At 33.7% G+C, this 61736-nt stretch overlaps 8 protein-coding genes across 8 annotated transcripts in view; 6 read left to right on the top strand and 2 right to left on the bottom strand.

Annotated features, from left to right (window-relative positions):
• Positions 1-4881, top strand: part of LOC21396554 (metal transporter Nramp5) — a 5081-nt gene extending 200 nt beyond the window's left edge. The window contains exons 2-13 of the mRNA XM_024164962.1: positions 309-387; positions 484-524; positions 640-718; positions 852-956; positions 1187-1296; positions 2627-2808; positions 2949-3018; positions 3164-3337; positions 3568-3672; positions 4146-4277; positions 4370-4465; positions 4558-4881. Of these exons, the coding sequence (XP_024020730.1) occupies positions 309-387; positions 484-524; positions 640-718; positions 852-956; positions 1187-1296; positions 2627-2808; positions 2949-3018; positions 3164-3337; positions 3568-3672; positions 4146-4277; positions 4370-4465; positions 4558-4881 (1497 nt within the window). The remainder of the gene's footprint in view (positions 1-308; positions 388-483; positions 525-639; positions 719-851; positions 957-1186; positions 1297-2626; positions 2809-2948; positions 3019-3163; positions 3338-3567; positions 3673-4145; positions 4278-4369; positions 4466-4557) is intronic.
• Positions 4882-5859: 978 nt separating this feature from the next.
• Positions 5860-11082, bottom strand: LOC21396553 (SWI/SNF complex subunit SWI3C). Its single transcript, XM_010097121.2, has 9 exons — positions 10834-11082; positions 10104-10655; positions 9265-9800; positions 8267-8624; positions 8113-8186; positions 7702-7832; positions 7299-7372; positions 7023-7207; positions 5860-6656 (listed from the first exon to the last, which is right to left on the bottom strand). The coding sequence occupies exons 1-9, from the start codon at positions 10859-10861 to the stop codon at positions 6183-6185; spliced, it is 2412 nt and encodes an 803-aa protein (XP_010095423.1). The 5' UTR covers positions 10862-11082; the 3' UTR covers positions 5860-6182.
• A 2590-nt stretch (positions 11083-13672) lies between these two features.
• LOC21396550 (N-glycosylase/DNA lyase OGG1) lies at positions 13673-16393 on the top strand. The gene is made up of 3 exons (XM_010097118.2): positions 13673-14625; positions 15150-15360; positions 15858-16393. The coding sequence occupies exons 1-3, from the start codon at positions 13901-13903 to the stop codon at positions 16110-16112; spliced, it is 1191 nt and encodes a 396-aa protein (XP_010095420.2). The 5' UTR covers positions 13673-13900; the 3' UTR covers positions 16113-16393.
• Positions 16394-16532: 139 nt separating this feature from the next.
• On the bottom strand, positions 16533-25358 carry LOC21396549 (beta-galactosidase 16). Its single transcript, XM_024164961.1, has 19 exons — positions 25185-25358; positions 22174-22269; positions 21951-22063; positions 21417-21483; positions 20539-20631; positions 20306-20449; positions 19655-19749; positions 19401-19506; positions 19206-19290; positions 18995-19113; positions 18731-18895; positions 18452-18633; positions 18290-18381; positions 18049-18158; positions 17786-17878; positions 17589-17702; positions 17369-17514; positions 16805-17168; positions 16533-16640 (listed from the first exon to the last, which is right to left on the bottom strand). Exons 1-19 carry the CDS (start codon positions 25356-25358, stop codon positions 16533-16535), a joined length of 2466 nt encoding a protein of 821 aa, XP_024020729.1.
• A 3630-nt stretch (positions 25359-28988) lies between these two features.
• On the top strand, positions 28989-32326 carry LOC21396547 (proteasome subunit beta type-3-A). The gene is made up of 7 exons (XM_024164953.1): positions 28989-29143; positions 29258-29439; positions 29557-29664; positions 29790-29879; positions 30617-30701; positions 31273-31367; positions 32011-32326. Exons 1-7 carry the CDS (start codon positions 29138-29140, stop codon positions 32057-32059), a joined length of 615 nt encoding a protein of 204 aa, XP_024020721.1. The 5' UTR covers positions 28989-29137; the 3' UTR covers positions 32060-32326.
• Positions 32327-35468: 3142 nt separating this feature from the next.
• Positions 35469-36710, top strand: LOC112091400. The gene is made up of 3 exons (XM_024164971.1): positions 35469-35566; positions 35712-35812; positions 36071-36710. Exons 1-3 carry the CDS (start codon positions 35469-35471, stop codon positions 36661-36663), a joined length of 792 nt encoding a protein of 263 aa, XP_024020739.1. The 3' UTR covers positions 36664-36710.
• An 885-nt stretch (positions 36711-37595) lies between these two features.
• LOC112091399 (E3 ubiquitin ligase BIG BROTHER-related-like) lies at positions 37596-38831 on the top strand. The gene has a single exon (XM_024164959.1). The coding sequence runs from the start codon at positions 37965-37967 to the stop codon at positions 38664-38666; it is 702 nt and encodes a 233-aa protein (XP_024020727.1). The 5' UTR covers positions 37596-37964; the 3' UTR covers positions 38667-38831.
• A 15465-nt stretch (positions 38832-54296) lies between these two features.
• On the top strand, positions 54297-56512 carry LOC21396546 (NAC domain-containing protein 2). Its single transcript, XM_010097114.2, has 3 exons — positions 54297-54575; positions 54670-54944; positions 55507-56512. The coding sequence occupies exons 1-3, from the start codon at positions 54416-54418 to the stop codon at positions 55951-55953; spliced, it is 882 nt and encodes a 293-aa protein (XP_010095416.1). The 5' UTR covers positions 54297-54415; the 3' UTR covers positions 55954-56512.
• The last annotated feature ends 5224 nt before the right edge of the window (positions 56513-61736 follow it).

Below are 61736 nucleotides of genomic sequence, written 5' to 3'. Positions count from 1 at the left end.
TTCATGTCTTTTCATCTTATCATTGTCTACCAATATATATATATATATATATATATTAGTATTGCTTTGGTTCTTGCTTAACGTCCTTCTGAAAATTTTCGGTTCTTTTTACTCATTTGAGTTGAAAACTTAATTTAATAAGTAAATTTATGTAAAAAATAATAATTATAACAGAAAAAATTATATTTAAATTTTATAAGAAAAAACACTACTTAAATTATAATTCGCAACAACAAAACAAACGGTGCCACAATTTCATAACAAAGATTTGAGTCTGACTAATTATGGTGATTTTTGTTGATGATCAGAAACCTGGATGGAGAAAGTTTCTGGCTTATGTAGGCCCTGGGTTCCTCGTCTCTTTGGCATATCTTGACCCTGGCAACTGTACACACCTCTCTCTCTCTCTCTCTCTCTCATGTTTGTCTTCTTATAATTCGTTGACAAGATTCTTATTTTTGGTAACTGACATTGATGCAACAGTGGAAACTGATCTGCAAGCTGGAGCTAACCACGGATATGAGGTATTAAGAAATGATTAATCAACAAAGCATTCGAATTGATCAAGTTCTTCGTAGTATATATATCTAACAAAGATATTATAATCAGAACTAATAGAGAAAATATGTCATTTTTCAGTTGCTGTGGATTATCCTTATTGGGTTGATATTTGCCCTCATAATCCAGTCACTTGCAGCAAATCTAGGGGTGACCACAGGTAATTTATTGGAACAAAGGTTTAGATTTAATGTTTTTCCTCCTCTCAAATAGTTAATTGAGAACCACTGTTTTGTTAATTATCATCTTAATTATTTCATGTAATAATGAACCATTTTCATGATTAATTTCAGGAAAACACCTTTCAGAGTTATGCAAGGCTGAATACCCATTGTTGGTCAAGTACTGTCTATGGTTGCTCGCTGAGCTTGCTGTTATAGCCGCTGATATACCTGAAGGCATAGTTTCTAATTTATTTATCTTTTTTTATTATTATTATTTTGGCTAAAGAGCTATCTCTTCATTCATGTATTAATTATTAAGTTATGGACTCTTCGTTTGTCGTTTTTGTGCGAATTAGGTATTTCATCTCTAAAGTTAAAGAAAAACACAGAGAAAATTACAAACACATAATTTTGTTAACACTAATTTAATATATTTTTTTCTTTTTCATTATTTTTTTTGGCAGTGATTGGAACAGCCTTTGCTCTGAATATACTGTTCAACATCCCAGTTTGGGTTGGAGTTCTCTTGACCGGCTGTAGCACTCTTCTCCTTCTTGGTCTGCAAAGATATGGGGTAAGTAATTGAACGTTTTTTTTTCCAGATTAAACATAATTTTAGTATTAACTTATTTCCAATAGCTTTCTTTTTTCTTTTTGATAATCCAAGTTTAGATAACAAATATTATTTTTCTTAAGTAATTCTTCTATGATATATTTTTTAGGCATTTGATTTCGGTCATCTATATCGTTATTTAATTTGAGTTGAGATGTGACTTTATGTGATAATTTTTTACTGTAATAAAAAAGTCATATGTGACTATTTTTTAGAGCTTTTTACTATAGTAAAACTCGAATTCTAAACTTGAATCAGTGAAATGAACGGAATTCTTGTTCCAGTGTCCATACTTACTAGTTTGGTCCCTTTCAACTTTAAATTTCCTTCTATTCAAGAAAAACTAGGCAGATACGCTTTCATCTATAATGCGTCCTTTTTGTCTCTTTAATTTAGCTTTCGGATTTCTTTCTATCTTTGTAAATATTCAGGCATATATGGAAGCCATAGATATCTATATAGTAATATACACAGTATTATGTGACCTTGACTAATCTGAAAGAAAAAGAATCATCCCCTAATAAGGAAAAAAAAAATTCAACCTTCCCTTAATAAAAAAAAATCAAACTAATCACAAGTATGCACACGCTCCCATACATATAGGTACGTGCGCAAATATACGTATAAACGCACACACATACATATAGGCCTACACACCCAGATGTACGTATAGACACACACGCATACACATGTGGACACACAAGTATATGTTTGTATGCATAACAGTTTTAGGGGCTCGTTTAGTTCGCTAATTTAAATTTTTAATTCGAGTTGAGATGTGACTTTATGTGAGAACTTTTTACTGTAACAAAAAAGTTAGATGTGACTATTTCGAGAGCTTTTTACTGTAACAAAATTTAAATTTTAAACGCGAATCGGTAAAATGAACGGGAGCCTTAGTACATTGTTCATTGGTCAATAAAAAAAAAATCAAAACAAATTTTTTAATTTATTTTTATCATCCAAAAATCTCATAACACGTTGAAGCTGATCAAATATCCCAGACAAATACTTTTACTAACTTCACATCTAAGCAATTCGATATTCTGTCCTAATCAAAATACATGTTTATCATTTCTCTAGTACTGATCCCAATTTCGATCTTTCCAAAAATTACTGCTCAAGAGTTAAAATAAAAAGGGTGCAATTTTGGAGAGAATACTTCATAAAAGTCCTTTGGCTAACGACCAAAGCATTTGACAAAATCAAAATTCATGTCAAACAATTACAATTTACGATTTTGATTTTTTATTTTATTTTCTATGATCATAATTTTGTTGGGAATGAACAGGTTAGGAAGCTAGAACTGCTAATATCAGTGCTGGTATTCATAATGGCAGCATGTTTCTTCGGAGAAATGAGTTATGTCAAGCCTCCAGCGTCAGGAGTGCTCAAGGGCATGTTTATTCCCAAGCTCAACGGCCATGATGCCACCGGCGACGCCATCGCCCTTTTGGGTGCTCTTATCATGCCGTACGATTATATCATCATCTTTTTTTAGTCTCATGCTATAGCATTTTTTACTCTTGAACTTTTTAGTTCCTTTTTTTAAATGCTAAAATTAAAGTTACTAACTTGGGGTTTTTGTTAATTTAATTATTAAAATGTCATAGGCACAATCTTTTCCTGCACTCGGCTCTTGTGCTCTCTAGGAAAGTACCCAACTCTGTGCGTGGCATTAATGTAAGCAATTTTTCGCTTCAAAAACATTCTAAGAAACATACAAGTAGCTTGGTACAAACTAGACGACTTGAATTTCCATTTTTGTTTTTTGTTTTTTCAATTAATAGACGATATATAAGGTAAAAATACGACTTTAATTTTGCAGGATGCTTGTCGTTTCTTCTTGATAGAGAGTGGATTTGCATTGTTTGTGGCGTTCTTGATCAATGTGGCTGTCATCTCCGTATCAGGCACCGTTTGCTCCGCAAATAACCTTTCCAGTGATGATGCGGATAGATGTAGCGATCTTACTCTCAACTCTGCCTCTTTTCTTCTACAGGTACTATATCCACAATTTTATGGCTCAGAATTGAAAAAGTGAGTTCAAAGAAAAAAATATTGTAGCAAACAAAATTATTAAAAAATATTATAACAAAACTTTGAGTTGTTATTCGAACTAACGAAATAAATTCAGCCTTAATATTTGGTTTTTGTGATATGACTAATTTGCTTAACATTTTGATTTATATTTAGAGTTTTTTTTTTAACACAAACTTTGTGCATAACCAGAATGTATTGGGAAAATCAAGCAAGATTATTTATGCCATTGCGTTACTTGCCTCGGGCCAAAGCTCTGCCATCACAGGCACTTATGCAGGACAATACATCATGCAGGTTCATTTGTTTTTCTCCTTTTTTTTTTTTTTCAAAGGGCTTTTAGCACAATTACCCTCTCAACGTGATTTAGTAAATTGTCCTTTAAATTTTTAATTACGACAATTAACCTCCAAACTTCTAAAATTATTGCAATGTACCTCATTTTATTAAATTTGTTTAAATTTAAAGGAATTAAAAGTTGAGGAATTGAAAATTGTGTTACATATGAATTGGGATGTTAGAAATTTTTGTCAAACGTGTTTTTTTGACACTAATTTAACACAATCATCGTCAAAATGAGACATATTGCAACTATTTTACAAGTTGAGGAGACAACATGTCAAAATTAAAAATTTAGGTGGCAAATTATTAGTGTCATACAAGTTCAGGGGTAAATTTGTAAAATACCCTTTCTTAAATGAGTATTTCAGTTATAGCTTTGACTAAAAATTTGCTTCGTTATATAAACTTTCGTAGTGCTGTTTTTATAGGGATTCTTGGACCTTAAGATGAAAACATGGATGAGGAATCTAATGACAAGATCCATTGCCATTACACCAAGTCTCATTGTCTCCATTATTGGAGGCTCATCCGGAGCCGGTCGACTCATTATTATTGCTTCGGTTCGTTTCTAATTTGCTATAAATTTTTATTATTTTTTTCCCCTTGTTTCGCTTTCGAAGTTCTAATAGAAACATTTTATCTGAATTTGCAGATGATACTTTCCTTTGAACTCCCTTTTGCTCTAATCCCTCTTCTTAAATTCAGTAGTAGCGCCACCAAAATGGGACCCCACAAGAACTCAATCTACGTAAGTTATAAATAAACTAAATTTTCAGGACTTAATTTGCATAGCAGATCATGTAAGCCGATTATTATCTGATTAAATCTTGGTATATGCAGATCATAGTTTTCTCGTGGATTCTAGGATTTGGAATCATAGGCATAAACATATATTACCTAAGCACAGCCTTCGTAGATTGGCTAATCCACAGCTCTTTACCAAAAGTGGCAAACGTGTTCATTGGAATCGTAGTGTTTCCATTAATGGCAATCTACATCGTTTCTGTCATCTATCTAACTTTCAGAAAAGACGCCGTCGTGACATTTATCGAGTCCGAAAAGAACGACCCCTTTGCCCAAATTCAAATGGAAAGTGGGCAAATTTCTAATGTTGGTGTCGTTCCTTACAGAGAGGATTTGGCCGATATTCCTTTACCTAAGTAGAGACTTCATTATAATAATGTGTTGTTGCCATCTTTGTTCTCAACAAAAAATAGTGTCAAATTTTCATGCCAGTTGGGAAAAGGAATGATTGGCAAAAGGAAATAGCATTTGAAAGGAATAAAATTCTAGCGTAATGTTGCATAAAATTAATAAGGAAAACGAAAAGGGCTCTGTTATATATATATATATATATAGCCTGGAATGTTTGTATGCTTATTTAGCTAATGTCGTCTCTCGACTCATAAATGAGATGAGGCACTGATATAAACTTAGTTGTCCTTCAGTCTCCATTCAGTTTTGAGTCGGCACTGTGTAGCTCAACTTGTTATATTACCAAAATCAACTTAAAGAAAAAAAAAAGTTATGTCTCGCAATGTAATCTTCAGAAGGTAGATTAAAAAACCATTCACAATTGACAAGTCCCGTTAAGTTAAAATTCAACTCTTAAGTACTGCATGTTTCTGGATTTCTAAAAGTTAAATCCGATTAAAATCACAACAAAATAAAAAAAGTTCGCAAAACTGATCAAAGCTGTACAAATAAGATATATATATATATATATATATATATATATATATACACACACATATATATTCTTTTTTTTCTCTTTTTCATAACTCACCATAGAATTCTCAAATATACAAAATTCAAGTCGTAAAGCGGTTCTTTGTAGTCTCGCGCGTAATAATCCCTTCATCACGAGGAAACAAAGGAAGAGGGCAATAAACAAGGCAATAATAATAATAACAATATAAAAAAAGCGCTAAAAGGATAAAAAGAAATAAAAGGAAACAGAGAGGGGGGGGTGGGGGACAACAACTCAATTTCGGACATCAATTTTACAACAGGAATCACTTTTGGATGAGCTTATTTCTATAACCATGTACAAGTTAAATGATGAGGATAATATAGAAAGCGAAAAATAGAAGACAAGTTAGAAGAAACAAAACAGGAAAAGAAAAAAAGAAAAGCAAGGGCAAGGGCCAAAGGGGAAAAAAAAAGGGAAAAGGAGGCCAAAAAGGGGAAAGACGATCGCAACGTCAGACATCATTTTTACATCACATTCCACCTTTGGCCAAGTTAATCTTCAAAATTAATTGTATGCCAATACAAAAGCCTACAAAGTGCCCCTGAACTTCTATTTATATACTAAAAAAAAACTATAAAAATTTGAGACAGATGAATCATGAATGACACATTGCATATAATCATTTCCTCTAGGTTTTCCTTTTGGTTTTATCGCAAAAAGCAACGGTCAAAAGAGAACTAGAAATACTTACCAATTTACATAAAATTTTCTTTCAACCTAAACCAGAGCTGGTACCATGTACGGGCCTTAACATTGGATGATTCAGACTAGGCTGCGCATTCCCCGAGGCATTGAACATTAAATTCGAAGGCACAGATGAGGACGGCTGTATGGCTGCAAGTGGCAGTCTCGGCCCCATCCCAAACATTGGCTGCCGCGGCATGAATGGCATGTGGGGATGAATTTGTTGTGGTTGGTTGTTGTTGTATCCCGATATGGTGGGCTGTGAAGGTGGAGCTGACATAACATGTTGCCTATTGTTGTTACCTGCGTTGTTCGCCATGGAAGGACCAACAGCAGGGGGATTCATAGAAGCAGTAACCCCAGCTGCTCCCATCCGTGACGCAATGTATCGAGTCCGCTCAGCAAAAAGTCTCTGCCTTGTCCTCTCCACTTGTTCACATTCTTTCATTAGAAATGTTTCCACTTCGGCAAATTGCTTCAACTTCAGCTCCAATCTCTTCAGCTGTCAGAAATTTCACAGCACAGATATTGTTAAAGAGGTTGGTTCATTATAAGATAGCCAGAAAAATCAAATTTGCCCCGTTATGATGAAAATTGAAAAGCAAAAATAACAGAATCTTTGTCATTGGGAAACTATTCGTTGAAACTTTGGCATATAGCAAATGAGAAGAATAGAATCGAATTCACAGTTAAATGAAACGTTTCAATAACCTAATAACCAATCCCAAAAGCAATATAAAACTGAATAATTTGCATGCATTGATAAGCATAAAACACATTTATTTATGCTTTGTGTAATGCATCTATATTATTTGTACAACAACATGATGTAAAACTGAAAAGAAACTCCCATGTACAAATTGTATACCTGATGATTGATAATATTAGCGGATAGTCTCTGAATTTCACGTTCTTCATGATCAGCAAACAGTTTTGCCTTGGTTGCTGCCGCAGCAAGGCCAGCCTTAGCAGCAGCTTTAACTTTTTCCGCTGATAATGGAGCAGTCCCTGCCTCATTTTGATCCCTTGAACTAGGCGTCGCTGAGTTGTTGTCTAATGTTTAAACACATAAAATAAGAGAACGGAAGTGAGAGAGGGGAAAGGAGAGGAACCAAATCTGAAGACAAGACGAAAATCTCATTACCTTTTTGGTGAACTGAATTTGCAATCTCTCCCTGATGACCACTATCTCTCCCATGCAAACTCTCTGAAGTCATCCTTCACGCGCAAAGAGAAATTTTAAAATTTGTGAACTGAATTGATTTTTGCCATAAGAGTGATGTACACAAACAAACTGCTGGCAAAGATTTTATTTGGTTTTCCCAAATCCTTCTTCCATCGTACATTTTAACCAGCAGTTAAGCCTCTCATTACTCTTAAAGATTAGCAGAAGTAGGCCCCTTTTAGTTGTATGACATGAAAATGAATTACCAAAATCTTGCATAATTAGAAGTTACTGAAAGCAAGAAACACATCTAGAGGACGAATGCAACAAACGTGAAATAGCTTAATCCTTAGCAATCAACGTCAGAACAAAAGACACCCACCTATTACTATGTCCTGATCCTTCCTTCTGTAACAGGCTCTCAGAACCATTATCCTCAGACAATGCCGCCAAGGATGCATGCGCACAAGCTGCGGCAACTCTGGGGCCAACAGCAGAGGCCAGAAAAGCAACCTGCAAGACGTTCCACCAGTTAGCTACGCAGGGAAAGACAACCAAAGTCTAGAATTTCACTTGTCATAAACTCTTATTCCTTTCCCTTGATTAAAACAAGTTAATCTTCTTTTTGGATCCTTCCATTAGTTGACAAACTTATGAAGAGGATTGTAAGGCAGCAAAAAAACCTATCTTCTGGAAATTTCTTTTAAATATTCATTCACTATCTCTATTATACTTTTTCATTCTCCGTTTGTTTCAATTTGTGCCCTCTCTGGAAGTAAAATTTGATACCTACCAGGGCCATGACTGGATTCCCAGAATTTGCAAAGGGGAATCTGCTTTCAAAATCAGCCTCTTCTTGGTACACTCCTAGAGAAGATCAAAGACAGAAAACGTCAAAAATATATTCCCTTTACTAGATAAGTGAAGAACGATAGAAATGAGAAGACCTGCCGAACCCCCATTTGATTTTGCATGTGATCTTCCGTGAACATCTCCATTTGACTGATTGGATGATACAGATGGAACTTCAATATTTTCCAGTAGCCCATCCTCCACAGGCAGGCGGAGAAAATGAAGAATGCATTGTGCTTTAGACTTCGTACCAACATACTCCGCTATTTCATTCCAGTTCTCATTGTATATTTCCATTGCTTCAAGTAGCAAATATGTTTCTTGATCAGTCCAACTTTCCCCATCTAGATCAGCATAATCTTTTGTTGAATCCACCCGTGTAAAATCTAAGCTTGAATGACCAGTCACATACCTTCCCTCATGGAAGCAATCAGAGCACAACATTATGTCAACCTGTTTCATAAGACACTAATCAGCCAATATAATTAATTTAAACTGAACCCAACGACATTACAAGCAAAGTAGATGGTCCTTCAACCGTAAAGTCATGCACTTTATTATAGAAAAATGTCTTTGCCTCTATATGAAGGCACAACCATAGATTTTAAAGACTTTACAGAACCAGCATGAAACTCTGGAATTAACAAATAGCTTCAAATCTATCGAGCCAATCAGTTGTTTGTTTCCTTGTACCCACTGGAAACTATTACTTAAATTGCAATCACTTCTCCCCTTTCACTCCCCATAATGGCAGGTATGTTTAATATTGCAAACAGTTTTGAAGCAACTAAAAAAGTTCTAAAAGACATTTCACGGTATACAAGATAGTCTAGTAAACATAGTAAATCCATAGTCTAGTAAGTCATATTAAATTCAAATTTCTATAGATCAGATTACCCAGTACAGAGTGCATAATCTCATATTATTCTCAACAGAGGTTTGGTAACTCCAACGTAATCCCATTGTAGAACACATCCTCTATAATACATTAACAGCTGTAGAACTCTATTGCAAAGTAGTTCTAATTCAAAAAACATCTAGCAGTGGCAGGTTGAAGAAATTTTGACAATACTTATAAGATGATAGAAATTACCTCCTTGTGCGACTGATAGTACACGGTGGGAAGAGGCCGAGAGCAATAATTACAGTGATTGTCAGATAGACGCTCACGAATTCTGTTGTCCAAATCAGAGACATTGTCATCATGACATGACGACGGCGTATAAACATCAGCCGCCTTAAGCTTACATTTGGGCTTGTCAAACTTGATTAAACTATCAATCGACTTTAAAGCGGCTGATGGTACATGAATCTCACCATTTGGATCCTCCCTCAAATAGGAACTGCCATTCCAAGGCTCACGACTTGGTGCAGCAGTACAGTAATTGATAATTCCCCAGTGATCGAGAAACCTAACTATCCTATTCAAATCTTCGCCATCAATACCAACTATCAATACCTGGAAATCAGAGGCTGCGAGCCGCTTTTCCGGGTTCTCCATGTACTTGGCAACAATATAATTCCTACATTCCATGTATTTCTCGGGAGTGTGGTCAGGTGATTTTCCTGAGAAAAAATGAGGCACCGCTTGTCTCTCTAATCGATGCACTGTGGCTGGTGAAAACCAATCTGCCACAAGAAAAAGAAAACCCCTAACAAATGAAAACCAAAAAAAAAAAAAAAAAGTGTAAAGTGTAAACCTCTCTAAAACGTCCATTCTTTCAAGACCCGGAATTTACAATACAACCTATTATTGGACATCATATGATGAAGAACACAAGTAAAGCATGCAATTTTATAAAATCCAACCGCATATTATTTGCTAGGGAAATGGAAATGAAGTTCTTAATCAGCACGAATTTTGTCAAATTGACCTAAAATAGAGCACCAAAAATGCAAGGCCTAGGAGAATATGAGAAAGGACTAACGAACCGGAATGCATTGGAACGAGATGGCATCTACTCCCGAACCGCTTAACAACGCCCCGGCCTTCCATAATCGGCGGCGGAGTCACCACGTACGACGAACTCCCGCCCTCGGAGCGGTCCTGGTCCAAGGCCGGGCTATCGGCTGGCACGGCGGATAGCGACTGGAGCTGGCCGTACGACACGTTCTCCAAGAACACGGGGCTGCCCTGGCCCTGGGCCTTGCTCTCCCCGCTCTGATTGGCGCGCTCCAGAGCCACAATGGCGAGCAGGGAGGGGTGGGGCCAATTGACTGCGTGGCGGACCACCGGAGGGAAGTCACAGTAGCGGACGCCGCCGTCGGATAGGACCTCGGCCTCTTGGGGAGGGCCGGGATCGGCGGAGGCGGGCCGACCCGATTGTTGGGGGTTTGGGTGGGCCCCACCCTCGGAATAATCGTCTTCGCGTTGCTGATCGAGGTCGTCATCGACGTCCTCTTCGTCTTCGTCTTCATCCTCTGGCTTCATCCTCCGGTTGATTTGGGGCTCTCTCTTTCGCTTCCTCCATTTGCCCCTCCCGTCTGTACAAAAAAACCCCCAAAAAAAAAAAAAACATTTTAGTTCAGAATTCCTTAAATTTAGGGCTAAAAATAAAGGAAAAAATTTGTGAATGCAAATTTCATGAAAAAGGAAAAAAAAAATGTGAAATTGTTGAGAAATGAAGGGGGGAGAAAGGAGAATTAGGTTAGGGAGAGTTACCTGAAGGGAAGGAAGGGGAAGCTGGCATTGCGCAAATGGATTTGAGGGGAGAGAAAGAGATTTGTGGGGTCTTTGATTGGTGCAAAATAGAATCAAACTCCTCCCAAGGATGGTGGAGAGAGAGAGAGAGAGAGAGTGCGAGTGACAGAGAATAGGGCTTTTCTTTCTCTCTCTCCTTTCAGCTTTGTGTACTGTTTGGCTTTGCCGAGCAAAATTCTTCAATGGAAAAATTCAGCTTGAGAGCGTGAGAATAAGGTCCCCATTCGCGCGTGTGATAATATGGCAAGTGAGCAACTTTGTAAATAAACGACACGTCGATTGAAATTTGACTTTTTTCCATCGGTACCCCTCAACTTTTCGGGACTGGCAAATCAGTCCCCAAACTTTTTTTTCTTAACAATCAACCCTTTAAACTTTAAAATGTGTTGTATTAGTGGTACTCCGTCAAAAAATTAACGGAAATTGACGCACATGGGCATTGAATGAGGGGCAAAACTTGAAAATTTATAAATTAATGGGTTTATTTAATTCGTTAATTTAAATTTTTAATTAATTTTATATGAGAATTTTTTTATTATAATAAAAAAATTAAAATTTTTATTACAGTAAAATTTAAATTCTAAACTCTGTATAAGTGAAATCAATACTCGTTTGTTTCGCTGATTCGAGTTTAGAATTCGAGTTGAGATTTAATTGTATGTGAGAGCTTTTTACTGTAGTAAAAAAGTTAGATGTGATTATTTGTGAGAGTTTTTTACTGTAGCAAAACTCGAATCAGCGAAACGAACCATAGTTTCTCCGACAGATTCAATCCAAAATCTCTCTCCCATTCCCTAATCACAACACACGTGTATTGAATGAGTTGGCTACATTTATATTTTGCAAATAAATTAATTTGCTTTTCGTCAAAGGCTCCCTTGCATTCTCCAATTAATTTGCTTTTCTAAAAAAAAATCGTTTCTGATTGAAGACAATGGAGATCTTCAGTAGATTAAAAGGGAGGAAGACAAATGAAAAATCATCAATGGTTATCTTCTGCACACTAAACGGGGCAATAAATTAATTTGCAAACCACAGTAAATTTCATTTTTGATTGACAACAATGGTTTTCTTCTTCCCCATGCGATTAATTGTTCTCCTTCCTTCCCACGACACAACTAAACAACCAAAACGCAGAAAATTTGAAGGAAAAAAAGAGTAAAAACTCACAAATTTCAGAAAATAAAATCTAAATCCAACAAGAAAATCACAAAATTCTAAAGAACAAAATTCAAAACAAAAGAAGCGACCATGACCCAACCTAAAACTAGAAAATGCAAGAGAACAAAATTCCAAAGAGCAAGCTCGTCATGAAGACGAGATCTAGCGAAGAATGTGGCACGGCAAGGCCAAGATCTGGTGAAGGAGAGGGGCGTTGCGATGGCCACATTTCGTGGAGGGGAGGCATGGCTAGGCAGAGATTGGTGAGAAAGAGGGGCTTTGCGACGACGGGATCTAGCAGAGAAAAAGGTGCGGTAAGGCCGAGATATGGCATTGCAACAACAAGATCTAGCAGAGAAAAGGTCTGGCAACACAGTGACTTGCCAAGGAAGAGGAGCACAATAATGAGGAGATACGGTAAGGTCAGAAGTAGAGGGGGGGCTGATGAAGATCTGGGTGAGTGGGAAGGTGCTTCCATGAGACCATAAAAATTATAATTTTTTTCAATTTATTTTCTTACAAAAAGACCAGCATGCCCTTAAAAAAAGGTCAAGTGGGTAAGAACTATTTGTAATTTAACAGATGTGATCAGAAGGACACTGATACAATACATGTCTATTTAATTCGTTGATTCGAGTTTTTAATTTGAGTTAGATATGATTTTATATAAGAATTTTTTAATGTAGTAAAAAAATTAGATGTAACTATTTTTGAGAGCTTTTTATTGTTGTAAAATTTGAATTCTAAACTCGTGAACGGCGCTTTTAAAGTTTAAGGGGTTGATTGTGAAGAAAAAAAGTTTAAGGACTGATTTACCAATCACAAAAAGTTGAGGGGTACCGGTGCAATAAAGCCTTAAAATTTCCTGTCGTTTTCATGTTGCTGCGAGAAATTTTGTGATATAAATGACATGTCGTTTCTATGGTTAGAGTTAGAGGACAGCAAAATGTACCATTAATCGCGCATCCTTTGCAATGACAACTGAAGTATAAATTGTAAATCATGTGTCGTTGTTTTGTTCCCAACGACAATAAATTTAAATCTAAAAAAATGAGATTTTGTTTGCGGATATAAATTTTTGGGGTCATTACTTATTAGTTATTACCACGTTAGTTCCTGAATGGTAAGCACTATGTGGGTACTATCCTTTTTTTTTTTGGAACACTACTTTTCCAATTTTTTTTTATATTTCGAATTCTTAAATAATCGCAACATCTAAGGATTTGTTTGATAGATTGATCTAAAATCATAATTTTAGATCATGATTCAGAATCAGTGTTTATTTATTTTAAATCATGATTCAAAATCAGTATTTAATTTGGATGATTCATGATCATATTTAATGTGATGTTTTAAACCAAAATCACTTATAATTTTAAAACTACCATTCTCTTGATTCAAACTGATTTAAACTCATAATTTTAAATTATTATTTTATAATTATAATTTAACTTTAAAATTATAAATCATAATTTTAATTTTAAAATAATAATTAAAATCACTCTAATTTAAATCACGTACCAAACTAACTAATAAAATAAACATGTCGTTTTCCTCTGAGATGGCCGATGGGTCATGGCAGCAAACTTTTTGTACGAGGCCTGACACGGTTTAGTGATCATTGGCTGGGCCACTTTGCAGAACTAATCAAAGTCGAGCCCGTATTAGTCCTTGCTCCCTCCTCCCCACTTCATCCCTTCCTTCCAACGGTCAAACAGCCGCAGCCCGGCCGTGGTGGAACATGGGAGAGAAACAAAAGCCGGTGAACAGACGAAATTCCAATTATCAGTCTCTCTCTCTCTAAACATAACATTCTTAGAGAGAGAGAGATTTCAATTGAGAACCCCAATTCCCACAACCATCTAATATGCACTCCTTGAAGCCCGGTTCTCTCCCAATCATGAGCAAGAGACTCAAATCTAAACCCATCCCACCACCACCACCACCAACCCCACAACCAAAAACCATCCCACCACCACCACCACGAACCCCACAACCAAAAACCATCCCCAAAACCCATCGCCATCACTCCTCCAAAATCCCGGTGGACCCCACCAAGTGGGCGTGGGTCCCTCTCAACCTCCCCCAATCGGAGCTTTCCCTGCCCCTCACCTTCCCCACCGGCCAAACCTTCCGCTGGCGAAAAACCGGCCCTCTCCAGTACACCGGCGCCGTCGGGCCCCACCTCGTCTCCCTCAAGCACGACGCCTCCAACGGCGACGTTTCGTTCTGCCTTCACCGCACGCCTTCCGAGGCCGAGGCCGAATCGGCTCTGCGGGATTTTCTCAACGCGAGCATTTCGCTTGCCGAGATGTGGGAGGTCTTTTCGGCTTCGGACTCGAGGTTCGCCGAGCTGGCCCGCCATTTGGGCGGCGCTCGGGTGCTCAGGCAAGACCCTTTTGAGTGCTTGGTTCAGTTTCTTTGTTCTTCCAATAACAATATCGGGAGAATAACGAAGATGGTGGACTTCGTTTCGTCGTTGGGAAATTATTTAGGGACCGTTGAAGGTTTTGACTTTCATGAGTTTCCGTCTATGGAGCGGTTGTCAACGCTGTCGGAGCAAGAGTTTAGAGACGCCGGTTTTGGTTATAGGTTGGTAAATATCTATTTTAGTCATTGGTTTATCATTTATGTTTGTTTTATGATAATTGTTATGTAAATCTCCATGCTAATTATATTTTATTGACTGGTTTTGACCACTTGTATATATATGTATAAGACAAACAAGCGCCCACAAAATTTACAGTGACAAGAGTTACATTCATTTTCAGCGGCCGTAGAATTTCACCGTAACAAAGAAGAAAATTACAAGAGAATTACGCACCTCATGTCTCGCAAGACCATAATTAGGATCCACATAACTCAATATTACTGCTCAAGTGAACTTAACTTGGCACCATTTTAAGTTTTTTTGGTTATTCTTATATAAGTTTATGTTTTTGGTCAATAATAGAGTCTGAATAAGATTACCTGATAATGCTTGCACGATTGTATTCTGATTGATGCTGAAAACTTTCTCTCTTTCCATGCTAAGTTAGTCGACCATGTCGAGAAAAATGTTGTTGTAAGATTATGATCTAACTTGGCGTTTTATCTTGATGGGGTGGTCTGGACAGGGCCAAATACATTACTGGCACTGTGAAAAAGCTACAATCAAAAGATGGTGGAGGTGAAGAGTGGCTTTTGTCTCTTCGTGATTCTGAACTTGAAGACGTTATTTATGCCCTTTCCACTTTACCTGGGGTTGGTCCCAAAGTTGCGGCGTGCATCGCTCTCTTCTCTCTTGATCAACACCATGCCATTCCTGTTGACACTCACGTGTGGCAGGTATGCTTATCTTTCACTTCAAGACGAAAGTATGATGTTGTGAGCTAGCTACATTGAGTTACTGTGAAGATGGTAAAACTTTAGAACATCTAACATGGCTCCTTTTTGTGTTGGTTGATCAATACCTTAGCACAATCCTTGTGTGTTCTATGTTACTTGCTTCTAGTCAAATATTCACCTAAATGAAAAGCCATGGAAAAAGAAAAACTTCCATTTTGTTGATTTTGTTTGCTAAAGAAAAAGAATTACAGGCATAGAGAGTGTCGTACCGAGATAATCTTAGGGACTGAAGACAGACATTCCCCTGTATGGCATTTAGATGTATCATGAAGTGGATTGATCATATTTCTTGCCCACCGTAGTGGGATTGACTCGAATCCAATACCTTGAATGAATATTATTTCATCTAACATTTGTATCTCTTTTCTGAGTTTTAGTTCAAGAATTTCTGACTTAGCAAGTTCTTTTTTGTTGTTGTGCTCTCTTGGCTGAGGAAGATTGCTATAAGATACCTCTTACCAGAGCTAGCTGGTGCCCATTTGACACCTAAGCTTTGCAGCCGTGTGGCGGAGGCATTCGTGAATAAGTTTGGGAAGTATGCCGGGTGGGCTCAGACGATGCTTTTTATTGCAGAATTACCTTCACAAAAGGCTATGTTACCATCACACTTTTCAAATGCAAACAGGAAGAAATCCATTAAGAGAAAGAATGTTGAAGCAGACACTATTGCAGAAACTGTAGCTGATGATTGATTAGTAATTAAATTTTGGAATCATGATTGATTTTTAGGTTTAGTCTTCTGGCTCCAGGGATTGTATGTGTAGAGTAGCATTTTTTCGCATATAAATGGATAAACCAGTACAATTCTTCACATCGATGCTCTTATTTACTTAACGGGTTTGTGCAACTTAGGTTTTTCTTGACCATTTTAGCCTTAGGCGTCTATTCACGACTTCTTCCGTGCACAATCACTTTGATCCACAGTTTGAAATCCCCTTTTTCTTTATTTTTGTGTTGAGACTCATAATATTAGTAATGCAATCTATTTATTAGAATGATCTTTTTTTTTTTTTTTTTTTGGTACATTGATTGTTGCACATAGATATCAAAGAACAAGAGAGAATGGTGTGGTCGTCGAATCCTTCTCTGAGGGAGTGTGAAAAACCAGGCTGTCATTTGCATTGTGCATCAATCACTAGAGTTTTTAGGAGTCCTGGGCATGGGTCGCCAAATTTTCCATTTGATGCAGAGATGGAACAACTTCTCTTCCCCAAACAAGCCTGAGAACACAAATCACTCAACAAAATATCTAATTCAATATGGGATATAGAATATATCAAACTCATATCAGAAAACTCAAGTAACAACTAGATTCTAGAATAGAAGTACTCAAATGTGTATATATGATTTTATGATTAATGAATAATAACATAAGAACTCTCACCTGCTTCACTATTGTTTTGGAATTAGATGCGTGGCAGCTTCCTTGGGCATAGCTTTGACAATCACCGGCAGGGTTTCCATAGCTTGCAAATAGGATTTTAGAAATCGTCCTTCCTCGGGGACAGCTGAGTTGAACGTACGGCGGTGTTTTCCGACCGTTCTTTTGTCTATTGTTCTTCTTTACTCCACCTTGCTTTTCTACCAACCATGAAGTCACTGGGGGTAAGTGTGATTCAGACACTTTCACACACGCTCTTGTTGTTGAAACCCTATCCAGAGAAATCCCTAGTGGATTCCCATTCTCTTCCTCCAGAAGAATCAACAAGTTGCCACTAGGCTTCAGGAAGGACCGAGGGACATTGTACCTAAAATTGAGAATATAGTAAATTTCTAGTGAACCTAAATTAAAGGGATTAATACAAACGCTTAAAAAATGCTCGGGGGCAACACAACTAATAGAAAGTGGGTCCCATCTCATATTGTGAGACTCACTCTCCGTTAATATGTGGTGCTCCCTAGCGTTGCTCTTTGTTTTGGGGTTACTACTGATGAGAGGCCTTATTACCAAGTTTGAGATGGCTGCCCCTTGTATGTGTGGAAAGAGACCCAGTAACGGCCGATGTTTTGACCATTGATCCAAGCTTGACCTTTTCCCATGGAACCAAGGTTTAATGCTAGAGGCTCACTTCCAGCAGGGGCATCAAATTCAATCTGCCAAAAATAAAATAGAAAATGACTTGGAAAGTACATTATGTGATAACTAGGACATTTCTTTATCTTCATACCTTATACCATGTGAGAGGTTGTGGTTGATTATCCGAGCTTCCAAACTTGTTCCATTCAACTTTTCTCGATCCAAGATCTGAATAGATTTGCAGTTGTTCACCTGACAATCCAACCTTCATAAAATTGTTTGTCAGTCAACGAAAAAAAAAAAAAAAGGAAGGAAAAATAGTATGGCAGATCCTTCTTGGACAATTACCTGATAACCCCACAAGTATCTGCTGAAATCTTTACCTTCAATCCTCACACTGCGTAGTCCGGCGACTTTTCGCTCGAGATATGCTCCTGAATTCTTCACATCAAAAACGCATAGCACAAAATTCAGACCAAATAGTAGCTTCAAATGGGGGACAAGAATAAAGAAGAAACAAACAGATCTTTGTATAATCATGATGACAGTCTTTATCTGGCTAAATGTTGCATAAACTAACGAAAGAATTTAGAGTGGAGATTGAAAAGTACCGGCAATCCAACCATTTCACTGAGCAAAGAGATATAGTTCATTCCCTTACTCAAAGTAATATTGCTCTCTAGTGAGAATATTGGATTGTTGTGAGAACCATGTTCAGATCCTAAGAAGTAAGAATGGTAAACCATAAGTATTGATTAAGAGCTACAAAGAAGGCTTTTGCCCAAAAAAAAAAAAAAAAAAACCTTGGTGTGAGAGAATATAAGATTTCAAGGAAGATAATAAGGGTCTTGCCTACAAAATGTCCATTTACAAATGCACGCAAAACATGTCCACAAGACTGCACATTGAGCGTAGCCTGAGCATTCGGGGAATCGTGCTGAAACCTGAAACTTAAGAAACGTCAGTAAATCATATGGATTAAGTTTAAAAATATTTGGCCGACTCTTTGGTCACCTTAAAGTGTACCAAAGATAATCAGATTCGTCTTTTGTTGTGTTCATCTGCTCTAGTAACACGGTTGCTCTTAGAGAAGTTTTGTCGAAGTCAGGCATGGCCTCTCTGAAGTCTTCCCATCTCTCCTTTGAACCAAACTTTTCACATGGAACCATTGTTCTTGTATCATATTGTGTGCTTACCTGTCCAACAAGATCAATATTTTGGACTGATAATATTAGTAGCTGCATATGCAAAACCTCTTAAATTAGAGTATTATGAGATGCCAATTTCTATTACCTTTGCAGTGTTGAAAGCAACAGCTTTGCAATCCGGTAAGATACTAATGGATTTGCGCGGCAGCTGATACAACACATTATAAAAGAGGACCTCAGCATCTTTGCTTCCATTGTTGACTAAGAAAGCTGCACAATCTCCTGATTTGTAGTCTCCATAGACATAGGCCTAGAAAACAAGATCGACCATATTTGGCATTACTGGATCATGTATTTATTTATTTATTAATTTTTTTTATTGTTTTTGATAGATTTTTGGTGCTCGTACTTGTTGCAGTTGACCCAAAGGGAGAGTAGTTTGTTGTCCAGAAGTTAGAGGCTTTGAGCATAACTTCATTGCAGCGTGTAATTCCTTAAGATGACCCCACTTTGGTTGCCTGGTTAAACCTGGAAATTTAAATAAATAAATATATAAAAAAAAAAAAGCTAATTGGGTTGAATATCAATAAAAATCAATTATGTGACTTATTAGGACCTACCATACTCATCTAGAGGAGCCTGATCATAATAACTTGTTTTTACAAATGCAGAGGCAGATCTTCCAAAATTGGTTCCTCCATGATACTACAGTTTTTAAGGGGAAAAACATTAGATTGTAACATAAGCAGAATATAATATAATATGATATTGTCAAATAGAAGAACAAAGTTTTCCTAGGTGGGAGATTTTCATACCATATAGTAGTTTACGTAGCTTCCCTTTTTGGCAATGAAGAGTGCAACATGGAAAGCAATTTCTTCTGGTGATCTAATGTATGGTTCTTCACCATAGGTTTCAACACTTGAACCAAATAAAAAGAAAATATTATAATAAAATAAAACAAAAGGAAGTATTTATTTGTGTTGGAGAAATATTGATTAACCATATTATAACATATATCTCATTAGCATTTGATAGAATCATAGAGCATTAATTGCTAGTCACGTACAAACTTGTCCAGTTCTCAGTCCATAGAGCTGGCTTCTGAGGGGAGTTAGGTCCTGCAAACGTTTCTCCACATCTCATTCCGTTGCATGTATTGATCTGCAACATTCATCCAAGTTACTTATCTCAATGTGAGTTATCTGGCTGGTAAATTCTCTTAAAAGCTTAAGCGAGATGAGCAAAGAATAATTTTATATTTACCATATTAAAAGTCTAATTGATTATGGTAATTTTGTGGGACATACTAACAAGTTTAAAATGAGTATCTCATGTTCTTTTACCATATTAGTTTATCAATTCCCTCAAAATCTTAAACTGTTAGGATGTAAATCAACAAAATAATTCCATATTCTAATACTCGCCAATATTAAAGACCACACGGTGAGAATTTTGGAGAGTGCGGTCTAAACTCAGGACCTTTTGTACTATGTTAGTTTAATATTTCTCTCAAAAGATTAAACTGTTAGGAGATGAATCCATAATAGTTTTATGCTCATGTAGCTATGTGGATGATAAAATAACACTTTTTTTTTTTCCTAATGTGATTAAATTGTTATTCTGTTCTTGTTTTCTTAGTCTTAGTCAGATCAGTATGTTTTGATAAAAATAAAGTAGTGAAAAAGGGAATAATTAATACAAAAGAAATCAAACTCACAACTGGGTCTGGAGCATCATCTTGCTTGCACATTACCCAGGGGACACCAGTTTGAAGCCCCACTGCCATGTTTGCAGCCCAACGAACATAAGACTTTCCTTTCTCATGAAAAGCTTCTTCTACTAGTTTGTACTCGTTCTCAATCTGACACACATATACACTCCCATTTTTAATTAACCCAAGTTTAGTGCACTCCAACTGATTAAGCCTGATTTTTGTTTTAGATTCTTTACCTGTGACAGTATAATGGGCCCACCTTGTGATGCATACAGTCTCTCTTCTTTCATCATGTCCACGATTTTCGTTGCAAACCTTTGCATTTCTTTCTGTTATATAACAAAACATACATAATAATATTAATAATAATAATAATATTTTTATCCAAATAAGTAGGGCTGTTCATGGGTTGGGTTGGTGCGGGGTAGGACTTTTTTTTCTCCGCCCCAAAGGGTGCGAGTTGCACATATTTGGCCCCAACGATGTTAGAAAAATTTCACAACCCAACGTTGTTCGGGTTGGGTTGGGGCGGTGCGGGGTGGGTTGGGTGGTCGGTTTCAACATTCAAAAAATCAAAGACTTAAAGTTCAATATAATATTCAAATTTCATCATTAAATAGAAATAGTAACCATGCTTATCAGTCCGGCGAGAGAGCACCAGAGAAAGTGGGCAAGACGGCGGCCGAGATGACTGAGCAATGAGGAGAGAGTTATGAGGGGGTTCACGAGAGGGGAAGAAGAGGAAAAACTGAAAAGGAAGAGGCAAGAATAGGGGGTTCACGGGAGGGGAGACCGAGAATGAGATTGTGAACCCTAATGTTAATGAGCCTAGGGTAGAACTTAGGCAGTTCGGCTTGGGCCAAAAGCTTGGGGGTATGTTGTGCGGGTTGGGTTGGGGATTGCGGGTTGTTATGGGCCCAACCTGCAATCCGCCCCAAACACTTCGGGCCAGAGGTATAATGAGCCGCAAATTTAAAAATAATGCTGCGGGTTGATTTTTTCGACTTGGGTTGGGGCGGGGTGGGTTGGGTTTGCGGGTTGTTCAGGTTTATGAACAGCCCTACAAATAAGTTGTGCACAAATTTGGCCATGAAGTGAAATGACAAAATAGTACCTTGAAGGGTTCATTATCAGTTCTGAAGACGATGTCCGGAATGTCATGTAACCAAAACGGAAAACCCCTTCACCACCATAACATTTTTTTTATTAAAGTATTTTCCCATAAGTGAAAGAATAAATTATGGTGCGTTTGGTAGATGGATTCAGAATCATGATTCTGAATCCTTGTTCAGAATCATGATTCTGAATTCTTGTTCAGAATCAGTGTTTGTTTACAGTGATTTTAAATCATGATTCAGAATCAGTGTTTGGTTTGGATGATTATAAATCATGATTTGAAATCTGATGTGAAGTTTTAAACTAGCTAAAATCATGATTCTAAAACCACTCCCCTCTTGGTTCAAGGTGATTCAAACTTCTGATTCTGAATCATTGTTTCAGAATAATGATTTGAACTCAAAATTATGAATCATAGTTCTAATTTCAGAATCATAATTAGAATCATTCTGATTTGAATTCTCGTACTAAACGAACCCTTAGTGATAATGTTGACAAAAAGTGTTTTTTTTTTTTAAGTTGTAAGTTGTACCCGTAAGACCATTCACCCTCAATGAAGGGTCCAATCCTAAGACAAACATAGAGGCCTTGTGCTTGAATTTCCTTAATGAACCTTACAAGGTCATTTCTTCCGCTAAAATCATACTGCAAAATAGAGATTACTCAGTTACAGAATTAGCATTATATAAGAGTTGTTGATATTAGACCATAAACAAAAATTTAAGACGAAAAAAGAAAGAAGAGCTTGAGGTCACCTTTTCTTGTTGGGGTTCATGAAGGTTCCAAAAGACGTATGTTTGTATTACATCTATACCTCCCTCTTTCGCTTTGGCTATCAAGGATGGCCACATCTGCAGGAAACGACGTATCATTAACAAAATTATTTAGGTCCGTTCATTTTATCGATTTGAGTTTAGAATTCGAGTTTTGTTACAGTAAAAAACTCTCAGAAACAGTCACATCTAATTTTTTTACTACAATAAACAGCTCTCACATAAAGTTACATCTCAACTCGAATTAAAAACTCGAATCAGCGAACTAAATAGACTCTTAAATCTATGGTTGTTCTGATTGGAGGAAGCATAAGGTAATTGCTTAGACACTGTACTTAAACCCAAAAAAAAAAAGGAGTAATACTATTTATCATCATTGATAATTTTGACGGGATCGAATTTTTCACCTAAAATCACCCGGTTATTGCAACACAGTATGCTACCAAATTACTGCACAACGTTCACATGTGTCATAGTTTTTTTTTTTTTTTTTAAATAAAAATGCATATTTCATATATAGTTTGAAATGCAGTATTAGAGCTGGTTTGCTGCTTTACGTCAATGATTTTGTTAGAAGTGCGAACAAGTCCAACATTGGTAACAAATACGATCTATGATGGGTTTATAAGAGAATTGACTACTGCACTTATTATGTTAACTTTTTGAATTGCATCTCCAATCTTTTCCAGTGGAACTCATGGTTATAACAGATTTGATCCGAAAATTTTGATTTTCATGACAAATTTATGAGTAAATTTGAAATTAGTAATTTTGTTTTGAAATATTTTAGGAATAACAAAAATTATATAACAATTACTCAAATTTAAAATACAAAATTAGGTAGTAATTATTTTAACCATATCAAGTTTGCAATTTATTAAATATCCTAAATTTTTTGCTATATTTCAATAAAATTTAGCAATAATATCCGTAGCTTTTTGGGACGGTATGTTTCGGTCTAATCTTATCTATAAGCTAATGAAAGTGTAGGAACTTTTTCAATTTTCAATTTTTTTTGTTTTTGATTTTTTTTTTCAGTAAGAGCCGATAAACTTTCATTGGGTTTGTTAGGATATTTGGTTGTATATCTAAAGTATGAGCAGGAATAACAATCTTAGTTCATAAACAAACAAAGACAAAAGCCGAGAGTAGAAGGAATCATGGAGTCATACGCTTACTCCATGATGAAACTATTTGTTAGTCGGTATACCAAAAGCGCTTACCGCTACCTATAGAGTAGTGAGAATTTATCAACATTGGGTTTTCCATCTAGCAAGTTGCAAACCTCTAAATTTTTTTTTTAATAAAAATCTATGAGCGCGTTTGGAACTCGTTCTAAAATAATTTTATTTTTTGTATGAAAATGAAAACGTTTTCAATCTCAGACATAAATCATTTTTAAAAATGCGTTTGGTAGTTTTATCAAGAGATTATTTTCAGTGTAAAAAAACCCATTAATGTCGCTCTTTCTCTCTCTCTGCTCGAGAGAGGAGAAAACGAAAAAAAAAAAAAAAGACTAAAAGTCATTTTTTCATTTCTCTCATTTTACATTAAACTGAAAAATCGTTTTCATTTCTGTTTTTTGTCCTTTTGGAAACATTTTCATTTTTTATTTTTTAAAAAACGTAAAAAATAAAAACAGGATAATTCCAAACACTGCCTATATATCAGAGAACTTGCATTTGAACAAAAACAGAGTAAAAAAAACACCACAATACAAGGCTAATGATCCGGCAGACAACAAACGTACACATAAATTTAAATTTGCATTAAAAAAACATCTAAATTAAAAGATAACTATGTTCATTATCAAAGCTTCATGTTTCCTTTTTCAATACAAAATAAGAAAATTCCTCTATACAGTGAGAGTTCCTGTCCTTTCTATAATTAAGGACTATTTTTCAGTAAAAGGCAACGTGCACGAAATCTCGCCATAATATTAGTTTCAAAAAAAAAAAAAAAAAAAAAACCCAGAAAATTAAGAATAAGGAAGACCCTTCTTAAAGATAATGTACTAATCGACAAGATTATATTGTGAGCAAAAGAAATATAGGGAATTAGGGATTTTGAACATGATCATAAGAGGAAAAAATTTCCCCTCCCTTTTTAAGGGAGACCATATATATATATAGAAAGAACTAAAGAAAAGTACTATACGATATATAGTAAGGAATTAGGATGATATAAGATTTTAATCATAAAATTAATCTTTAACAATCTGTTTTTCTAAATAAACTTTTAGTGCGTGTTTTGTTCTTTTCTTTGTAGGATATGAGCATGCTTTAATAGGGATCGAACACCGTAACATATATAGACGTGATACTAATATTGAAACGTTAATTCATTTATACTCTTCACTTGGAGTATTCTATATATACATACATACACAAATGCATATATACATACATATTATATATATACACACACACACTATGTCTATGTATACATGCATGTATTATGTATACACACTAAAAGTCACGCACATAAACGGTTGGCGTTAACTTCGTGATTTTCTCCAACACATAGTATATATCTCGTTTCTTACCAACTTGGGACAACAAGAATTAGATGATTTCGATAGTGCGTACTCTCCTCTGTAGTAATTAAGGGTCTGTTTAGTTTACTAATTTAAATTTTTAATTCGAGTTAAGATGTAACTTTATGTGAGAACTTTTTATTATAGTAAAAAAGTTAAATGTGACTATTTTTTAGAGTTTTTTATTACAATAAAATTCGAATTATAAACTCGAATCAGTAAAATGAATGGGTATAACTTTATTCCTATGAACCAAGCCAATCCACATTTCACAAAACGGAAGCCCCAATGACGATCATCCATAAAATAAGAATATAGGAGAAAAAGAAAACGGACAACACTACTAGAAAATAACATTTTAAAGTATAAAATTGAAGAAGCATGTATCCATGTGCTTATATATAAATGTAAACACGTATACATATACGTATATATATATAATATATGGTAGTAATACCTCAGGAGTGCTTCGAGGATAGTGAATGGAACCAGAGAAAAGAATTCTATGTTGGCCATCAATAACCAAAGACCTCCCGTCGTACGTCACGTTTCCGGCAAGAGCTTTGCAGAAAACAGTAAACGACAATGCAAAACCGCACAGAAACAACGTGAACGACAGCCAGTACTTCATCTCCACATGCACGCAATTCTCTCTTTCTAGCTCTCTCGATGCTTTGTGAAGTTCACGAGCTATATATGCTGGTGTATGTATGTGTGTGTGTGTGTGTGTATGTATGTATATATATATATATATATATATATATATGGGTATGATCCCAGCGTAAGTCTCGCAGTTACCGAAGGATATATAATACAACTCATATGATGGCTGGAGAAATATTGTTTGTATGTGTAGAGGCTGACGCCAAGTACCTATTATTCGGAAGATATTAATAAATTATTTTATTGTGACCAATATGTTAAGGTTCACAGAAATGACGTTACCATTTTTCTTTTCTGGCGTGCATATGTTTATCTGCTTTTGAAAAGACCGAAAACACCTCCAATATATTTCAATCTTGGAAGCCAAAAAATTGTAGTCCAATCCAATAGCAGCGAGCCACATTGGTAGACAAAGAAGAAAATTCTTAACCGGATTTTTTTGCTTGAAAAGGGCTAAATGTCCTTTTCAAAAAGAAGAATCTAAGGAAGTGCATTTTACATTTGCTGCATTTAAGGGAAGTGCATTTATGTATTTGTTGCATTTAAGGTATACAGATTTAGAAGAGTATTTGGCAAAGTTTGGCTTGGATTTGGTATTTAATTTTTGAGAACTTCTCCCGTAGTTCTTAATTTTCAGTCGATGACTCTGTATTAAAAACTATTTATTCTGCATATTTTTTCAATCTGATGTGATTTTAACATAATCTAAGGCTAAAAATTTTAATAAAACTAACTTGACTTATCAGATAAACTCTTTTAATTTTTATGCTAGAGCCACATAGTTTTCCTTTATCCGTTAATACCATAATTAAATACGAAAGAAGTATAGAAATATTCCACTCCACTATAGTGGTTGAATGAAGGGATAAATTAAAGGAAAAAGAGAAGCAAAAGAGTTTTATTATACATATATGAATTGCTTGAACTTAAAGTGAGGTGTGAAACAGGGAAGTAAAGGGGGAGAAAAAGGGGGGAACGACGTCATAGTGAGTCCAAGACGCAAGTGAAAAAAAAAAAAAAAAAAAAAAAAAAAAAAAAAAAAAAACAACAGCAAAAGAAGCAAGTGACAATAATAAAATATAAAAGAAGAATGGAAAGGCCAAACTAATAAATAATTATTATTGAACCATTCAAAAAAAGAATTATCATTGAAAACTAAAAAAAGGTAATAATACAACTTAAAATGGCAATGAAAGTGCAAATTGAAACAACATCTTGAAGGTCAAGTAGAGTGGCCACAGTGGTAGAAAAAATAAATAGAAGACTAAAAAAAAAAGGTAAAAAAACGATAGTAAGGAGAAGCGACAAAAAACTTTAAAACAACAATTAGTGGGAAAAAAGACAATCAATTTGAAAGGACAAACGGAAAACGAAAACAAACGTGCAAACAACAAGATTGGGAAATCAAAAGCACAACAGAACTAATAAAAGGTAAAAACATGACCGAATAATAAAGACAATAAAATGGAAAACGACAATCGAAGAGCCAAGCGACAAATGAAGAAAAAACAGAAACCTAAGGGCCCGTTCACTTCGCTGATTCGAGTTTATAATTTGAGTTTTCTACAGTAAAAAGCTCTCACAAACAATCACATCTAACTTTTTTGCTATAGTAAAAAACTCTCACATAAAGTCACATTTCAACTCAAATTCTAAACTCGAATCATCGAAGTGAATGGGGCCTAAGATCATTTAATAGCCACGACGGCCAACCCAAAAGAAAAATGTTAAGAAGGCAATAAAAGTGAAAGGACTAGAATTGAGCAAAAAAAGAAAAAGGGAAAGGACTAGAAAAAACAAGGAACGAGAAAAAACGACAATAAATGGAAAACCGGCAACACATTAACGACAGTAAAATAGTAAAGGTTGAAAACGACAACAGAAAATCTTAAGAACTAAAAAGTCATGCTAAAGTTAACACGACAATAAAAGAGCAAACATCAACAAGGGAAAAACTGAAATTATAGAGGAAAACGATAGCCAAAAATAAAAAGAAAAAAATAAAACTGCAAATGACTATATATATATGCTGTAGATATATAACATAATTATTATATAATGTATATGATAAAATTAAAATGATTATTATAATAACTTAACAATTTTTTTTAGGTAATAATAATAATTACAATTTTTATTATTTGTAAAATATTATAACTTTTTTACTATATTTCAACAGGGCATGGTATGTGTCTTAACTCACTTATTTCAAGTGGAAGATGCCCCTAATTATAAAAAAAAAAAAAAAAAAAAAAAAAAAAAACGCACACAATCATTTTTTTTTATTGTAAACTAGACTTTTTTAATTATTTTTTAAAAATATCTCTTAGAGTATATAGGTATTGTAACCGATCTTGTTTTTAGAGAAAATGCAGAGAATAACATTTTTCATACCCTCTTTTAAAGTAAATTACAGGTTTTTTAAATGATGATAGATTATAGCATATTTCAATTTTGAATTAGAATTAAAATGTTTTATTATAATTTTACCCCTATTTTAGGGTTCATTTTTTTTCTTCTTCCCATACACTTCTCTCTCCTTTCTCTCTTACCCAGTCGTACTCTCTCTCCCTCTCATCGCAATCTCTAGCACTGGTGAGGAGCCGCACGATTTCAATGGCGAGGGCGATGGCTTCAGCACTCTCTTTCAAACCAGATCTAGCAAGGTTCCATCATGATTCCAGTTTGAAGCCCGATTCTAATTCCAATCCCGATCTCTGTCGACACTCTCTATCTCTCTCTATCTTCTCGCACATCCGGACATTAGGAAATCGCAAGGGCTGCTTTGCGATGGGGAATCTGAGAAAATAATTGGTCACGATATGAGTTCCATTCACAGTAGGGGAATATGGTAACGAGGAAAATAGTCTCCAGTCGCCGGAGTCGGCCGCCGGTCCCAGCCATAGTGGACTTGACTATAATCTACCTATTTTAAAAAAATATGCTATAATTTACTATTTCTTCTAAAAAAAAATAGATATTTAGAGGAGAAGAATGAAGCGGAAAAAGAGATTTAGGCGTATTTTTAAGTTTTTAATAATATTTAAAACTTATAATATTAAATTATACTATAATTTACTATTTTTAAAAAATATGCTACTAATCAGTTTACTAATTAATTATACGGAAATAGTAGAAAATAGACCAATATAAAAAATTTAAGAAAGTATAAGGCCAATTTTTAGTTATAGAAATTAATAGGCCATAACTTGTCAAGTTATGGTTCATAATCAGATAAATTATGGACAAACTTGTCAAGTTATAGTTCATAGCCAGACAAGTTATGGACAAAAACCGTGAATTATGAACAATAACTTGTCAAGTTATGGTTCATAACCAGACATATTATGGAAAAAAATAATAATTTAGCCTATTTATTAACTTATATAAACTATTAACCTATTAATTTTAATTTATCTCAATTCTTGACATATTTTTCTCCTTCTCCCTTAATTATACGCTATTTCTCTCCTTTTAATCGAATAATATGGGTATCAAGTTGTTGTTCCCACCCACTAATCAGCCGATGGGCCCAATACTCAATTTAGCCCGGCCCATGTTTGTTAACTATGCAATCTGCAGTAGACCTAACAAACGAAGAAGAAGAAGAAAAGTAATAGAAAGAAAAGAAAAAGAAAAGCGAGTCTTAGATTGAGCCCCAAGCCATCGCCTTCGTATACAATCGCGAACTCCCAAACTCTCGCTCAAAGAAATTATCTGAGAAAACTGAAAACCCTGTAGTCTCCGATGTCGGTGAGTGTTTACAACGCATTCTATATCGATTCACAACTGTATTGTTCATATATATACATATATATATATATATTCGCATCTGCTTGTTACTGCAAAAAATTTGATGGTTAACAGATCTTCGAGTACAATGGAAGTGCCCTAGTAGCCATGGTGGGGAAGAACTGCTTTGCCATCGCCAGCGATCGGAGGCTCGGAGTTCAGCTCCAAACAATCGCCACCGATTTCCAAAAGATTTACAAAATCCACGACAGGCTCTACCTCGGCCTCTCCGGCCTCGCCACCGACGCTCAGACTCTGTACGAAGCTCATTTTCCGATATTCGCTTCGATTTGAAATCAATTTCATTCTTAGAACATTTTGAATTTTTGTGTATTTGTAGTGATCTTATGGGTTTTGGTTTTGGTTTGGTAAAGGTATCAGAGGCTCGTCTTCAGGCACAAGCTTTATCAACTTCGCGAGGAGAGGGATATGAAGCCTGAGACTTTTGCCAGCCTTGTCTCCGCTGTTCTTTACGAGAAAAGGTTTTTTTTTTTTTCTGTTATTTTCTTTTCATTTTTTACTTTTATTTGTTTGACTAATCGTGCAGGAACAAAATGTGAGCAAAAAGAGGAAGATTTGTTAATTTTTGTTTTTCTCTGTGATTTAGGTTTGGGCCATATTTTTGTCAACCTGTGATTGCTGGATTGAGTGACGAGGACAAGCCATTCATTTGCACCATGGACTCAATTGGAGCTAAGTAAGTTGATTCTAGTGTCCTTTTTTTCCCCCCTGATTTGTGTAGAAGAAATTTCTGAAAGGAAAACTTCAATTTCACACCTTTAGGCTCCTTAAGTAAATACCTGCTTTTGACATTTCATAGCTGTTTACGCTTATCGGCTTACTGCATTTTGAGAAGATTATTATCTTTTCTTTTCAAAAATGTGGTTAAATTTGAGTTGCTTTCGTAGTTTAGTAGTGATACTATGGTTCTCCTTAGATGCTCTAGCCTTTTCTGGACCTTTGCTTGTCAAATATCCTTAAAATGTTTTCTTCGAGTTCTTCCGTTGATGGTGTATAGGTTGGGATTTTCCACCAGGCTCTAGTTACTTAGGTAATTAGTCTTATTTCCTTTGTAAGTTCTTATTAGTTCCGATTAGTGGAATGCGGGGGCTTTTATTGTTCTTGTTCATTCCCACTTTGTCTTGGTATAGAGTTGTGGTTTTAATTACATCTTAGAACCGTGCTGAATGGAATTAATGATCAATTTTCAATACTTTTGTTTGTTTGCACATTTCAGTTGTCTGAGATGTAGGCAGATTTTGATAAGAAAATTCATTGTTTATTTATTAATAAATTTTGATGAAAGGTGTAGATAAATTTTGGGTGCTGTATTGCTCTACTTTCCTATTTTTTTCAACGGAATTTCCTTCTAACATGGGAGTTCAGCCAAAAGGAAAAGGGGTTTTCCTGATATTACTTTCATGCTCTGTGCAGGGAACTGGCAAAAGATTTTGTGGTCGCTGGAACTGCATCTGAGTCCCTGTATGGTGCTTGTGAGGCGATGTTCAAGCCCGACTTGGTATGTGTTCATCTTAAATTTCCCTTTTGATTGACATTAATATTGTCGATACGTTCGTGTTATTATTATTTAGGTTTCCTAGTTTCATAAACTTAGAAATGCTATTAATTTCAAGAACTGGAGTAACTTCACATGTTAAGGCCTCGTTTGGTACATATACTTGAACCCATGATTCTGATTATGCTACAACATTTTTTATCTCACAAAGAATTTGAATTTAAAAATTTCTTCTCTCAAAGCTCCCGCCATTGAATCAAAATCACTGACTTGAACGCATGAACCAAACAAACCCTAAAGACTCCCTACGTTATATTTTATGTTTATAAGAGATTGAAGTTTAATGTTCATACTATCAAATGGAAGCCCCTTGACAATACTTTTGAGGGAGGCGTGCATGAGTCTAATATTACTTTTTATTATAAAAGTATGCCATTAACTTAACAATATTGCTGCTAATTTCTATTATTTCTCGATTAAAAATCGTTTTTTTTTTTTTTTTTTTCAAAATATTTTTTGTCGATTCTCATACAGAAGGGCACTGTAATGATATTAACATCTCATCGTCTCTCAGGAACCAGAGGAACTATTTGAGGTTGTCTCGCAAGCACTGCTATCATCAGTAAATCGAGACTGTTTGAGTGGATGGGGAGGCCATGTCTATGTTGTGTAAGCCTTTCTAAACCTCATTCTTTATTATTACCAGAAATATTTTCACAAACCTTGTAATGTATCCTAAAAGACCGACAGTTATACTGTGGTTTTCTCCTACTGCTCATAAGCACGTTATTGATTAGAAGGATGAGAGATGATAAAGAAATTAACTAGCCATGAAAGAGTCTTCATGAACAGTTAAATTTTTCTCATTCATGGTTCTGTTTTCTCCTCTGATAGAGGCGTAATTAGGCTTGTTATGGTTCAGCTGAAATCATTATGTGCAAGGAATGCATATTTTTAAGCTCAAAAGATGAAAAATAAAATATAAACATTAGTCATAGCTTTGTTTGGTATGACGGAGAGGGGTGAGGGGATTAATGGAAGGATCCTTTGGTTGTTTGGTAGGTGGGAGAATAGGAGGGAATGGATTGGGTTAGGGATTTCAATTTTAATCTTTCCCAATTTGAAGAGATTAGTGGAGGGGGATCCATACCAAACATAATAATAATAAAAATAGGGAGATTATTTCTTTCCTTTCCATTTTCCACACATAGGTTATATGCACTTCTTTCCCTCTTACCAAACGAAGCCTTTTGGTGGGTTGACATTGTCTAACATATGTATTGTTGAACTTATTTGTTGGTGTTTGTTGCAGAACACCCACCGAAGTGACCGAGAGGATCTTGAAGGGAAGAATGGATTGAGCTTCGCTGAAGGTTGGAAATGAACTGAGCTATATGTTCCAAATTCCTTTAGGCCGTCTATTTTCCTTTCATGTTTATTTAGCTTACCAATTGGAATAGGCAGTCATGAGCTTATTTGGTGACCAAGAGGGCCTATTTTCTGTTCCGACGAATTATTCGTGTGCTCTGATGAATGTTTAAAAACTGGATTATCGGTGGTTGTACTTTGTCTTCACAGTAAGAAAAATTGTTGGAATGCAGAGCTTTTTAGCTACAAAAATTCTCAGCCGTTCCTTTTAACTAGAAATTCTTGATTAAGCTCAGTCTATTAACCTAGACACGGTTTCCTCATGAAAGGAAAAGGGGAAAAAGTAGTTAAAACCTCGTTTCGAATCTCTAAAAGGTTGTTTGGTTAGGGAATTCGTATTCCGATTTGAATCATGGTTCATGATTCGTTACAGTATTTTTTCTCATAAAAAATACATGTAAATCGAAAAATAATTTTAATTCATGAACTAAACGTCTCCTTAATATTGATGATTGTAATCGTATCTCCTTTTAAAAATAAAAATCCGGAGAGCATTTAATCGTTGTCATATAGGGCAATAAACTGATAACGTGACCTTCCAAAGCCTTCCCTTCCCAGTTACAAGGCTACGTCCTTTGAAGTGTCTGAGAATGACACTGAAAAACGATATACATGAGCATGAATTTTAGTCTAATAACTTGAGAACTACTTTTCGCAATTATTGTATTTATTTATTATTAACTCGATGGTTGCATATTCCACTCCACCAAAAAAAAAAAAAAAAAAAAAAAAAAAAACCTCCATTGTTGCATATCAAATGACACATGAACTGTGCTATCAAAAAACAACACATTAAGGCTCTGTTTATTTCGCCGACTCGAGTTTAAAATTCGAGTTTTGTTACAGTAAAAAGCTCTCAGAAACAGTCACATCTAACTTTTTTATTACAATAAAAAGCTCTAACATAAAATCACATCTCAACTCGAATTACAAATTCGAATCAGCGAAGTGAACGGACCCTAACTGAAGGCGTAAGCAATTTTGTAATCTGTATGAAGGGATAACAGGCAAAATGGCCGTTTTCATACAGCTTTTTGATTAAATATGTCCCCTTTTAAGAAATTAGGCAAATGGCTACCCCTTAATATGTAAGGTGCTGAAAAAGACGGAAACACCATTAGATCCTTCCCCTATCCTAACGGCCTCTCTCTCTCTCCCTCTGCCTGCGTCTATGGCAAGTCAAGCGCTCCCTCCCTCCCTCCGTTTCTCTCTCTCTCGTTGCGTTTCTCGAGATCCAGAAAATATCTAATTGAGAGAAGAGAGAATTGTTCTCTCTCGTGTTTGGATCACATAACGTCTCGACATGAATTTTCTTCCTTTCCTATTTTGACAACCCAGCTTCAAGCATCTATGGAGAGAGGGGAAGAGTGTTGTTGATGGTCAATCAATGATTGACTCAATTAAATCAGTGATTGACTCCAAACAATCACCGGTTTTTTCTTTCATCAGGTAAGATTGCTCAATCATTCCTAATTGTTTGTTCTCAGATGAAGCCGACCTCTAGATCTCGATGGAGACTGTCACACGACGGAGATCAGAGATCGCGATTACAGAGACATTGGCCTCCCTTTGCTGCGAGAAGGATAGTGAGAGGAGAGAAGTAGGGAGATGAGCGAGTCTGCGAGAGAGGGAGAGAGAAACTGCGATTAGACAGAGAAGGAAAAGAGTGAGAAAGAGGGAGTGTGAAATGAGGATAAAATTGGAAACGCCCGCTGATCGGAAATGATGATAAAATATTGTAGAGAATTATGAACCATGATTCGAATCAGAATTAGAGAACGTGATTCGAATCAGAATCAGAGAACGAATTTTTTAACTAAACGGACTAATTTAAATTAAGATATAATTTTATATGAGAGTTTTTTATTGTAATAAAAAAGTTAAATGTGATTATTTTTTAAAAATTTATTATAATAAAATTTAAATTTTAAACTCGAATCAGTAAAATAAATGTGATTTAATTTTTAATTTTTATAAGCACCGGCCATTTTCCTAAATTGTGAAAGTTGAGATAAGTAATATTAAGGCCGATCATTAATCAATTTGAGTTTTATTACAATAAAAAGTATAATAAAATTTAAATTTTAAACTCGAATAGTAAAATAAATGGGATTTAATTTTTAATTTTTATAAGCACCGGCCATTTTCCTAAATTGTGAAAGTTGAGATAAGTAATATTAAGGCCCGTTCATTAATCAATTTAAGTTTTATTACGATAAAAAGTTTTTAAAAACAGTTATATTTAATTTTTTTATTATAATAAAAAAAATTTATATAAATTTATATCTTAATTTAAATTAAAATTTTGAATCAAACCGTGTATATAATAATGGGCCATTGATCAGATTTTCTCCTCTATAAATACCTAAAAAAAAAGTGATCTTTATTTTTCTTTAAAAAAAAGTGAAAAAAAGGAGCAGATTGGCAGGCCTAAAACAGGCGCTCAAGTTAATCAAACAAGGTAAGGCCCAAACAAAGAAAATTCTGGGCTATTTCGTATTTCAGTTGCAAATTCTGTCGGAATAACTTGTCAACAAGTAATGCCATACATGAGATCAATCGTCAGAGTCGGTTATTTTCAATTTCAATACCCATATGAGAATCTCCCTCTCACTGGCCCTTCCTCATCGTCATTTCTTGCGTTGATGAAAGCATTTTTACTTGTAAAATTGGTTAAATATTTATCCCCTTCAGTGCTTTTCACCCTGCAAATAGATACAAATACAAGACAGTTAATTGTTTCTCTCACAAAAAACTCCCCAAAAGGTAAGATCTCAACAAACAACGTCTTTGTTTGCATACTTCTCTCCTATGCCTTTATCTTGAAGCCTCTCGTATCCACAAAACTGAACAACATTCTCTGCGTTGGACGGGATAGAACTTCATTTTGCCATCAGTTCGTTATGCAATGCACGCATGTAGAAGAAGAAGAGAGATTTCGCACAAGTAATATTTAGTATAACATTATAATTCATATGTGTATATTTATAAACAAGTTTTCAATTGTTACGTTTCTATCGGCGAATCTAACTTATTTGTATTATAATATATAAGTGAGATGCAGTGGAGATTGTTCAAAGAGAGCAAGAGGACTAGTTTCCTTGTTAATCCTTACTCGGCCATTTTTTTTTAACTTCATTAACTTTTGAAAGAAATTAGCAAGTTTGTCTATCTTTCAAAATTAAGTTATGTTCACTGCAAAAATGCATCTTATATCTTATTTATTTATTTATTTTCTGGTTTTCAGATTGTAGGAGTTTAGACTAAAAAGAGTTATGGATATAATATTAGTACCAGACAGCAGAAACAAGAAGATGTGCTAGAATTTGCTGTCTGATCCTAATGGGCAACGTCGTTAGTTCATTTTTTTCGGGGTTTGGCAAAGTCATTGGGGATATTTTTGGTTCCCCATTAGATTTCCTAGCAGGAAAATCTTGCAAGTAAGCACCTTAATTCTCGATTCTAAAATCTCAAATCTTAATATTAAAGTGAAAATTAATCTTTCTTTCGTTTATTTTTCTTTATAATAATTATCCTGAATCATGTATATATGAGGTTTTGATATATATATATGGGTTCAATCAGCTCGGTCTGCGGCTCAACATGGGATTTCATCTGTTACATCGAAAATTTCTGTGTCTCCCATCTGCTCAAGATGGCCATGGTACTTGTTTTGCTCTACATTGGTAAGTTACTTGATTTGTTCTTTCAAAAGTCTAAGACTTTAAGATCACTTGCCAACATGTTTGTTACAAATTATTTCCATCTGAATATTATGGACATAAATATATAGCTGACCAAAAAAAAAAAAAAAAAAAGAGGTTTCTACTTCTAAATGCTTAGTTGGGTGGGCTTAATTTTGGTGAAAGTACTAACTACTATATCAACTGGGACACTATTTTCTTTTTCCCTTGTTTTCTTATGATCAGAATCAATTTGTGCAGTTCTCTTGTTCTTATACTTGCTACACAAACTGGGAATATGCGAATGTGTGAGCTGGAGCCTCTGCAGAATGCTCTGGGCATGCTTTGCTTCTTGTCTCTCTGTTTGCGACTGCTGCTGCACTTTCTTGTGTCTCAAGCTTCGTAATTTGCGCGGCAGAACTAACCGACGCCGTCGCCGCCGGCGGAAACTAGACATCGAAGTGGTCGATACAAGTAGCACTGAAGCAGGAGATGAACATCATAATGGAGAAACTAGTTTTGCTTCTTGTGATTATGACATGTATAAGGAAAAGAGTGATTCATCATTATCTCGTCGAAAAAGGGATTACAGAAGTGACCAATTGAGAAAGTCTCTGAGGCCTAGGAGTCATCGAATTGGTGCTGGGATCAGTAAAGATCATTTGGGACATGGAAATAGAAGAAGTTATAATATCAAACTTGGTGATCATCACAATCATAATCATGATCATGATCATAATTCTAGAGTTGATCATGCCATTAGGGTGACTCGAACATCCAAGTTTGTGCGTAAAGGCACAATATATAAGGGAGGAATTATTCAACGAAGGAGAAGTCGCCCAATGGAAGGTTAGTTTGAACTAACTAATTAAAACTGTATATTAATCATTATAAAATTGACCCACCAAAACTCAAAAAAAGAAAAATGTACCGTGTGTAAAAGAAGATGATCTTATTTATTGAAAAAGAAAATCCCTTATCCCTTTTGCAGTTTTGCTGCTGTAGTTTGTATTACAACGTTAATAAAAGGGTGAGAAACCCTTTGGTACGAGGATTCGTGTCATGGTTCGAATCATGGTTCGTAGTTCGCTACAGCATTTTCTCTCACAAAAAACACACGTAAATCGAGAATGACTTTGAATCATAATTCTGAATCCGTGAACCAAACGCGAGCGTCTGAAATGTAATTTTCACTTCAGTCTTATCCAATCGATTATCTATTTTATGAGCTACCTTTGAAATGTAATTTTCACTTTGAGTCTTACCCAATCCATTATCTATTTTATTTTTCTTTTATGATCTAAAATAAAGTCGCATAATTGAGGGGAATTTATTTTGGAAGAGAGCAATCGTATTTAAGTTTAGAACTTGGAAGAAGCAACAAATCACAAGAAATTAATGATATACGAATATTAATTTAGAGCATAACTAAAATTATTGCTGTAGCAAAATTATTTGATTCTCCTATATATAATATAGCAAAAAGAAACTTCTCTTATATTTTATTTTCAAGGACAAAAGACCTTTTATATGTTAAGTAAAGAAAAGTATTGGCCTCTCGTTTTATTTTATGATCTGTTTCACACGTCCAAGCTTATCCTCAAGCCATTAAAAGTTGTGTTCATACCTATCTATCCATGACATATAATAAATGTATATTGAAATTTTTGCGCATGAAAGGCAGCTGTGGACCGACGTTCTTACCTAAAAGATGGGGAAAAGTAGCCACAGGGTTATAGAAATCTTAATTTCAAAGTTTGAAACTTGGTATAACGTTGAAACTCATGACAAGTACAAGAACAAATATCATCTCAATCTCCTTTGCCTTTCTTGAAGGTTTGTTCATCTTCTCCATAAAGAAAACCCCAATTTACTATTTGGGCTTCTGTTGGAGAGAAGACTTTGAATTTCAAGGAAGTACCTGTTGGTCAAGAATATAGAATATAAGAAAAATTCTTGACAACCTCTTTCCCATTGCTTTCCACGGAGGTTGCTTCCACTCCAATCAAACCTCAACAATAAACAAAAACAAAACCAATTTTGTCTAACCATATATCCCCAAAGAGCAACGCTACACTTTTTGCCGTACTAATCATCTTATCTGAAATAATACGCATCAAAATTTTGTGACGCGTTTTTTTTTTTTTTTCCTTCCATGGAAGACGACCATGATCAAGCCACCAAACAACCTAATGATCATCATAATCAAGATCACCATCAACGACCCCCTAGAGTCCCTTTCACCCTCCTCGACGAAGTACTCCGCTGTGAGTTCCTCCAAGAGCAAGACAGCCGGCCGCCCTTCTCTACGCTCGAAAGCATCGAAAGCGAGAGCGATACCAACTACGATCAGGAGGATTACGAGTTCTTCGAATCCAGCGGGTTCGGACCGGAGCTAGGGTTTCTTGATGAGGACGACGTCGACGACTATGAAGGGGAAGACATGGAGGAAGACGACGGCGACGACGATGATGATGACGAACTGGACGTGGACGAACTGACTTACGAGGAGTTGATTGCTTTAGGAGAGTTCATAGGAGTTGAGAAGAGAGGGCTTTCTATGAATGAGATCTCTTCTTGTTTGCATCCAATCGTGTGGAAAACGACGTCATCGGTTAATAGCAATAATAAGAATCACAAGAACATCAAGATGATGAGTAGTTTTAACGATTCTGATCGGTGTGTGATTTGCCAGATTGAGTATGAAGACGGGGAAGAGCTCGTTAGTCTTCCTAATTGTGAACATCCTTACCATTCCGAGTGCATAAGCAAGTGGCTTCAGATCAAGAAATCTTGCCCTATTTGCAGCACTGAAGTAATTTCTTCTTCACCCTCGCCCAAGAATACTACTAAATAGTTATATCATTATAATATTATTATAATTGTTGTTTTCAGGATGGTCAGTTCTATCTGATGTTCTTGTTTTATTGTTAATTAATTGGTTGATTTGATTTCAAAAGTGCTTGTTATTGAATTTAATGATATTGGGGAAGAATTTAATAAACAGAATATGATGTACGTATACATGGCCAAGGTTAATGACGCTAGATATATGCATAACATTGATCTCATTAGCCCACATTTTATTTTTTTTTTATTTTTTCCTTGCATTGAGTGTTATGTTTTTTTAAAAATAAAAAATAAAAAATAAAAAGAGTTTATACAGTGTAGTATTTATAATTTGGTCTCTTTTTTTTTTTGCTGGGACATTTAATAGAACGTAATCAGATCTTAGACATCCGTAAACAATGAAATTAAGTATAGGGCATAAAGCTGTATTGAAGAAAAGCAATCAAATTGATCGTCAGATAAACAATCTCAATTTTATCTATGTGATTCACCAAATATAAAGGCCAAACGTGGTTATGAATTTTTATTTTTATTTTTGGTACGTAAGTGTTTAATAATTCGTAATGTCAATCAATAATAAGATATTAAACGCATCAGTGAAAAAAAAAAAAAAAGATAATTCACACAAAAAATATAGGATTATATATAGTTGTTGTCCTTAGAATTACTTTAATAATAAAAGACACAAATGGCAATGTTGTCTATAGACGGTGGTCCTAATTCTATATATCTACACGTATGTCATGCTTGCTTATAGAATTAAGGAATGGCTTGGTAATGAAAAGCTGCAGGGAAAATGCTTAATTATATATTAGCTATATCCCTGCTCCGATCCAGAACTCAATCACATCAAATTTAGACTATAGTCATATTTGGTTTACTCACACACACAAACATATATATATATATATATATATATATAGAGAGAGAGAGAGAGAGATAGATGGACAGAAACAAGGGAGAAAGAGAAAAATATGCCAAGACTTGATATAAATTAAAATTAATAGGCCAATAGTTTACATAAGTTAATAAATAGGCCAAATTACTGTTTTCATCCATAATTTGTCTGGTTATCAACCATCACTTAACAAGTTATTGTCCATAACTTATCTGGTTATGAACCATAACTTGACAAGTTTGTCCATAACTTATCTGGTTATGAACCATAACTTGACAAATTATGGCCTATTAATTTTTATAACTAAAAATTGGCCTATATACTTTCTTAAACTTTTTATATTGGCTTATTTCCTACTATTTCCGCATAAACAATTATGCTCACAACCCACGAGCAGATTGCTGTCTGCTGACAAGGGTATAGGTATCTTATATTAATTTTATAGGGCCCATAGTTAATCTTGATCTACGCTAGAATTAATTTCATAAATGCCTCTTGAAATTGGTACCTTAGTTTAACGCTAGTTTTGTAACGTCCTTTGCATGTGTTACCGTATTAAATACACCTAAAGAGTTTATTGTTTACCGAATAATGAGAAATTCATTTATATTACTATTTAAAGATTTTTAAATTCATTTTAAAAAGGAATATGTGCATAGATAATAATTGACCAAAAAAAATTAAATAGGGAACACATATAAAGAAAATTATTTTAACCAATTAAAAATAAATATGAACACGTGAAAAATTACCCTCATAAGAGTAAGTGAGTGAGGAACAATATATTTTTTAAAAACACACAAAAAGAAAAAAGGAAAGTGCAGGAGCTGTCAAGAACTTTGGTATTTATGTATTGTTGGATTAAAAAACACACACAAAAAATTCAAATGTAAAAAAATTTAAAAAAAAAAAAAAAGAATGTGGAGGGACTGCTACCATAGAAAAGAGTTTTGACTCTTTTATCTATTGTTACATGTTAGATACCTCTTAAATTTTAAAAAGAATTCATTTCACCTCTTAATTATGAAAAGTGGTTCAAAACACTTCATGAACTTTTGATTTTGTGTCAACTTGTCCTGAGATCTTTTAAAAATTTATGGAGCAAGTTGACACAAAAGCAATAATTCAGGAGACAAATTGACTTAAAATCAATAATTTGATGGCATGTTTACCTACGCGTAATCAGAGAGGACATGAATCGGAGTAGGTAGGATTCAGAGTGAGGAATCATAGTCAGAATAAGTTGTTTACTTGGTGACAGGACCTAGAACCGAAATGAACTAATGTAAAAGTACTAATATACCCTTTAAGTCAATTTGATATTTTTAATTTAAAAAATAAATTGTGTACTTATTATATTAAAATTAATCATAATTAAAATGTTTAGTGTAATAATAGGATATTAAAATAATAAATATAAATTGTACAATTATTTAAAATATAAAAATAAATTGTTAAAAAATTTAAATAGAAATAAAAAATAGTGTTAAAAAATTAAAATATATTATTAATTTATTAAACAAATAAAGTACATATTTATTATATTAAAGTCAACCAGGCTAATATTATAATATTAGACAAATAAAATAATAAATATATGTTGTAATTATTATTTTTAATTTTATATTTATAAGTAAAATAGGGTATGATAGTGATTTTATGTTAATATAAAAAAATGGGAGTCTCAATCTTAATGGAGGGCATGGGAGTGCCAATTTCATTCCTCAATCCTAAATTTTAGTGGGGCCCGCCAATCTCACTCTCATTTTATGATAAAAAAATAATAAGTAGACATGAGATTGACTCTCATTCTTTAATTCCATTCCTCAATCTTAATACGTAAACATGTCATGAGAGTATTTATAAAAACATAAATATTATCACCTCATCATTTTATTAGTTTTATAAATGTAAGGGACATTTTGAAGGAGTACATATACTTCAGGAAGCAAAATAAACCATTTTTAAAGTTCTGATGCATGTTGAATCAGGGGTATTTATAAAATTAATCCTATAAATTATTATGTTCAAAATCTCTCGTTACGTTTGTCCCAACTGCACAAGTCATGGCTAGTCACGCCTCAATTAATACATAGTAATCTAGTACCACGTATGGGCCTAGCTGTCGCTCGCCTCATCAAACTTTTCTCAGTCACACATCATCAAATAGGGTGAAATGCCCATGTTGTCATCTGTTCACTCACTCACACACACACACATATATATACACACACACACACACACACACATATATATATATATATATATATCCGTTCGTTAGTTGTATATTTTACACACACACACACACACACACATATATATATATATATATATATATCCGTTCGTTAGTTGTATATTTTTATACATGTCATACATATTAATTTATGTTATCCGCTTATTACAAGTTAAAAGGGTTCTGTTTCTACTTTTCTGGAGGCTGCAACTGAAACATCGCAAGTGCAAGCCAGTTGATCAGTTTATTTTAGAAATGTGGAGTCAAGATAAAGAAGAATATAAAGCAACAAAACTTGAATAGCAAGAAAATGCAACAATTAATTTCAAGCTGCCTTTTCTGATCTTTTGATTCTTTCGTCCACAACAACAGGAACACATGACAAAAGCGTGAACCATTGCACCTTGTATTTGAATTGTGCTACTTTATATTTCGTTATTTTTAATTCGAATTTGCACCAAACATCAAATAAGACAAAGAAATGTCAATCTCCCGGACTTGAATACAAAACTTTCAAAGTGAAACGCCGCCATTAATTAGATCACACCTTCACTGGGTGTGTTTGTAGTACTAGCTCCACTCCAACTCCCATTGTTTGTCTCCACAAAAAATGTTACATTACAAAAAAAATAATAATAATATTATTATTATTAATAAAGCAACACTTATAACAATAATATTTAATATATTCTAAGAAAAGCGTGAAAGTGGAAAGACATCAACCCTATATTAGTGCATGTCGAACATATTCTTTTTCACAAAACGACATGGAATTATTTATGCAAACTTTCCCTTTTCTAGAATCCTTTAGGGCATTAATAAATACTAGTGGGTTGTAATGAGGACATTAGATAGTAAGTATTAATTAATAAATTGATAATTAAAGATAGTAAAAGAAGGATTAAGAAACTAAGAGGTCCAATTAGTTTTACAATTAATTAATGAATGACTGAACAAGATTAGATAAATCGTGGACTAGTACTATGATGAAGATCATGACGTGCGACCATTGAAATGAGTTGTGTTTGTGTGGACAAGTCGGCGGCGGAGTACACAAGTGGGTTAATTTGCGGCCATTAATGGGACTGACACATCGATCGGGCCATTTTCTTGGTTTCTTAAGGGTTAGCTGAGCATAAGAGTCATATTTTTTGACAAAATAATAATAAAAAAAAAAAAAAAACGTGTTCAATTCACTTGGACATGTATGCTCTATTTACTCTCTCTGTCTCTTTGACTAAAGTTTTTAGAATTTTCCAACCCACCCAATTACTGCAAAGCGTGACCAACCAACCCCACTCGCAGAAAACGAACGCTGAATAAAACGACCCCACTAGCTAAAAGCTTTTTCTTTCTTCGGGGCAATTTCGTCATTTAAAGCAGATGTGATGTTTTTTAGCCACATTCTCACGTGCATCCCTCACTATCACCAAGTATTTCTTTTGTAAAGTTTGTTCCAATTTCATAATTTGTGATATAATTAGCTTAATTAAAAAGCATAATTAAAGTTTAGGACTTAAGCGTGCAGAACTCCCCACTAGTTAAAGAGTTTGACAAAGGGTGTATTTGCTATCAAAGCAAAGCAAAGGGTTAATTTTCTAAATAGAATGTACCGACGAATGATTCTTTATAGAAATAGAACATTTAATAAATAAATAAAAAGTGTGATCATGCAGGATCCAAATCTACTGTTTAAGTTTTAGTATTTTAATTAGTATCTAACCAATTAAATCATATCATATCATCTTATAATAAGTATAAAAGAGTTAATTAAAAAATAATTTAAAATTTTTTACGTGACGTGGTATGATTTGATTGGATATACAATAATTAAGACACTAAAATTAGATAACAAATTTAAGTCGGACCATGCATGCTTTGTTCCTTTGTTTGAGTTCAGTGATTTTTTTTTTTTAAATTTAAAATGGGAAATTCAAATTCTACGCTTCTAGTGAAGCTAGTGCGGGTTTTGCGCCAAGTATTAATCGATAAACTTCACTTATTCCAAAACTTTTTGTTCTTGCTGCCATCTTTTTCCTTCAATTATTTCTTTTGCAAATGATGGATAGCTAGCCCAAGTATATCGGTTTGTCGCATTTGTAAACATTTATCAATCAACTCGTAATAAATAAAAATATTTCACCAGCTTCAGAATTGTTATCAATCAACTTGTAATAAATAAAAATATTTCGCCAGCTTGTTTTCATTTTGTGGCCTTCATGCCGTCCCGTTGCAAGCCACCATATAAACAGTAGTACGGCACTACTTGACGGTTGTAAAGTATACGGCCGTCAAATGTAAACATGGCTTAATTCGCAATGTCACGTAAATTTTAGAATAAACAAGAGGGATGTTTATTATGATCCTGATTGAGTCTCACATTGTTAAAATATGGGCTTAGTATGTGAGTTTATAATCATTTAGACACTCTCTCCCTATAAGCTAACTTTTAGGAATGAGTTATACCCAAGGGTTATAACAATTGGTATCAGAGCATGCCCTCCTTTGACTCATGTTGCGGAAGGGGCGACCTGAAAAGGCCAGAGTAGGCCATCCAGAGTGGGCCGCTGTGGACGTCGGTGTCGGAAGCGTGGTAGTATGTTAAGATTCTGATTGAGTCTCATATTGCTAAAATATGGGTTTAACATGTGAGTTTATAACCATTTGGGCACCTTTTCCCTTTTTGGGCACCGGTTCCCTACAAACTAAATTTTGGGATGAGTTCTACCCAAGGGTTATAACAATGCTAAATTAATTGAAATTCAAATCTCAAAGCAAGTTTACGATTGATAATCTTTAATTTTAAGTGATACTGAAGATATATTTAGTAGTACGTTGATTAGTGGGGTAATTAAAGAAATAGATCATCGACATCGTTAATCATGTTATCCATATATGAATATGTAAGTTATTCCATTTATATAATGTAGATAATAAGAGCCTATACTGTTATTCCTAATCAGAATGCCACAAAAAAAAATCAACTTACATGCGTCAGAAGTGACAAAAGTGAATTTCATTGCCATATCGTCCTCAATGATAGTGAGCATATATGCCTCCGTTCATTTCACCGATTTAAGTTTAGAATTTAAATTTTATTATAATAAAAATTCTTAGAAACAGTTACAGTGCCCGTTCGGTTCGCTAATTCAAGTTTTTAATTCGGGTTGAGATGTGATGTTGTATGAAAGTTTTTTATTGTAGCAAAAAAGTTAGATGTAACTGTTTCTGAGAGCTTTTTACAGTAACAAAACTCGAATTCTAAACTCGAATCAGCGAAATGAATAGAATCTTAATTTTTTTATTATAATATAAAATTCTCATATAAAATTATATTTTAATTTAAATCAAAATTTTAAATCAACGAACTAAAAGTACATATTCATATATCATGCATGTGAATAAGCTAATTCATGGACCCTTATAATGAATGTGAATAAGCTAATTTATGGACCCTTATAATGAATGTGAATAATGGACCATTAATTTTATTGTACGATCTCGATGCATGATAACAATACGTACATCATGCATTTAAAGCATCACTACAAACTTCAGTACCAACTTGGTAATTAATCAATATTATTTTATTATTTTATTTTGATAATTAAGACGATATAGTCGAGACTTGGACCAGCATCTAATGCGCAGCCTTCCACACGTGGAGTCTCACTAGAAAGGGTACTTATTTGTATTTATGTTATTATATTATATATAATATCGATCCGTTCATTTTATCGATTTGAGTTTAAAATTTAAATTTTATTACAATAAAAAGTTCTTAGAAATAATCACATATAACTTTTTTACTACAGTAAAAAATTCTCACATAAAATCACATCTCAACTTAAATTAAAAATTCGAATCAACAAATTAAACGGGGCATATATAATTTAGCCAAAACTAATCTGTCCAACTAATTATAATTTATAAATTTGAAGTGGAAACTTCTGAGAAGATCTTATATAAAGGAGGGCTATTTACTTCGATAGTTTTTTAGAATATGTACCTGTCATTTGATCCATAACATTTACTTTTAAAGATATAATTACCCTAAGTTTATGAAACATACCGCTTTAAACTTTCAATTAAGAAACCATTATCTTCATATAAAATCTAACAACAGTACGTGAGGGTTTTAGTTATAAAATAATGAAAAAGATATTTAAAAATAAAAAATCTAAAAATAAAAAATTTTATGAAACAAAAATCAAACCGTGTCACGATTTCAATTTTTTTTCTTTTTTAAATAACTTTTTAAAATATATTTGTTTCTTTTACATTTTATTCTAATTAAAAGGGATTGCGTGACATGCTCACACTACATTTTATTTAAAAATAGATAATTTATTTTTTTCGAATGCATAGATAATTTGTTAACTGATTAATTAAAACTGTATATTTCATAAATTTCAGAATATTTAAGACCTATAAAAATAGAAGTAGCCATTTGGCGGAAATAATCTTAGAAAATAAAAAATATATATAATTGAACAATAATGGTATTGACATTAATATTTTTTAGTACTATATTTTTCTTCGAGTAGTGGTCCAATTTTTGACCATGATTGATTTACAGACATCTTGCAACATGGCTACATGGCCATCAAACCAACCAGTCCAAGTATTTGACTCCCCTCACTAAAAGATGGCATCGTTCACTTTGTAGATTAAAGTTTTTAATTTGAGTTGAGATATGACATTTTTTAAGAGTTTTTAATTATAGCAAAAAGAGTTGATATGACATTTTTTGAGAACTTTTTACTGTATAAACCTAAAACTGAAAATTCGAATCGGTGAAATGAACGAGGCCTTAAAAAAAATATATTTATCTAGTAAGACTTCTATATTAATAGGATCTTACCATTAAATTTAATTAAAATCACATTATATTAAAAAAATATAATAAACAGATAATTTTTTATATAAATTTAATGTCTAAAAATATAAAATTATTACTAATTTATTTTTTTCTTATCTTAACAAAGAAACTCTCTAATAACATAGGCGTTTAAAAGAAAAAGTGCACGTACAAAAATGAAAAATAAAAAGAGAGAAATCATCGGAGTTAATTGAGACATGACATGATCAAGGTGAGTATTTGGTAGTTTATTGGTGAAGACTTTGAATTAGTTGTTATTAATACTTTCTGTTATATGACCATTGCAGCCATAGGATCAGTCCCATCGAGGGATAATATCTCTGCTATCTATCTAGCTAGTCCCAAAGGCAAATAAAGGTAAAATATAATACTTCCAATAATTTGATCTGGCATTTTAAGCTAATCATTGTGCATCACGTAGCATATATATATATATATATATGTATATATATATATATTTATTGCTTGCTAATCGCACCACGTAGCAAATTGATGGGCACTTTTGTTTTATACATTTGCACAAGCGCTGGCTTGATTAGGTCATTCATTGCGTTTTTTTTTTTTTGAGTGGATTTAAGGCACGGTTCATTTTTTTAAGTTTTATATATATATTTATTGCTTGCTAATCGCACCACGTAGCAAATTGATGGGCACTTTTGTTTTATACATTTGCACAAGCGCTGGCTTGATTAGGTCATTCATTGCGTTTTTTTTTTTTTTTGAGTGGATTTAAGGCACGGTTCATTTTTATCAATTTAAGTTTTTAATTTTAGTTTTATTAAAATTAAAAATTTTTATAAAAAATCATATTTAAATTTTTTATTACAGTAAAAAATTTTCACATAAAATTATATTTCTACTCAAATTAAAAATTTAAATTTACAAATTGAACAGGCTAAAATTACTTAAGAGACGTTTGGTTCATGGATTAGAATCATATGATTAGAATCATTTTCAATTTACGTGTATTTTTTGTGAGAGAAAATACTATAATAAATTATGAATCATAATTCAAATTATGGTTTGAATCTTCTAACTAAACATCCCCTTAGTCCTAACACAGCTCCACATGTCTGGAAGAACCTTGTGGTGACGTGGGTCCCAATCTTTCACTAAGGTGGAATATAAAGTCTGACCGTTGAGTAAAATGAGTTTTCTTTTTAATATAGTTTTTGATAAAAAGAGATCTGTACCTCAATTTATCTTTATTTTTATACTCTGTTTATTTCACCGATTCGAGTTTAGAATTCGAGTTTTGTTATAATAAAAAGCTCTCAGAAACAGTCACATCTAACTTTTTTATTACAGTAAAAAGTTCACACATAAAATTACATCTCAACTCGAATTAAAAACTCAAATTAACAAACTAAACGGGTCCTTAGAGTCATGCATTTGAACCAAATATGAGAGAGAAAAGATCCACCGTCAACTAGCTTGTGAATTTATACACATCGATGTACACAATCTTATTATTTTATAAAACAAAATAGGAAAAAAAATAAACTTTAACAGATGTAGAGAATTATGGAGCAATCGTAAAGAAATTCAAATCTTATGTTTAAGTCTCAATTACTGTCTAACAAATAGTTAAGCATCTTAAAATTCAAGATGTAAGATTACATGCATAACTTAAGTTCGATTCTTCCTTAGCGGGAAAAAAAACAAAAACAAAAACAAAAACAAAAAAAAAAACTTTAATCTCGATTATTATAAGGCTGATTAGACCTCCTGGCCTTTTAATTAATCAAAGAGTTAAAAGCTTGAGTAAATACTTTTGTTGTTCAAAACATCTAATAAGGAGTATCTGCAGGTCCTCTAATAATTATTATGGCCGGAATCATTCAACTACACCTATTTAGTAAAAAGCGATGAAATATTTAAAAATATATATATATATATAAGGCTTAATTTATTGAATCGATTCGAATTTAAAATTCAAGTTTTATTACAGTTAGGCTTCATTTATTTTATCGATTCGAGTTTTCAGTTTTAGATTTTTACAGTAAAAAGTTCTCAGAAAATGTCACATTTAATTTTTTTATTACAATAAAAAGCTCTCTAAAAATGTCACATCTCAACTCGAATTGAAAACTTGAATCTGCGAAGTGAATGAGACAATAACTCTAAAAAATAATCACATTTAATTTTTTATTATAATAAAAAAATTTCATATAAAATCACATTTTAACTCGAATTAAAATTTTAAATCAACGAATAAAAGCGAACCTAAATATCACACCCTAAATATCACCTATAATGCGGTATGAAGATATTTTTGACATAGATATTATTATGGAGAGATATTTGGTTATATTTTTATGGGTGTGGCTCTGTTTTATTGGTGCTTGTTTGCGTTGTTTGGCTGCAGCAGAGATATGACAAATAATGAAAGTAACCGCCACGAATGTGAAGGGGATGAAACCACGTGGAACACTGCCAGAAACCGTTATTTTTTATAAAAAAAAAAAAAAAAAAAGTCAGACAATATTTTGATGAAAATAAATTCAAAAAAAAGAAAAGAAAAAAAAGGAGCATGGAAGAAGTGTAACTTGGAGGCTTCGGCACTATCCTTGAACTTCCCTTTGTCTCAATCCAAGTTGAAGTTCCATTGACACGTAACAAGGGAAAAAAGTATTTCAAACATTGGAAGGTATAATCTTTAGAAAAAAATTATTAAAAGTAAACAAATAAAAGAACAACGATTTAGACGTGATATCGGTCCGGGATTAAATTTGAAGAAAAGTGACACGTTCTTTTCGCTGATTTGAGTTTTGTTACAGTAAAAAATTATTAAAAACAGTCACATTTTAACTTTTTTGTTACAGTAAAAAATTCTCACACAACATCACATCTCAACTCGAATTAAAAACTCGAATTAACAAACCGAACAGAAGTGTCGGTAAATTTGTTTTATTACGACTAAGGTTTTTCTTTTTTTTAATAAAAAATATAATAATAATAAAAAATTAAGAACGAAATATAAAAACTTGAGTTGTTTTTTTTTTTTTTTTTTTTTTTTTTAAATGTATGCAATACAATAATTGTTCGATACGAGTAATTTACTTGGATCGTGAAGTTTACGGGTAAAAAAAACTGTATCTATTTTAACTTCTAATATTATAATCAATTAAACGAGTTATAGACCGTTTCTATTTTGATCCACCGACGGCAGTCGTACTACTATGATTGCATAAAAATAGATAAATAATTAAAGCGGTATTAGATTTACGGATAATGTATTTTGATTGACTCCTCATACGGTTTAGTAAAAACTTATATTTTAAGAAATCGAACACAAACATGTTTTTATGCTAAAAATATTAGTACTTATCACTTTGATTGCTAAAACAATTTCTTTGCTTACTCCGGAAGCATGACATTTGGTCAATCATTCGTATCGTGATCAGTGCCGCCACCATAGAACTAGTCAAACTGATTTCTTTAATTCTTCTTTGTTATTTTTTAAATGAGTCCAGACTTATTTCTAAACTTAGGCCTATTTTATTTTACCGATTTGAGTTTTGAGTTTTAGATTTTTACAGTAAAAAGTTCTCAAAAAATATCACATTTAATTTTTTCTGTTACAGTGAAAAGTTCTCACAAAATGTCACATCTCAGCTCGAATTGAAAACTTGAATCTGCGAAGTGAACAAGGCCTTAGAAACTCTATGGCGTGTTTAGAATTGATCATGTTTTTATTTTTTACGTTTTTTGAGAAAGAAAAATAAAAACGTTTTTAAAATGGCGTTTGGCACAATAAAGATAAAAAACGGAAATAAAAATGATTTTTTAGTTTAGTGTAAAATGAGAGAGAAATGAAAAACGACTTTTAATCATTTTTTATTTTTTATTTTCGTTTTCTCCTCTCTCGAGCAGAGAGAAAGAGAGAAAAATATTAATGAGTTTTTTTATACTGAAAATAAGCTCTTGATAAAACTACCAAATGCTTTTTTAAAAATGATTTCTGTCTCAGATTGAAAACATTTTCATTTTTATTTTTATACAAAAAATAAAATAATTTAAAAATGAGTTCTAAACACGCCCCTAATTTTACGATGCTTTTTTAAAAATGATTTCTGTCTCAGATTGAAAACATTTTCATTTTCATTTTTATACAAAAAATAAAATAATTTAAAAATGAGTTCTAAACACGCCCCTAATTTTACAAAAACTATACGAATTATTTTTTGGATGCATGTTTGGTTCGCCGCGAAGTCGTATAGTTCTGGTAGCTTATACGTGCCAGTTTATAAGCAGAAGATAGTATTAGTAACTAATCATAATGTATTTTTAACAATTTACCCAAAAAAAATCCATCTTAACGGGAAAAAAGAAGAACAAAACAAATCATAAGATAACAAACATCGTCGAGTCGTAATTAAGGATGATAATTTTACACGTTTACTCATTTATCTGCGGAGACCCGCATTAATTGGGACAGAAAAATCCATTTTAAATGGATCTGAACCATAAACGAGGTAAAATTTTAACCCATCATGAGTCGCAGTACGAAGACGGATTAAGAGATCTTCGACTTTATTTCCCGTTTACCTGCCTCGTTTAATTATATTGTATTTTTATATTAGATATATTATTGTATAATATATTATAATATATAATTTTAAGTATAATCTATTACATAATATGTATGAAAATTTAAACCTACTTTTTTTTAATTTTTAACTTAATATTTTGTATGTTTGTATTGTTCAGTTATTTATTTATTTATTTTACAATGAAAATAACTAATTGGGTAAATAGAGTACTGTAAATACTCCGAACTAGTGGCCGGAAAATACGTCTCGTAATCAGTCAACTTATTTGAGTTCATAAAACGAGTATAATGAGTATTTTTTGTTCACGAAACGAATAGGTAAAAAGACCATTCCGCTCTAAATCCACTCCGTTATTATTCCTAGTCGTAGTACAAAGGTAATAGCGACTTTTTTTCTTCTTCCATTCAAAACAAATCACTTGAATTTTTTTAAAATTTTTTAAAGCACTAATGTTTGAATATTGGTAGCCTCAAAAGTCTTATCAAATCAATAGATTGTAAAACATTAATGCCTCATCCAGTTCGTCGATTCGAGTTTATATGTAATTTTATGTGAGAGCTTTTAACTGTAGCAAAAAAATTAGATGTGACTTTTTGTGAGAGTTTTTAACTATAGCAAAATTGGAATTAAAAACTCGAATCAGTGAAATAAACGAGGCCTAAATTCATATTGATGTGTGTGAACTTAAATCCATCATTTGGTTAGGTCAATTTTATTTTATTAGTGGACCTAAAATTTAATAAAAATTACAAGATATGACTATTTTTTAAGAGTTGAATTAAAATATGGCTTAGGTGTACAAATATCACTTCCATAGCTTATTTTTTCAACTATATTTTTTGACAACCTAAAAATACCCTTTGAGTTGATTTTGTCATGCTTTTATTGTGATAACTTCCATATATCTCTCATAGTTGAATTTTTAGAAGAATTTATTTGAAATCCAAGTTTATTAAGTTATTAATCCCGATTTTTAAATTTTGAAACATTAATTGCTCCTCATACAATAACGTGAAGTGATACCAAATTATAATGTAGTATCAATTATATTACTTACAATGTCATTATGTTACTAAATTATAAACAAGTTCTACCTCATAATGTAAGATCAATTATACAACAAAATACCATAACACTATGCATCATCGAAATGATGTATATACACTAAATTTGGCAAGACAACATTCACCAAAAAAAGAAAAAAGAAAAATCGACAAGACGATAATCCGTAGAACATAAATTTCTAGCAGTTTGTAGGCAATATGTCATTAAATTACTTACAATGTCATTATGACACTGAAATTACAAACAATCACTATGAAAATATAAAATAAACATTTTTTTGCTAGTATATAAAACAAGCATTTAAACTGCCACAAAACAAACTGCCATTTGCAAGCGCAAACGTGCACAGATAGGCGATAAATAACAATTAGTGAATTTTTTTTAAAAAAAAACCAATGATGTCATAAAATCATATTAACGTAGCTATCATTATATTTGTCAATTTTGCATATATATATAGTTTTGATCAATTTTACAATTAAATTACTTGTATATTAATGACATGCGCTAGAACAATTCATTGATAGGAATAAGAGTACTAATACTTGCTGTGTTTTGGTTTTTTTTTTATAATGACGTTGCTTGTACTTTAATGACATGGGGTAGAAAATTCAAAATTGTTTATCAAGAATAAGATCACTGATGTTGCTTTTGTGATCGTATTTATAATGATATTGTATGTATTTTAATGATATGAGCTAGGAAGATTTTAATAGTTAAATACTGATATCAATTTGATGCTGACTGCTTGATGGTTTGAATTTTAACTTACAAATCAATTTTATTAATTTGTGATTTAATGAATCTCAATTCCTTTATTTTGGGGATTTACACTTTTTAAAATGGTAGATATCCCACAAAATGTGGGAAAAAAAATTAGAGCAACATCTAAATTATGTAAAAAAACTAATATAGCATTATAAGGTTAATAATGTAATTACATAACATGTTATTTAAATATCATTATACAATTAGACTATTGATGAGATATTCTTAAACTTAAGCCACATTTCAATTCTATAATTGTAATTCGGCCATATTTTAATTCTATAGTTCTAATTCGGCCATATTTTAAACGATAAAGATATAGGACAAAATGTCACAACTCATATATTTAAAAAAAAAAAAAAAAAAAAAAAAACCACAAGGAATCAAACTAATTACTTTCACCTCGGCTCTTGGACTCAGACGGGTTTGAACTCTGATTCCAAACCAACTCAAAATCCCCTAATCTAGAGTTCAATTCTCTTAATTTCATAGAAATTCAAACCATTTTACACATGAAAAATTATTGTCCCGTTTTGGATTTTTCACTTCTCATGTACGTTTTCACTTGTATGAAACACGTATTAGATTATATTCTCTACTATACTTTAACTACACACATTTAATCTTTATTTGTTTCTTAACAAAAATCAACGAAAAACAGAAGATGAGGCATATGGCTCAAAGTAAGATTTTATTTATTATTATTTTTTTTTGGTTGGTTCTCCTCATTTTTTACAATTATTTGATCCAAATTTTACGCAAGAATCTTTTCGGTAGGACTAGCGCAAGAATCCTATTACAAGCGTAAATAATATTTAACTCTGGATCAGAATAAATGACCGGCGCACGTGGAGTACAGGGGCTGACGTGGAAGCGCGATCGACCGCATATGTGTCGGCTCAAGAATCGAGAAAATGCAGAACAAACCCGCCGACTTCACACGGATCCCCATGACAATTAGGTCCGGACCGACTTGCGCTCCAGTCCAAAACAGGTGTCGTAAGCAGTGACAAAAGCCACCCCCATGTGCGATTTTTACACGCAGTCACTACATTCCACGCCCGCCACGTGTTCCCTTCTTGGTCAGCACTAAAAGCTACATCGCACGTACCCAAAAAATTAAAAAAAAAGTTTAGAAAAAGGATAAAAATGTTGTCGTTCACGTGTATTCTAGAAAACCACTGGCTTCTTCTGCCACGTGTCTCCCTTCCCCTCCCTATAAATTCCTCTCTCTCCCTTGTGTTCTAAGTTTCAAACGCCGTCATCGTAGCTTTATCCAGAAGGAGCAGAAACTACTACTACTACTACGAGAGAGAGAGAGAGAGAGAGAGAGCGTGAAGAGAGAGAGACAAGAATGACAACTGAGTTACAGTTACCGCCAGGCTTCAGGTTTCATCCAACGGATGAGGAGCTTGTGATGCACTATCTCTGCCGTAAATGCGCGTCGCAGCCAATCGCCGTCCCGATTATCGCCGAGATCGATCTTTACAAGTACGATCCATGGGAACTGCCAGGTAATGTTTCGATTTCACATTTTTCAACTTTATTTTCGTGTTTTATAATTATTTTTGTGATTTAACTGATTATTTATATTCGTCTAATTTACAGGCTTGGCTTTGTATGGGGAGAAAGAGTGGTACTTCTTTTCGCCCAGAGACAGGAAGTACCCGAACGGTTCGAGGCCGAACCGGGCGGCCGGGTCCGGGTATTGGAAGGCGACCGGGGCTGATAAGCCGATCGGACATCCTAAGCCGGTTGGGATTAAGAAGGCCTTGGTTTTCTACGCTGGGAAAGCTCCGAAAGGAGAGAAAACCAATTGGATTATGCATGAGTACCGGCTTGCTGACGTGGACCGGTCCGCTCGCAAGAAGAACAGCTTAAGGGTATAATTACCAACTTCGATTCAATCTTCATCCCAGAAGTTAGGGGTACATTAGACTTTTTGTTGCACGAGTGCTTAGGGAGAGAGATCAGATCGTCGGAACTTATATCGTGACTGCCATTTGTGTTAAAATGGCGGCCGTAAAGCTAGTTTTCATTTTAATGGGGGAATGAGTTGGAAACACTCTAATCCGACGCTACTCTTTACCGAATTGTAGGTCCCACCAAACGTAAAAACGGCGTGGGCCCAAGTTTTAACGATAGATCCGGCGAGCACCGGATTATCACCAATCATTTCGCAAATCAACTATAAACGAAAACCGAACCTGTTTTTTGTGTGACTAGGACAGAATGAGCCTGTCGCTTGTATGCCAAAATTAATTAAGAATGACCAAAAACTTTTAGCTATTTATGCACAAATATTCCTTCTGATCTCTTCCTGGCATCAAAAGATAGAGAGGCAAACGAAAGATATCGCAATGTGATCATGTGGCTCTGATTTAGATTTTATTAACTCATATTATTGATCACTGTGATAACTGATCGACGGTTCTGATTTTGCAGCTGGACGATTGGGTACTGTGCCGCATATACAACAAGAAGGGCTCCATAGAGAAGCAAACCCAAAGCTTGAACCGGAAACTGGCGAGTTTCCCGGAGCCGGAGGACAAGAAGCCGGAGAAGCTGACGGCATCGCAAGTTCTCAACGGTTACCCGCCACCGCCGGCGGCGACGGGGGTGAATGATTTCATGTACTTTGACACGTCGGAATCGGTGCCGAGGCTCCACACGGACTCGAGCTGCTCGGAGCACGTGGTGTCGCCGGAGTTCACGTGCGAGGTCCAGAGTGAGCCCAAGTGGAAGGAGTGGGAGAAGGCCCTCGATTTCCCATATAATTACATGGATGCCACTGTGGACAGCGCGTTCGCCTCGTCGCAGTTGCAGGGCGGGGGTAATTATCAGTTGTCGCCGCTGCAGGACATGTTCATGTACCTGCAGAAGCCCTTTTGAATTTTGACTTGGGTTGGCCAAAAACGGAGAAGACTACGGATGGTATTTTGCTGGTTTTCGGTGTCGTGGGACAACACGAGACGAAGGTCCATGACTGTTGCTCTGCGATAGCTCACATAAATATATAATTAAGGAAGAAGAATTAGAATGAAAAAAAAAAAAGGAAAAGAAAAAATATAATATATATATAGAACGCGAATTCCGTCATTGGGGATTTCACTTGTGGGGTCCAGCATTTGGCTCCCGGGGGTGGACTTGGGTGCGGGTCGGTACACCGAGCACATTGATCTTTGCATATAGCGGTAGCATGTGTACAGCCTGTAGATGTAGATAGATATAAACGTTGTCACCGTCATGATTTTGAGTACCGGGCATTTATTGGCCCCAAATCTAAATTTTAATATTTCTCGTTGTAGCAGATTAAAATTGTTTTCCTTCTTCGTTTCTTGTTGATCTGTTTTCTTTCTTTTATAGTTTGGAGGATTCCTCATTTTTTATATGGAGTAATTTCTCTCGTAAGATAAAAAATTACTAATTCTAATAACTTTTTTAGTATTCATACATATTTGTATAAAGAACCATCTGTTATAATATAAAATACGGTCAGAATTATTCTGACCTATCGGATTGAATTCGGTAAAGAAAAGTCTATCGGAGAAAATTCATCTTTTATATCGTATTATCTTCAGCAGTTTGCCTTTATCCTTTTTGCGTTTGGTGGAGTTTGGGATAATAAGCAATTGACATTGAAGTGTCGAGTCACCAATTGCTGGAAACTTCCCTAGAAAATAGTGGAATTGAAAATACATAAATCTAAATAAAAAATTGTACTACATATTAGATCCATTAGTTGGCTACCAATAATATCAGGTCTCAAATTAAATAAAAATATTTGTGGATGCGACATGGGTATGTAGAAAATAAGATGGACGGACGGGCAATTGTTTGTGTGAAAGTTTATGATGTAATTTTTCGTTCAAAGTTTGGGTACGTATAAATGTTAATGGTTAAATCTTAAATGTTAATGGTTAAAGATTTAAGATCTGTTTAGTTTGTTAATTTGAATTTTTAATTTAAGTTAAAATATAATTTTATATAATAATTTTTTATTGTAGTAAAAATATAAGATGTGACATAGGTACGTAGAAAATAAGATGGGCGGAGCGATTGTTTGTGTGAAAGTTTATGATGTAATTTTTCGTTACAAAGTTTGGGTACATACGTCAAGGAGATGGAAATGTTAATGGTTAAAGATTTAAAATCTGTTTAGTTTGTTAATTTAAATTTTTAATTTAAGTTGAAATATGATTTTATATAAGAATTTTTTATTGTAGTAAAAATATAAGATGTGACATAGGTACGTAGAAAATAAGATGGGTGGGCGATTATTTGTGTGAAAGTTTATGATGTAATTTTTCGTTCAAAGTTTGGGTACGCATACATCAAGGAGGATGGAAATGTTAATGGTTAAACAGTGAAAGACATAGGCCTCGTTCATTTCACCGATTTGAGTTTAGAATTTGAGTTTTGTTACAGTAAAAAGCTCTCAGAAATACACATTTAACTTTTTTACTACAGTAAAAAGCTATAACATAAAATCACATCTCAACTCGAATCAATGAACTAAACGGGTCTTTCCGTTTAGTTCGTTGATTCGAGTTTTTAATTCGAGTTGAAATGTGACTTTATATGAGAGTTTTTTATTGTAGTAAAAAAGTTAGACGTGACTGTTTCTGAGAGTTTTTTACTGTAACAAAACTTAAGGGCTTGTTCTTTTGGAGTTTAACTTGAGTATAATTCTTGAGTTGAATTTGAGTTATAACTTGAGTTGAACTTGTAACTTGAGTTTGTGTTTCATTGTGTACATTTGAGTTATGGTTTGAGATAAGAATCTTTTTGAGTTTGTGTTTGAGTGAGTCAAAACTTGAATTTGTATTTAGATAGTATTTTAATAAAAACTCAATGCTGATTGAAAATTTTAATAGGGTATATGGGTCAGGTTTTATTTGTCTTTTCGTTGTCAACGCATAGAAAAAAAAATCATCTCAATCAGAATTAAAACGAAAAAGTTATAGTATTTTTAAGAATAGAAAAAATACTGTTCATTAATTTGAGTTCGAGTTTCTGAACTCGAGTTGAAAGGAAAACTTGAACTCGAGTTTTAGTCCTAAACTCGAGTTTGAACTCGAATTTAAACTTGAGTTTAAACTTAAAAGAATATGAACTCGAATAAAGTTATAACTCAAGTTGTCTTTTTTTGAGTTTTTCACTCAAAAGAACAATAAATCACCAAAATGAACGGGCCTAAAAACGGCCATTTATCCTGATATACTATCCTTTTCTGAGACCGAGAGAAAAAATTGTTATACCGTATCACATGTTACATATTTTTCTGGAATTAGATATTATATTATATGATGGTACCAAGTGGCGATGGACAAGCACTTTTATAGCAAAATATAAGGTTAATCTCATTTGGCCAATAAGGCCAAAAAAAAGAATAATGAATTAAATTAAGTAATTGATTCTAAGGCCTCATTCATTTCGCTGATTTGAGTTTTGTTACAGTAAAAAGCTTTCAGAAACAGTCACATCTAACTTTTTTGCTACAGTAAAAATTCTCACATAAAGTCACATCTCAACTAGAATCAATGAACTAAATGAGTCATAAGTAAGTCGATTATTGAAAAATAGAGATGGAAGTTTATATCTAAGGAGCATATAAGAAAGTGCTTAATTAGTGGCTAATGGTCAATTTTTAGAATATCAATGGAATATTGTATCAGAAGAGCATATAAGAAAGTGCTTAATTTGTGTGCTATTTGAGTGCGAAAACAACGCAATGTTATTTACTTATTTTTATTGCCAAAGTCAGCATATGTTTTATTTGGTGCATAATTTTGACATCCCCTAAAGCATATGCTAAGTTTGATGTGTGATTGTTATTGGTTAACGTATTATTATTTTTCAATTACTTGTTACGACATTGTTATTTTTAAAATAAAATTTAAAAGTTATTTTTAGGAGTTCAAAAACTGAATAATATGAAAAAAGTACTGGGTTGGTCTACCTTGTAACTACATTATAAGTGTAGAGTTTAAATTTCTCCATCTTTAAATAAAAATATATATGTACATATGATAAAAAAATTCATAGCATTTAAAATGACATCATAGATTGAAGAACAAAACAAAAAATTATATCATATATGTCATTTATGCATTTTGTAATACGAAATATAGCATTCACATTGTGGATAGTCAGCCATTTGTAATACGAAATATAGCATTAGCATTGGCATTGCAGATTATTGATGATTGAGGAAAATGTTACTCTCTAAAGATGAGTTAATATCCATTCTAGATATCTTCATTTGTCCAATGAACTTTTTCCTTGCCTTTTTTTTATTTTTAAGAAAGAGGGACAGATGGAATAAATTTTTTTTTTCAATGGAAATTGTAAATCTATAATAAAAGGATTCCTTTAAAGAAAAAGGAGAAAAAATGGGAGAGTGTAGTAAATAGTAGATTTATATAAAATTATTTTAAATAAATAAAATATTTTAAAACTATTAAAAGTAAATAACAGTTTATTCCATAAATGTTTCATTTGCGACTAATAAAAAGATTTTTTTCACATAAATCTTCTTTTAGGACTGTTAAGAAGATATTTTCATGTAATACAGATTTTGTTACCATGTTAGTTATTTTTATCAGTCGTAAATACTAAAAAGATAAAGCAAGACACTCGCTTCCACAATGAGAATTGACTTGGAACTATATGAGTAAATACTGTAACAGAAAGAAATTAAATGTGACTTTTTGTAAGAGAAAACAGTGTGCTAAAAATTGGTGTTGTTTAAAATTGCCAAGCGTGAAACAATAATATTTCTTTAGGGCCCTGCACTTTATGGTTTCTCCAAGATGGCCCAAAATCGGCTCTAGCCCATTTGTTGCAGTGTCGAATACTGGATTCTTTTTTTTTTTTTGGTAAAATTTTCCAATTTTAACTACATCACTCTCCATTCATGTAATTTTAAGGTTATTTTATTTTACAAGATACATTATAAATTTATTAAAATTTATATCATATTATTTGGACGTTTGAACGCTGTACTCTTAAGTGACGTTTAATTCATGAGTCAGAATCATAGTTTAAGATTTTAATTTTTTTTATAAAAAAAAATACTGTAATAAATTAAGAACTATAATTCTAAACTATGTCAGAACTCTCAAAACAAACGGAGTATTAAACTTGCAGGACAAAGCTTCCAAAAAAAAATTTACAGTACAAAAATTTAATGCCGTTAACATCGCTGATCAGTAACTAAAGAGACGACTGCTCAAATACCTACGGAAGCAACTTTCACTGTCGTAGGTCTGGCCTTCGTTTACGGAGTTGGGCCCAGTACGCTAGTGGGCCACTGGGCCAGAAACTGTTGGACCATTCCATCGAAGACACGTTTTCCTTTGTCTCGAATGGGTGAAATCACCGACAAAGCAACATGGAGGCAAAAGAAGAGATTAGAAGCGTTAGCCCATTCGGTTCGCTAATTTGAATTGAGATGTGATATTATGTGAGTTTTTTTACTATAATAAAAAGTTAGATGTGACTGTTTATAAGAGCTTTTTACTGTAGTAAAACACGAATTCTAAACTCAAATCAACGAAAAAAACGGATATATATCGAGGATCTGAAGTATGACTCACTCTCTGCAGTGCAATGCGTAGATCATTCCTTTCAAAATTTCCCCTTTTTGTTGTGGTGGAAGATAAAGTGAACATTATCATAACTTACATCCACAATTAGAATTGCGAACCAAAATCTTTGCAATGTCCCATCATCTTTTTGCCAATCAAATCATCTAAATTATGCCCAAACAAGGATCACATGCATTGACCTAGTTAAGAGACTAGTGTAGTTTATTAGCTTAGGGCCGTTCATTTTACACATTTGAATTTAAAATATAAATTTTATTACAGTAAAAAGTTATTAAAGACAGTCACATATAATTTTTTTATGACAGTAAAAAGTTCTCACATAAAGTCACACCTCAATTCAAATTAAAAACTCGAATTAACGAACTAATTGGGCCCAAATATACACCATACTTCTCCATGCCTTGTTTACTTTTACTATATAAGCTAAAGAGAGTATCTTTTAAGGCTGTTATCATATCAGTTTTCCGATTCGAGATGAGATGTGATTATGTGAAAGTTTTTCACTTTTAGTAGAAAAAGTTAGATGTGACTTATTGTGAGAGCTTTTAACTATAGTAAAATTGAAATTGAAACTCAAATCAGCGAAATGAACGAGACTTCCCCCTTAAAACCCAAAATGAGGATATTTGAACTTACAATTGAGGTGCAAGAGAAATTATCACTTGACTAAACATGCAACCACAACAACACAATTATTGCTCAGTATATTGAAAGGATAAACAAACACTAATCGACCGTTCTACGTTTTAATTTCTATAACTGAAAGAAAAAAAAAAAAAACTTATGTAAATCAAACAATAAATGACTAATATGAGAAATGTTTTGTCTTGATCTAAAATGATTTGGCCTTAACGGTTCGTTTATTTATTTATTTATTTATTTTTGGCCTTCAACTTCGAAGTGAAGTCGAGTATATCGTTAAAGGACACATTGAGTTGGTTTCTTGGACTTTATATGATGAATAATTGATTCCCACTGCTATAAAAAACCACAGGACGTTTGAAAATAAATAAATGTCAGTTCAGGGATTGAGAGAATCCGAGGCTTGTAATCTAACGCATC

This window comes from Morus notabilis, unplaced genomic scaffold, assembly GCF_000414095.1.
Source record: "Morus notabilis unplaced genomic scaffold, ASM41409v2 Scaffold1379, whole genome shotgun sequence".
Taxonomy (NCBI): Eukaryota; Viridiplantae; Streptophyta; class Magnoliopsida; order Rosales; family Moraceae; genus Morus; species Morus notabilis.
This window is presented reverse-complemented; position numbering and strand designations above follow the sequence as displayed.

Excerpts from the sequence above, each read along its gene's own strand:
- LOC21396546 (XM_010097114.2), top strand. The coding sequence starts at position 54,416 with ATGACAACTGAGTTACAGTTACCGCCAGGCTTCAGGTTTCATCCAACG. Across the intron at positions 54,576-54,669 it reads CGATCCATGGGAACTGCCAG|GCTTGGCTTTGTATGGGGAG; the intron begins GTAATGTTTCGA and ends TCTAATTTACAG. Across the intron at positions 54,945-55,506 it reads GCAAGAAGAACAGCTTAAGG|CTGGACGATTGGGTACTGTG; the intron begins GTATAATTACCA and ends CTGATTTTGCAG.
- LOC21396549 (XM_024164961.1), bottom strand. The coding sequence starts at position 25,358 with ATGAAGTACTGGCTGTCGTTCACGTTGTTTCTGTGCGGTTTTGCATTG. Across the intron at positions 21,484-21,950 it reads GAGGGTGAATGGTCTTACGG|GGGTTTTCCGTTTTGGTTAC; the intron begins GTACAACTTACA and ends ATGGTGGTGAAG. Across the intron at positions 17,879-18,048 it reads GTGAAATGGTTGGATTGCCG|AATTCAGGAGCATATCTCGA; the intron begins GTACTTTTCAAT and ends TTTGATGTGAAG.
- LOC21396553 (XM_010097121.2), bottom strand. The coding sequence starts at position 10,861 with ATGCCAGCTTCCCCTTCCTTCCCTTCAG. Across the intron at positions 10,656-10,833 it reads TTCCCCTTCCTTCCCTTCAG|ACGGGAGGGGCAAATGGAGG; the intron begins GTAACTCTCCCT and ends TTTTTTGTACAG. Across the intron at positions 7,833-8,112 it reads GGAATCCAGTCATGGCCCTG|GTTGCTTTTCTGGCCTCTGC; the intron begins GTAGGTATCAAA and ends AACGTCTTGCAG.
- LOC112091400 (XM_024164971.1), top strand. The coding sequence starts at position 35,469 with ATGGGCAACGTCGTTAGTTCATTTTTTTCGGGGTTTGGCAAAGTCATT. Across the intron at positions 35,567-35,711 it reads CTAGCAGGAAAATCTTGCAA|CTCGGTCTGCGGCTCAACAT; the intron begins GTAAGCACCTTA and ends GGGTTCAATCAG. Across the intron at positions 35,813-36,070 it reads ACTTGTTTTGCTCTACATTG|TTCTCTTGTTCTTATACTTG; the intron begins GTAAGTTACTTG and ends CAATTTGTGCAG.
- LOC21396550 (XM_010097118.2), top strand. The coding sequence starts at position 13,901 with ATGCACTCCTTGAAGCCCGGTTCTCTCCCAATCATGAGCAAGAGACTC. Across the intron at positions 14,626-15,149 it reads GACGCCGGTTTTGGTTATAG|GGCCAAATACATTACTGGCA; the intron begins GTTGGTAAATAT and ends TGGTCTGGACAG. Across the intron at positions 15,361-15,857 it reads TTGACACTCACGTGTGGCAG|ATTGCTATAAGATACCTCTT; the intron begins GTATGCTTATCT and ends TGGCTGAGGAAG.
- LOC21396547 (XM_024164953.1), top strand. Across the intron at positions 29,880-30,616 it reads ATGGACTCAATTGGAGCTAA|GGAACTGGCAAAAGATTTTG; the intron begins GTAAGTTGATTC and ends TGCTCTGTGCAG. Across the intron at positions 30,702-31,272 it reads CGATGTTCAAGCCCGACTTG|GAACCAGAGGAACTATTTGA; the intron begins GTATGTGTTCAT and ends ATCGTCTCTCAG.
- LOC112091399 (XM_024164959.1), top strand. The coding sequence starts at position 37,965 with ATGGAAGACGACCATGATCAAGCCACCAAACAACCTAATGATCATCAT.